This window comes from Physcomitrium patens, chromosome 23 (assembly GCF_059467195.1).
Source record: "Physcomitrium patens ecotype Gransden chromosome 23, ASM5946719v1, whole genome shotgun sequence".
Taxonomy (NCBI): domain Eukaryota; kingdom Viridiplantae; phylum Streptophyta; class Bryopsida; order Funariales; family Funariaceae; genus Physcomitrium; species Physcomitrium patens.
The window spans coordinates 13,506,439-13,578,527 of NC_143432.1; the positions used below are offsets into that span (position 1 = coordinate 13,506,439).

At 31.3% G+C, this 72,089-nt stretch overlaps 3 protein-coding genes across 6 annotated transcripts; 2 read left to right on the forward strand and 1 right to left on the reverse strand.

The window, feature by feature from the left end:
* The first annotated feature begins 4,224 nt into the window (after positions 1 to 4,224).
* Positions 4,225 to 7,248, forward strand: LOC112275597 (glyceraldehyde-3-phosphate dehydrogenase, cytosolic). The gene is made up of 7 exons (XM_024506089.3): positions 4,225 to 5,146; positions 5,253 to 5,401; positions 5,512 to 5,627; positions 5,737 to 6,276; positions 6,391 to 6,474; positions 6,631 to 6,720; positions 6,838 to 7,248. Exons 1-7 carry the CDS (start codon positions 5,137 to 5,139, stop codon positions 6,899 to 6,901), a joined length of 1,053 nt encoding a protein of 350 aa, XP_024361857.1. The 5' UTR covers positions 4,225 to 5,136; the 3' UTR covers positions 6,902 to 7,248.
* Positions 7,249 to 14,226: 6,978 nt separating this feature from the next.
* LOC112276128 (digalactosyldiacylglycerol synthase 2, chloroplastic) lies at positions 14,227 to 19,638 on the forward strand. Its single transcript, XM_024507174.3, has 8 exons — positions 14,227 to 14,535; positions 15,514 to 16,300; positions 16,438 to 16,570; positions 16,821 to 17,308; positions 17,551 to 17,817; positions 18,016 to 18,365; positions 18,506 to 18,837; positions 18,987 to 19,638. Exons 2-8 carry the CDS (start codon positions 15,548 to 15,550, stop codon positions 19,208 to 19,210), a joined length of 2,547 nt encoding a protein of 848 aa, XP_024362942.1. The 5' UTR covers positions 14,227 to 14,535; positions 15,514 to 15,547; the 3' UTR covers positions 19,211 to 19,638.
* A 14,351-nt stretch (positions 19,639 to 33,989) lies between these two features.
* On the reverse strand, positions 33,990 to 36,978 carry LOC112275556 (uncharacterized). Of its 4 annotated transcripts, none has more exons than XM_024506022.3 (7): positions 36,885 to 36,978; positions 36,691 to 36,759; positions 35,806 to 36,221; positions 35,406 to 35,518; positions 35,103 to 35,194; positions 34,439 to 34,525; positions 33,990 to 34,258 (listed from the first exon to the last, which is right to left on the reverse strand). In XM_024506022.3, the coding sequence occupies exons 2-7, from the start codon at positions 36,718 to 36,720 to the stop codon at positions 34,139 to 34,141; spliced, it is 858 nt and encodes a 285-aa protein (XP_024361790.1). In that variant the 5' UTR covers positions 36,721 to 36,759; positions 36,885 to 36,978; the 3' UTR covers positions 33,990 to 34,138. The 4 variants fall into 4 exon arrangements, with proteins under 4 accessions (XP_024361790.1, XP_024361788.1, XP_024361792.1 ...); XM_024506020.3 differs by having other exon boundaries at positions 35,806 to 36,230; XM_024506024.3 differs by lacking the exon at positions 36,691 to 36,759.
* Positions 36,979 to 72,089: the final 35,111 nt, after the last annotated feature.

Here is a 72,089-nt window from a genome sequence, read left to right on the forward strand (position 1 = left end):
TCTATTTTTTCACTTTTCTTTTAACACAAATTTTTAAGGTTTATGCAACTTCTTCCAGTTCATGTCCTTAATACAAAGACATCAAATCAACAAAAGAAATTTTTTGTCATTATAAAAGCCATTTCTATTTCTTTTTTAAATTTTTTTTATAAATATTATCATTGTGATAAATCTTATTGTCTTATTAAATCTTAAAAATATAATATATATAGAATTTTTCTCACCATACTTTAATAAGATTGTTATGAAGTCCATATAAAAATTTCTATAATGCATAAAATATACATATAATGGTTTAAGGAATCCTTGTTTGGCTTATGTGAAGTGGTTATTTTTTTTGGCACAATAAACAAATCCTTACATATTCTTCTATAACTTCTTTTATAAAAGACCTTTGATGCTTCTTTTAGAGTTTTTTTGACTTCTCTATATCTTCTACATAAAATATCATGAATCTTATATATAATTTTCTTCCTCCACTTTCCTTGTGTTACATAGAAATTAGTTTTTTTTAATTATATCAATACATCTTTTATAGATGAAACTCTCATGAGTCTATTTTATTTCCTTATGGTATTTTTTTGTATATAAGCTTTTATGACTTGTAATGCATCTTTATCTTATTTGTATCTTTCTTTAATACCATTGATAAGATGAGAGTCATTATTTCATATTATGGTTTTTAAAACCATAGTTTTAAGGATTATTTTTCATATAAATTTATTTCTTCTATTTAGGGCATCAAGTACTAGGTTATCTTTTATTGATTTATGTATCAATTTAATATCCATTAGTCTTAATGCAATTCTTTTAAAGGAGCTTAGTCCTTTAAAATAATATACTTTAATGAGATATTATCTATAAAATATTTTATTTTCTTACTTTTTAAGTTATGTTCTTTTACAATAAGGCAAATAGCCACAACAAACAATATTTTTTCATGTATTGTCATTTGTAGTTATATACACTTCAAAATCTTTTTTAAAGTTGGAATAAAAAAATAAAAAATAAAAAACAAAAGAAACCATGTTTCTTTTTAAAAAAAAATTAAAAAGAATTCATCGTATTAAAAATTCAACTTAATAGATTTTTTTAAATTTAATTAAAAAAAATTATAAAATATCCTAAATGTTTTTAAAATATTATGAGTTATTTATAGTATTTTTTTAGCTTTAAAAAGTATCTCACATCTTTTTTAGTCTTAGGAATCTTCTATATTTTGATAGCTTCTATCTTCTTAAGATCTAAAAAGAATGTTTTTCTATTCATAAATTATCATAAGAATTCTAATTCTTTTAAAAAGAAGATAATTTTTTTTAGATTGTTATAGAGTTTATCAACTTTCAACTTCTCTAACACTACTCTTAACTGTTATTCATGATCTTTTTCATTCTTTGGGAAGATTAAAATATCATCAATATGCACTAGTACAAAAATATCACTTTTCTTATAAAAGATAGAATTTATGAAGGTAGTGTAAGTAGTCAATGTATTGCAGAAGTTATTAGGCATTATTATAAACTTATGGAATCCATATCTTATCTTATAGGCTATTTTTTTATAATTATTTTATTTTATTGGCAATCCTTATTTTATAATAATCCAACTTAAGATTTATCTTTTCAAAATACTTGATACCACTAAATCTATCCAATTACTTATTAATTCTTAAAAATAGATAGTTTTTTTTTCATAATAATCTTATTTAAAGTCATATGATTTATATATTTTTTTATTTTTTTATCTTTCTTACTTACAAAGAAGATGGATGCTTTAAATGAAAAATTATTAGATCTTATATAAACTTTTTCTAGAAATTTATTAAATTGCTTTTGAAGTTCACTTACATTAAGTTAGTTCAATTTATAAGATGTCTTATTAAGTAGTTTTGCACCCACGAAGAGACTTATTTTATAATCAACAATATTTATAGGTAAAATTTCTTGTAAAAATTGATTTATTAATACATCTTTGAATTCATATATAAGTCACTTTGCAAAAATTTTAAATTTAAGACATTGTACTTGGTTTTTTTTGTATTCTTTAGAAAGTTAAAATCAAAATCCACATCTTCTATGTCAAGAAAGAATTGATTGCTTTCAAACTCATTTTTAGTTACTATTTGAATTTTAAACTTATACAATAAAGAGAGATATATGAATAGCAAGTCTATTTTTTTTTTTTTCTTTCAAATCATGATTATATTGATTATAGATTTCTATCTTATTTTCACCCTATAAAACTCTAAAAAAGTTTTATCTAATATTACATCTATTCCATTAAGATTACAAATTATAAAGTATTTTTGAAATCTTTTGCTTCTACACTTAAATTTCATTTCCTTCACTACTAAGTTGGTAATTGTTTTACCTTAATGAAAAGAGACTTTCACTTACTTAATGTTTTTAAAAATCAAGTCCAAATTTTGAGCATACAAATGACTTACAAACAAATTGGCTGTCTTTGTTTCAATCAACATTAAAATTCTTTGCTTAACTTATTTAATACATAGGTACATAAGTTTTTTACAGAGAGAGGTCAAGGTGATTCTTCATTTAAATTCTTCTTCTCTCACTAGAATCCTTTGGCTCAAACTCAAAACTTTAAGAGTTTTTAGAGTTTCTACTTGACTTTAGTTACTTCTAAGTTTCATCAAGGTACTAAGAACTTCATATATCTTCCTGAAGATCTCTTTATTCTTGTAATAATTGGCATAGTTCTTGTTTTATTGATAATTGAAGTAAGTCACATAGCTTGTATTGGCCTTGTGCTTCTTACTACCTTGATTGTCTTTTTCTTTAAACCTTAAAAAAGGTCTACTATCTTTAAAAAAATTCTTGAAGAAGAGCAATATCTTGTTGTTGTTTTAAAAAGGCCTCATTTTTTATAAATTATTCTTTCTTTCTTTAAGACTTTATGGCTCTTTCATTGCCACTTCTATCTAATCCATATTCTTTCAGTTGTAATTGTAATGTTAAGATAAAAACACCATTAATATTAAAAAAAAAAAAAAAAAAAAAAAAATCTTTTTCAAATATTTCCCTCTTATATCTTCATTAAGTCCGTTGTAGAAGAATAAAAGCAAGAATTTTTCATAGTTTAGTTGAGTTTATACAAGTTTATTTTAAAAATCTCACACATATGTTGAGAGGGAGGTTTTTCTTCCTTATTTTAATTTAAGCAAGTGCAATTATTCAATGAGGTTTTACCCCTTACTTTCAAAACAACTTATGAAATCTTTACATACTTCATTCTAAGAAGTTTCCTTGGTATAGTTAGCATTAGACTTCAATTCACTGTTGAATCAATTCAAATTACTTCTTTCAAGTAAAGCTAAGAAGATTCTTATCTTGTCTACATCACTTTTAATGTCATTAGTTAAATGACAATGCTTTACTTCTTTTAAGAACCTCTTTGTGATTCTCTTGTAATCCATTTCTTTACTTTTTTGAGGTTGATTTGTCTTGGACCTATGTGAACTTGATTTTTTCTTTTGGATTTCAAGTACGTCCAAGAGAAGAACTCTTAAGGACGTTTCTTTTGGATTTCAAGTACGTAGAAACTCCTTGATTAATTTGCACTTATAGTCCAAAACTTTCTTCAAGAATCTCTTCATTGTGTTAGCTCAACTTTGTCCTTGCAATTTTCCTAACTATATTTCTTATTCTCCCTTTCAACAAGTTTGTAGTTTGTTATTAGAGGGTAGCTCACACTTTCCTAAGATGGAAGCTCTAATAATACTTACAATGTCTCTTGTGTTCTTCATTCAAGCCTCACCTGAAAACACCCACACAAGGTGTTAGTTTTCTTTCCATCACTAAGCACAATACCAAGGAGGCGGAAACCCTAGAATGGCTACGTTCACTCCATCGGCCCCTCGCTCGCACTCGCCCTATGAGCTTGGGGGCGGCCCTTGCTCACATTGCTTGCTTCCGCTGCCTTTAGCAAGGTGAGGGTAGTTTTTCAACCCTCACAGTTACAGGCTTGAGCGCAATAGTACTGCATCAACCGTTATCTCTTACACATCACATATGAGAAACCAACCAAACAAGTTGTATGACGTGTGGCCATAAACTCTTCTCCACAAATCTTCACACGATCTGTGTCTGTTCAAAAGCAGCTGCCAAGTGTCGCCGCTCGAACTCCGCCTCCATCGGACCTTACAAGTGTGACCCCGATTGAAGGCCCTGCCATCGCCTCTCCCATGAACCTTAGTGTCATTTCGCAGCTCGACTGGCGAAAGTTCGGTTGCAAATTCATCACCGGAGCTCAGGTGGAGTTTTGACACATCTGCGATGTCCCGTTCCACCGCTGACTGTGCGGCAGACACCCACTTCACTTTCGCCGCTAACGAACAGTACAGCACTGCATCCCAGGGCGTTGAATGACGGCTTCCATCCCAGCTTCTGATCTTCTTTCGAGCGCAGCATAAGGTCTGCCTCGGGATTCTAGCTCTAACCGAATTCGTGCAAGCAATGGGTCTATGCTTGCACGAATTGCGGGTGGCTGGTGGTTGTCGTGGACTGTTTCGGGGTAAACGGTGAGGACGTTGGGGATGATGATGAGGGTGGACTGGTAGCTTGAAAAGAGTTGGAGGATTGGACTCCGACTGCAGTTTCGGGAAGTGAAGCTGTTGAAGCTCTAACCCAGTGATTGCTCCGAAATCGATGAAGGTGGAGGGATTGTAGTTTGAAGGTAGGTAGTGGAACAAGTTTGCAGCTAGCCACGAGAGAGATTTTCGTGTTCGTGAAATATGTCTTTGGGTAGCTTGTGAAGAGTTTAGCAGTTGGTTGCAAGTTGGTACTCTTGCCGGGCCGATTAGAATTTGATTAGTTTTAAGATGTAGCGAAGGGATGGACCTACCTGCTCCAGGTTGAAATTTGAACCATATCTCATCAAGAGGTCGATAAGCCTACAATTCCCTCGCGAAGGCGACCTCGTGAATGAATCAAATATGAGTTTGTAGCATGTCTGCGACATTTTTTTTTCTTTGGTAATGGAGCTGGCTTAGATACTCTGACGTGCTACATTGACCCCTGGGCTGACAAGGAAGCCGATTTGCTCTGGAGTGGTAGCGAGGATTAACTCACTTGAGCTCAAAAACTTAGGCATTCCGAAGTGGGTGTCGACGTACTCATGGGAAGAGGTCAGCATTCCAGATTCTTCTGTAATACAACTGTCTCAGAAATTTAACTTACAAAGATGATGGAGCAGTTAAAGCTCTTACAGTTCTAATCTTGTGTTTCGTGCAGGGGCTGCTGCGAGGATGGCACCTGATAAAATTAGGATTGGAGTTAATGGATTCGGTAGGTTTGGACGTCTCGTAGCGCGAGTCATTCTCGAGAGAGACGATATCGACCTGATCGCTGTCAATGATCCTTTTATCAGCACAGACTACATGGTACGTTGCCTTTCTATGAATATGTGATTTCACGCTTATCGATGACGGTCTGAAATCACTTATAATTAGAGCAACTGTTTGAGATAATTCAGCAACTCATGAAATTGCAGGCATACATGTTCAAGTTTGACACAGTGCATGGGCGAATGATGGACATTGACATATACGCCGAAGATGAGCAAACGCTGTCGTTCGATGGCAAGAAAGTGACAGTCTTGAGTTATAAGTGAGTTCCTTGAATTGTGTTTCGCATTTGGTGCGTTCCAATCTTATGATCATGCAATTCGGGGTAAAGGCGAGCCATTTAACGTTGACAATGTTGTGGAAATTTGCAGGGAGCTTCATGAGATTCCCTGGAGTGAGCTCGGTGTCGATTATGTTGTGGAATGTACTGGGAATTATACCACGAAAGAGAGAGCAGCGGAGCATCTGAAGGGTGGTGCGAAGAAGGTGATCATAACAGAATTCAGCAAGGATGCGCCTATGTTCGTAATGGGCGTGAACGAGTGGGAATATCGACCTGAATACAATGTTGTGGCCATGGCCAGTTGCACCACCAACTGCTTGATGCCACTCCTCAAGCTTCTCAACGATAGGTACGGAGTGGTAGAGGGTGTATTGACAACTGTGCACTCCCTAACTGCAACGCAAAAGCTGCTCGATGGTCCGTCGCTGACAGACTGGAGAGGTGGACGTGCAAACATCCTAGCAAGCTCCACAAGCGCCGCAAAGGCAATTGGTCGATTGGTTCCTCGTATGAGCGGAAGAATTCGAGCCATGGCTTTAAGAGTTCCAACTGCAGATGCATCGCTTGTAGATTTGGTGGTCAAACTCGACAAACAAGTCTCTTATGAAAAAGTCTGTGAAGTGATCAAGTAAGTCGTACCCATCCTCTCGTTATGGTAATTGGTTTTGTCAGGAGTACTGTCGTTTGAAGATGTATACCAACCCAAAGACTCTTACCCAGAAGTTGATCCTTGGAATTACAGAGAAGAAGCCGCAGGCAATTTGAAGGATGTATTAGGTTACACGGAGGAGGATGCTGTCTCACACGACTTCCTCGGTGACAGCAGGTATTTAAAAAAATCTCGAGTTATCGACATCACCTACTGGCTGTGGACTTCACCGTTCCTTTCTCGCAAAATCAAACTTCGAATAATTCTTTAAGTTACACTAACAAAGCTGATTCGCGATTTATAATTTGACTTAATTTTGTTTTTTGCATTCAGATCGAGCATATTTGACGCGAAATCTGGATTTGAGTTTGGAAATGGCTTCTTGAAGCTGGTGGCTTGGTTTGATAACGAGTGGGGTTACAGGTATGCTTACAAAATTCCACTGACACTATGTTGTCTATGAGCTTAATATCCAAAAATATGACTGTCTTCAAGCGTTTCGTAGTGAGGAAATCTAACGCGAATCCTTATTGTGCGCAGTCACAGGGTGGTGGATCTAATTAAACACATGGCCTCCTTGCAACCCTTGCCACTTCATCACTAGATTAAAAGCAGTGTAGAAATGTAAACTATCATCCTGTATATAGTTACACGGAGGATCGCGAAATGCCCCCATATCATTACTTGTACAGAAACCAAAGCAAAATGATCACATTGGGTCGAAGTAGCAACCCTGCAAACATACACTATGAAGAAATAAGAGAACAGATCCACAGTGAAAGTGCAAGGATCTAAACCTTCAGTACAATAGTGTGAAATTGTAAACTCGCAACACGCCGAGTATCAGGTAGTGAAACCCAGGGAAAAACTTCATGATTAACAATTGTGCAAAAAACTAATAACTGGTAAACAATAATTCACATGAATATGAAAGATAAATTTGGTTTTGAATCGGAAGTGAAATTGAATCTCTCAGCAAGTACGTTAATATTGTTTGTTTTCTGGGAGGCTAGCCCCCTTCCAGTTCCTTTGAGCCAACTAGGCAATGATCTAACAGGGCATATTCAGCTGGAATGAGTGCTACAAAAAGGTTACCTCTACTTCCAATCAAATTGCACCAAAACAATTAAATTGTTAACTGATTTTACTTGAATTGTTTCAGTAATGGACACTCAATCCTGTGGTTTGTGTCCAAGAAAAAACCGCATCTAATAAGTAAGTTGTGATCAATCAGTATAAACTACTTCTTTCCATTAATAGGATTAATCACTTGCACTTACTTCTATTTAGCATCCATCCACTGAGTTTAAATCAACACAGCATTTTGGCACATGGGTCTTATGATTGTTATTACCAGCTCATACAACTTGTCCCAATTACACTACCATCTGTGGGGATTGGTAGTGTAAACAAGTAAGCACGCATGCAAAAACAAACAAACAAACAAATTCCATAAAAAAGAAGATGAGACAAATAAAGAAATGAATAATAAACACAGAATGTCAAGATGAATGAATCTAAAAAAACTTGGTTGCATTTTGTTTCTGTTTTTGTTTGAATTATTATTATGATTATTATGATTACTATTATTTTCTTTTCCTTTTTATTTGTGTTTTACTTTGTGTTTGTTTTGTCTTGTTGTTCTTTTGCTTTTTGTTGGATTTTTATTATATATTTTTCTGAAAAACTGTGTTCTTGAGTATTGGTTGAGTTTATTTTGTGCTTTGTAAGTCATGTTTGTTTGGTTATTTATTATATTTAATATTTCAGTATTGTAGTTTTCATTTCTTGTGTATAAAAACTGGATTTTATTTTTAAAAAATCACTGTTGATGTTGTTATTAATGTATTTTTGGGGGAAAATATCACAAGTACCTTTGAAATCTGCTGAAATATCAAGAGTACTCCTATATTCTTGATAATAGCAAACATATCTGACACTTTTGTGATAATATCAAATCTACCCTTGAATCTGACCTTGAATCTGATGCTCCATTTTTAGGTTCAAATGGGCCCTTTCTGCACTTTACGGCTGCGGTCCTCGCTGCCACCACCACCATGCTTGCCTCACAACGAGCCTCTGCGCCTTACTGCAAGCCTTTGCGCATTTCTTAAAAATAATTTTGTCGCACTGATCTCGACCCCCTTGGAACAGAGAGGCTCATTTCCCATTTGCGGGGATTTCTGTTTCTATCCACAACCATGGAGGATCAAAGGTAAGAAGGTTAATTTTGGGTTTAGATTCCTACCTAAGTTACTGTATCTTTTCAATGTTTGCCAATCCTGAGCTGCATAATACTCAGGGATGCTATCACTGCTCGTCATAGTAGAAAACCAAAGACACTGAACTTTCTTAGAGTAGTGCGGGCAAAAGAAATGGTAAATGATCGACGGTTAGCTGCAGATTGAAGGACCTCGTCCGTTTAGTGGCAATCAACTCCCTGTTTGATTGTAAGTCCTGCAAACCAGGCAGATGATGGTCCAAATCGAATGAGTCACGGACTGTAACACACGACTAGGTACTTGTAAATCTAAAAATGTAGAAGATCGCTGTAGTCTATGAAGCGTGAAGACGCTGGACCCGAATAGGGGGATGTTTTTGAAGTCACAGATGTTTGTTCAAGTCCAAATGACTTGCCAGGTCTACAGATCCTATGTTCATGTTGGGATATAGACTACTCAAAGCATGTGAAGAGATTTGACACTTTGAACTTAAGAAGATCACCGTGATTCTCTTCTAGAGATTTTTTCACAAGTTAGACGTAGCGGACTTTGTGCTCATACCTTTTGGGTGTCCTCAAGGACAGCCTTGAAGAAAGCAAGATCATGCTCCAACCTCAGATTCTCTAAATGAATCACATTGCGCAGATTATTCGAGTCTTCTTGTGCTCTTTTAGCAGCGGCACTTCTCTCTTCAAGATCCATTCGTCCCTTGAGAGAAGCTGCAAGCTTTCCTTCAGCATGTTGCCGAGTTTTTAATGCTAATTGAAGGCTTTTTTCTGCTACTTCTTTCCTTAAGAGAGCAGTTTAGAGTTGTCCTTCTTCAAGCTCACCCTTCCGCACAGTAGCTGCTAGTTTCATTTCAAAGCTTTTTCTATACTTATTAATCAAGTGTATGCGTCTCTCCATGGTCATAGCATCCTGTAGGTCCGCAAGTAGCTGACTGTCGATACATTCTTCCCCTTCACAGTTATGCCTTTGCAATGCAGTAATCAAACTTTCAGCCCTATCACTGGCATGAGACTTTGTTCGAAGGCTCAGATCAGTGACAACTCCCCTTTTGGAGTCAACGTACTCACTACTTTTCATCACCCACAAAAGAGTGAAATCCAAGGATTCCTTCCTTTTGGAGGAACCTTCAGGCTTTCTTGGGTTCTCTTAGCTGCGTGTTGCTATAGGGGCCAACCTACCCCTCATCTCCAGATCTGCATGCATTCCATCAAAGCCCTGCTAAAAGGAAGTCAATACAATTGCACCAAGCGGTCATCTTTACACACACCCAACACGCTTATATTCATGAGTTATGATGATAAAAAAATCATATAGTTTCCCTTGTGAAAGACTCTAAAATCACAAATAATAGATCAAGTGCAAACACTTTCAAGGACCTTCTCACACGTAGCAGCTTTGCACGAAATCTAACATTCAGCTTGACAATGAGATCATTCCATTCTGAGGGGTTTCCCATAAAGAGATTCAACAAATCTCTGCAGTCAAGAAAGATTGCAATCAGACAAGACATCCAGCCACGATCCAGCGCACTCCCGTATGAATATGCTGCCATGCTCCTCCAATCTCATGATAGTAATCTAATGAAGCTTGCGAACAGTACTCCAAATTACACCAGTGGGTGCTTTGGTTGCAAGAAGCCATTAACATGCAATTTAGATATCAGTGCGACGAAATTATTTTTAAGAATTGCGTAGAGGCTCGCGGGGAGGCGCAAGGGTGCGAGCATGGTGGTGGTGGCAGCGAGGACCGCGGCTAAAAGTGCATAAAGGGCACATTTGAACCTAAAAAAGGAGCACTTTTGATAACTTATCAGACAATCTTAAGGATAGATTTAAATTATCACAAAAGTGATATTAATCTAATTTCTCTCGGGTGCGGGCCCACTGGCAGCTTGCTGCTCGGGATAGCGCGCGTCGCCTTGGTATTGCACTGCCTCCTCGGCCTACACAGCCCATCCTCCTCCGTCCCTCGGAGAAGACCCTCCAACAATGCAAATGCAAAGAGCAAAATAGGAAAAATATGTGAGCACTTTCCGCTGATGCTGTTGATGCTTGATATGGAGTTGGACGCTGTTCAGCACGAGGTGGATCTCCACACTACCCTCCTGCATTTGGGCGTGCTGCACTTTCACAACCACCGTGTGAGACTCCATTATCATTGGTCATGGCAGCCATGGCTGGTTATTGTTTGGAGTCAGTGAGGAGTTGGGATTGAGGGGCTTCCATCCAAGGCTTCCGCTGCATGAAGACATTGGGAAGTACCACCAAGTTTTGGATGAGTCAAACAAATCTTGGTTTTGGTACTCTTTGCCTTCTCCTTTGGTATCTGGCATACATCAATACTATTGATACACTACGAGGCTGGTCGCACACTTTCGCCTCGGGGACCCGTGTGACAACACATGATGCACGCACCTGTGCACAGGCAGCAATCCACTCATAGGTGATGGAGATTCTGTGGGTTGTGCCAAAACAAAGCTTCTGGAGTGCAAGGCCAACCCATGCATTGGTCACATATTTGAAACACTGGTAATTCATTGTTGTGATTTGTCGCACGAGGCTTTTCTAAAAAAAAGACTAAAAATGGCCCTAGTATTATCTTTATATATAGTTACTACTAAAAAACATTTTATGAACAATGTAAAGACTTCTAGAGCTAGTAATTAAATTCTAGATTGCTTATAAATCAACTTTTTGAAAGTAATAGCAAATTAGAACATGTAAAAAAATTTCAAGATTTAAGTCATCATTAAGAAATTGTCTTTATGTTTCTACTTACTTTTTACATATATCTATATATTGAAGTGATATAGGCATCTATAAAATATGTATTCTTCAAAGATTTGACTAATAATAATTCTTGATAATTATAGGAATTTTAAAACAAAGTGTAAGAATTGAAAGTAGTATGAAATTTGTACATATCATTGGCAATAATAAGATAAAGTTACATTCTAAAGAAATATTCTTAGAGTGTTTCTAAAATCATATTTAAGAATCAAATGTTGTAGATTAAATTGTTGCAAATTCAAAAAATACTAAAAAAATTCAAATTTAAGAGATTTGAGTTTATATTGACTTTGTGAAAGCTTTACAAAGTTAGGTTTGTTTTGGATGACTTAGTTTTTTGAAGAATAAAAAATAGGTTATATTTTGATAAATTTTGTGAGTTTAAGTAAAAAAATATAAGTTTTTGAGCATAGTCATGCTAAATAGGTTTTATAAAATTAAGTATAATTGGATGATTAAATTAAAGGTTACTAAAATTTAAGTGTAATAGGATCTTAGAGGTTAGTGATGGTCTCTATGATTTTGTGCCATATGTCAATTGGATTGAAATGAATTTTTCTGTGTGCCAACAATTGACTTAGTTTCTAACATTTACACAAGTTATGTGAGCAAGTAAATGCTACAATTGGAGAGTTATTAATTCTGCAAAGCTCTCACAAAACCAATGCTCTAAGAAACATTATTAAGTTTGTTCTCCAATCTTGCTCTTTGATTTACAAAAGAATCTATGTTTTACCATAGGTGGGCACTTTTGTGCTTCAAGGTCTGATTTGGATCTTTGTTTACAACCAATTGTCTTTGGGTATCAATGTAAGACTAATTTAGGTAGTTTTTGTTGAAAGATACTCTTTACTTTCACCTGAAAATGCTGGTAATATTTTTCTTGATGACCAACTTTGTTTTGTCTTCTTCATAGTCATTCAAAATAAGTAAAGCTCTTCTTCCAAATAAGCAACATTTGCACTAAATTGTTTTACTACCTCCTTAACTCTTATCTTATTTATTTTAAAAGTTGTAATTGTGGGTTGTTTGGTGCTTGCTGGCCTTGGCAGTCCCCATAGTTAAAGAAGGAATGTTATTGTTTTGAGATGGTCATTGAGCAAATGGTACAAAATCAATGAGTTTGAGCACAAATAATTCCCAATTTGGTTTAAAGTTGAAGTGGAATTGGAGCTATTAGAAGACAAAGGAGTTCAAGGATCATTGCAATTTACCACCTCCAATACCCCATCAACTTCTTTTCTTTCTCTCTTCATTAAATTTCCTCTCATTAAAATTTAGTTCAATTCAATTTGTTTATTTATTATTTTGTTTCCAACCTGCTTGTCTTAATTTTTTTGTAGGTTTTATCTTCCCTTCAATCTAATTCCTAATTCAAATAAAAAATAACATCATAATATTTATATTTATAGACATGTTTTATAAAAATTAAATAATTCAATGAAAACATATAACAGGAAAAAAAAAAAAAAAAAAAAAACAAGTATGGTTTGTAGGAGCATCACTGTGTTTATATATATGTGTTTTTTTTTTTTTTTATATATATATATATAAGAGATCACATTGTGTCTTAATAGTTTATCAATTTCAAAATAATAAAATCCAATTATTTTCAAGGACAATTCCATTGCTGTGACACACAAAAAGTGAACATTAATTGGAGCATCCTAAAAGGAATCTAAGAATGTTGTGGATGAACAGAACCTTAAAGGACCTTCTTCATTCATCCACTTATGAAATAAAATCCCATGCTTACTCATCCAGAGGAATTTGAAGTGATTTCCCCAGCAAATCAGTGAACGCCAAGTTTACATCTCGAACCTGGGCCACTAACACGTCTTCAGGCTTGGATCCGAGCCTGCAGGCCAGGTTCGGCTGTGGGTGACCTCCAGTGATGCTCTCTGTGTAAGCCACAAGTCAGCTGCAGCACAGTTCTCAACTTGGATTTGCTACAGGTGTAGTTTGCATGAATAAAGTGAGACTGCCCACTTTCACCCATGGGTTCTCATCAGTGGAAAATGATCTAACTGGAAGAAGCCAATGTGCTGACGAAAGCTGCCATGGCTAGAGCTCTGTGTATGAGGGGGGGGGGGGGTATTGTAGCTCACCCAATGTAAACAATGGGAAGGATTTAGTGTGGGCTTTACAGGTGGGGTCACTGTGCCCATGCTTGGCTTACAACAACCACACTATGGTGGCCTCAGGAGCCACGGGGTGGGTGGGGTCTGTTTTGTTTGTCTTTAAAATCTTGGAATGAATCCCTTTGTGGTGGTGGTGGTCAAATTATGCATATTCCTGGTAGGGATCTCTGAGATGCCTATGATAATATGTCAAATTTTACATTTCTATTTTCTCCTTAGTTCCACAAAAGTATTACATGGGTTGTCTATTCTCAGATTTCAACCATTGCAATAGTTTTCCCCCTGAATGTCAAAATAAAATAAAATAAAAGACTTTAACTTTTCATAAGTAATTTAAAATGATTCTGGAGTCTTTCAAGTCAATAGCAGGTGCTCTTGTTTTTTCTATTTTTCCATTCATTTCATCTCATAAATCTTAAGAGATGAAATGAGAAATTTTGTGGAATTAGGGTAGACCAAACTGACTTTCTTTCTAAAAAACATTGTATTGTCGGTAAAATAGTTGGGGTCATTACTGTCCTGGGATCATATTGGTCTATTTTACTGGTAATTTCGACTCAGGTGAGAAAATCCGGTAAACGTTCATTCACAAATGGACAAATGGAGCGTTTATAAATGGCGAAAAAGTAAAAGGCAATCAGGTGCGTCCCATGTGGCACCTTGGTCGGTTCGGAGAGCAGACCGACTCAAGCCCAGCTTCGGGCCGAACCGTCCCATGCCGCCGTCTTCAATCACGCCGAGGTTGCTCTGCCACTCTTGATTATGTTACAACTGTAGGTTTCAGTTCTCACGTCAATCTCCTCCATCTTCAATCGATTTATCATACACGGTGCATTTTATCGAGTGACACTGTCACTGAGTGTGTATCTGTGACTCAGTTAGGGATTTTTCGAATGGATTTGGCCCTTTTCTGGCCATTTTCTGGTCAGTTACGGAGGTGGACATGTCGGGCGGAGGCTTAATTCGTTTGAAAGAGTTGGAGTAGCTTGTGCTTTGGTTTCTATCGCCGTTTCGTCTCTCGGGAGTTGATGCGGTTCTAGGTCTGCGGCAATTTTTCATTTGTGGGGATTTTAAGAGGTGAGAATTGTGACTGGAGTTTTTTTTTTTTTTTTTTTTTTTTTTTTTTTTCCCATTGGTGGGGATGGTTGGTTTGGTCCCCTTCATTCTGGCCTACATTGAAAAATCCTGGTAAACTCTCGGATTTCAGCATTTGTACGCCGTGCATCAGTGTGTGAGGATTGTAGAGGGTAGAGGTTGAGAGTATCTCGGATGATTCATGTTTTTTGACTTACAATAAACTGGTATCGGTGATACGGTCTATTCGATAGTGATCATCGTGTACTAAACGTTCGAGGGTTTCGTCGTATTTATGGGAATTCCCTGCTGCGCTCGATTGAATTCGTTTTTTTTTTTTTTTTTTTTTTTTTTTTTGTAATTGCAGTCAGAGATGACGTCGAAGTTGCTGAGAGATTTTGTTTATTTCGTGTTAACGTTTCCTCTCATCCCCTCGGTACAGCATGCTCTTAAATTACTCCATTTAGAACTACATTGTGCTCTAGAAATGTGGGAAATTGTTCGCAGATTCTACTTTAGGCCAGTCGGTTATACTAATGCCTATATTTTAGTCACTGCTTGTGAAAGTCTATGTAGATAGTCGCACTACCGGAGTGTCCGTGTGGAAGATGGGATGTGTATGGCTGCATAGTTAGGTCGCACACGGAGAATTATCCCTTTCTAGTGTCTCGTTCTTCGGCATTGTGGAGTATTTATCGTCTCAGATCCTCAACTAACTGGCAGCGATGCCCCTCTTCTTCTTTTTTTCTTCTTATTCTTTCCCTTCATGACGAGGGACGTAGAGGTTGCTAAGATATTCAGAATCGAGAATCTTTGTATTTTGGATGTACTTAATTGTAATAAGCTCTGTTTCTTACGAATCAAAAGAACAGCTCCCCGTTCCTGTTTCGCAGGTCTACACTAGTTTTGGTATTAACGACAGCATTTGTAAGTTGGTTAAACTCGGAATGCATTGTGTAACCGGGGGTTTACTTCTTTCAGGTGTAGGTTTTTTTTTCGCCGCTTACCAATCGCCATGGCTCCCTGGGATGCTGCCGCGGACGCCAGGACCAGCGTAGGAACCGAGAAAGCTTTCTCGTTCTTGTCCAAGAGTATATCGGAAGTGCAGAAATCTGCCGAGTCCGATATCGAACTCATCAGATCCCGTGTAAAATCATTCCAGAATCTGTCGGAGGCTCTCGACAAGGAATGGGAAAGTTTGAAGATTCCTGCTGTGGACAACCTGAAAAATTCTGGAAAGATCTTGAGGATGATGGCGGACACCAGCAAACGAACCCCAGGAAGTTCATTATCCTCAGGCGCCGATTTTAGTTTTCTTGAAAGCCTTAAGCCAACCTTAACTGATTTCCAACGTCCTTTCTCTGATCCTGACTTTCAAAGCCGCCACCGAGATGACTCCAGGGGAATGAATCTCTGGCTTCGGAAGCCATCGTTTTCCAAAGATGCGGAATCGGGGCTTGATTTGTTCTCTCGGAAGGCACGAGACGGGCTTCGAAATGAGTGGTCTTCTTCTCGGAAGATGAGTGATAGGAGTATGATTGTTAGAGATTGGCAGAAAGGACCCAGGAGGAAGAAATTAAATAGGAGGTCAAAGCCAGCGTCTGTGGATGATTGGGTGGATGACTGGGAACCTTTGCGGCGCGTGAAAGAAAGTGTAAAGGAGAGTCTGCAAGAGCTTGAAAGCACCGCTGCCACAAGCAAGACGCCTTCGGAGTTTTTCGAGAACGTCAAGAAGACGGAATTTTATGAGAATGTTAAGAAGAACTTGGTGCGATTTTTTACTCCCCATCTTCATTGTAATCCTGTACCTTAGGACCTGGTCGTACCAAGCAAAGCTATCCTATGCTATTTCCTTTTATAACTCATATTAGTTATTCTAAGATTGTATTTGTTCATATACTGTAGAAGCTGTCATCAGGCGCGGACGGAAGCAAAGAGATGTATATGTCGAATGTAGCCCCTTTGGATGTACCAGAGTTGCTAGAGAATCTAGTTAGGCAGTCTGAGCCTCTTCTCGGTCATCTTGGTGTGAGGAAAGGTGCGTTTCCGTTGACTGCTAACGAATTGAATGTCACTGAGGGTACTTCCTGAATGTGATAACATGTAGTGAGGTTCTTGAGTTAATTCGTGGACCTATTCCAAGTATGTGCTGCTGAGTTGTTTCATTTTGGATTATGTTTTCTGTTGAGAAGCAGGCTAACTGTAACGAAGTAGGCCGGTGAACTGAGAGTGATCCACACATGATCACGGATTATCCTCGTTGATGTATGAAATTTCTGTTGGCGCAGATGTCTCAGAGAAAGTTTGTGAACTTATAAGGAGTTGTAAGCGAGAAGATCAACAGCTCTTTCATCAATCATCCAAGACTGGGAAGGACTTGAATAAAAGTCAAGACAACCTGGAGCTACGGATAGCTACTGTTTGTCAAAGTACAGGCTACAGATATAAAGGGGGTCTTTGGAATGATTACGAGAATACGAGAGGATCTTTTCAACAAGATGCCCGTCGTAACATTGCAATTGTCACTACAGCAAGCTTACCATGGATGACAGGGACTGCCGTGAATCCACTCTTTCGGGCTGCTTTTCTTGCTAAAGCTGGGAAGCAGAATGTTACTCTTCTAGTGCCTTGGTTGTGCAAGAAGGATCAAGAGCAGGTTTATCCTAACCGTATGACATTCGATTCTCCTGAAGATCAAGAGAGTTATGTGCGTGACTGGGTGGAAGCCCGTGTTGGATTCAAGTCTGACTTCAAGATCGCATTTTATCCCGGGAAGGTAAGTGTGGAAATGAATATAGTTCTTGGATTATTTAGCGTGCTGTTCTACAGTTTCTTTGATGTGGGCATGTAAATGTACGTAGCAATTGGAATGCCTGGTTTGTCATTGCATTCTTCTACTCAAATTCACTTGCCTTACTTTGGAGGTAGCCAAATGGTTAATGGTATGATGCATCTACTTCACATGTTTCTCTTTATGTTTCTTTCCTTATGTTTTACACATGTTGGTGTTGCTCACAGTTTTCAACAGATAAACGAAGTATCTTAGCATCGGGCGACATTTCTGATTTCATTCCAAAAGAGGAAGCTGACGTTGCTGTGCTCGAGGAACCTGAACATCTAACATGGTTCTATCATGGAAAACGCTGGACGGATAAGTTTCAACATGTTGTAGGAATTGTTCACACCAATTACTTGGAGTATGTGAAAAGAGAGAAAAACGGAGCAGCTCGAGCCTTTGCTCTGGAGCATATTAACAACTGGATGGCTCGTGCCTACTGCAACAAGGTAATCCATATTCTGTCTTCTCCGTTCATTCTTATGAAATTTGAGGAACCAGATTTGGAGTATGGTTTTATTATCAAAGATCGTTCATTTGCACAATCGTATTAATCATTTGTCTGAAGGCACAATCTGTGTATTTAATGTGTAGGATGTTCTAATTAACCCATCTGGTATGTGTGAAATGATTCCTGTACTTGGCAGGTGTTGCGACTCTCAGCAGCTACTCAAGATTTCCCCAGGTCTTCTGTTGTGAATGTTCACGGAGTTGGCCCGATATTCTTGGAAACAGGCAAGCGACTGGCAGCCGAGTCTGGAGAAGGGAATCCTACATTTTCGAAGGGTGCTTACTATTTGGGTAAAATGATATGGGGGAAGGGATACAGGGAACTTGTTGATCTTTTTGTGAAAAACAAGGATCAGCTATCCAATGTGGAGCTGGACGTTTTTGGAAGTGGTGAAGATTCTCATGAAGTTCATGCCGAGGCTCAACAGAATGGACTCCGTATGAGATTCTATCAGGGGCGAGACCATGGCGATAATACTTTACACGGGTACGAGCTTTACTTCAGCTACCGTTTGACTGTCCTTTTGTGCTCGATGTTTAATTTTATTTGGTGTGTTCACTTTTTTATATGTTTGAATCGTTTTAGATTTTTAGCTTGATTCGTTATATTTTCTTTGACTTGTGCAGATACAAGGTTTTCATTAATCCAAGTTTGAGTGATGTGGTTTGCACCACCACCGCAGAGGCCCTAGCGATGGGCAAAATTGCGGTGTGTGCAGACCACCCATCTAATGACTTTTTCCGATCCTTCCCCAATTGCTACTTTTATCGGACACCCGAAGAGTTTGTCGAGAAGGTGCAGCAAGCAATGGCCTCGGAGCCGGTGCCTCTTTCCCCTGAGCTACAACATCTCTTATCATGGGAAGCAGCCACAGACCGGTTCATTGACTCAGCTGGTATTGACATGCTACCTCCCAAGGGCGCCAAGAAATCCAGATCAAAGACACCAGCACTGTTAGGTGAGTAGGCACAGCTAATATCGGGTCCATAGCTGGTTGCTTTGAAATCAGGATTGTATGAATTCGCTTATTTTCTTGATGTGGGGAGCTAAATTATGTTAGTTGGAACGTTCTTGTGATAGCATACTTTTCTGGGTTATGCTTTTCAGGTGAGGAAATTGACCAGAAGACAATGACGCTATCGACATCATCACCTGATCTTACTGATATTGTGGATAAGGGTCTCTATTTCGCACACTATCTTATGACTGGCTTTGATCCAATGCGGAATCTTTTGGGAGCTCACCCCCAAACAAAGCACATTGATTCACAGCATTGTAAGGATTTGGGGTTGCCACCTCCCCACGTTCAAAGGCCTGTATATGGATGGTAGAAATATTGAGCTAGATTGCTGATTGATTCCATATGGAGAACGAAGAGGCTTGATAGAAGCTTCTGCGGGAGTCAAAGGGTGTCGGGACAGAAGGTGGAGTGGTTTGGTCACACATGAAGTTGCCGAACCTAGGTGATTTTTGAAGACAACGTCGCTGAGACAAATAGACTTGTTTGTTTTAGTTTTGCAAAATAAATAGCTTTCGTAGAATTGCAACGGGACTATATATTGAGTTGAGTATTTGGTGCAAAAATCGACAGGATTATGTGCGCACACAGCACTCATTTGGTATGAGCTTTGAGACGGTTTTGAATAGAATTTAGAGCAGTGTGGATGTAGCGTTCTGTACAGTGGTGTTTTCATCCCCTGCCCCGGCTGTTTGTAAAATACAATCTTTCTGAACGGTTTCAAATTTTTTTCGCGCTAAATGCCAATTTCATGTCTCACCAGTTGGCGACGGTTAGGTTTGGATTTTTTTTTGTAATTACCATTTGTGGTTACCATATGTGATTCGACCCTGGATAGCTTGTATCATGCAGCGTACTGACCAACTTCACCGACGAGAAGTGCATTGCTTTCAGAAGTATCTAGAACTGGTTTCTGGCACCGCACTCTTTCTTCCATTTATGAGCTCACAGTGTGAAAATGTATGCCCTCGAACTGGAATTGATTGTAAACCAGCAGAAGGAAGTTCAGAAACGGGAAAGTCCACCGAATACCGCATCAGTTGCATTGTTCTCCACAGAAAATACTCATCTGTGCTACAGCATTGGCATATTTATTGTTTGAAAATATGCCCAGCAGCCTCCGAATTAAGAAACGTGCACTTTTACCCCTAAATACAGAGCAGGAATGTTCCGGATAAGGAGATACTGCGAGGAGAAATTAGAAACGAGAACAAGAGCATCCATGTGCCTGTTCTCTGCCCAGGTATAGGGTTACCCAAATTTGTTATTTGTTTTTTTTAAAGATAAGTATTATTATATATTTGTATACGTACATAAACATATTGAAAAGGGGCCTAAATGATTGTTGAGGCCTAGAAGAATTTTTTTAAGACATCATTATTGCAGATACAGTAAAAATAAAAAATAAAAAAATAATAAAAAAAAATCTTGAATGGATTTGCAATTTTTTAATTTTTATTTATTTTAAAACTTGACTTAGTATATCCAAACATTTAACCAACCACATAATAGCCAGGATTTAATCATTCAAGGATTTGAGTGAAGTTAGTATTATTCTTTAACATATGAATTAGAATTTAATTAATCAAGGGATTGATTGAAGTTAATAGTATTCTTTAATATACTAGTTGGAATGCATTTAATCAAGGGATTGATTGAAGTTAATAGTATTCTTTAATATACTAGTTGGAATACATTTAATCAAGGGATTGATTGAAGTTAATGGTATTCTTTAATATACTAGTTGGAATACATTTAATCAAGGGATTGAGTGAAAATAGTACCCTTTTACATTTGGAATTTAGACAATCAAAGAATTTTGAGGATAAATATCAATTTTCAATATTTTACATTTGGAATTTAGACAATCAAAGAATTTTGAGGATAAATATCAATTTTCAATATAAAATAGAGATACACACTTAAATAAATAAATAAATAAATATATATATTTATATATACATACTATAGTCTAGTTTTTTAACATAATAATATAGTAAGTTCATAATGATGTCAAATGTCTTGACATTCTTTGATGATTTAATGTAATGTAGGAATTTGATATAGATCTAAATATCTTAAATTAAGTCTTCAAATAAATTAAATGAAAAATATAATAGTATATCATGAATCAAACAATAGATTTATGATCTTACAATAGAAAATATTTTAATGATATTATAAGAGTTTTTTATTCATTACTAAATTTAGACTTCAAGAATGATGATAAAATAATGAAGGTATATTCTAAAGAATTCTATGCTATGGTAAAGGGATTTACAAAAAGATATGATGTACTAGTAGAGACTAAATACAAGACCATGGCAAAGAAGTTTAAACTAGTGGCATTACAACTACCAACAAATTCTGAGAAGAAGGTTGAAAGGGCCTCTAATCAATTAAATTTGAAAGATAAAAAAAAAAAAAATAGGGCGTAAATTTACAGATACTCAAATTTGGATGGATTTAAAATTAGAAGTGAAGGCTTTTAACAAATGTTGAGAAATATTTCTAAGAGATATTTTTATCTTATAGTAAGACATTTGCATTTGAGACATATGAGATTGGTTGTGTAGATCTAAGTATTGTAACATCAATGGTTATTTTCATCACATCACATACACCATAGAACTTGCAACTAATTTGAATATCAAGGCTTATTTGCCAAAGCTAGTTGATTTATTTAATGAGAAGATTAAGTTGGGAATTGTAACGCCGTTTATTGTACCATATTCTAATTAGTGGTTCACTACACCTAAAAAGAATGGAATATTGAGGTTTATTTAAGTTATGTAGTTTAAAAAAAGAGTGGACCATCTTTAAGATTTAAGACTCTTTCAATCTATAGCAATATAAATGTTCTTAGAATGTAGAATAGCATAGACCAAATCAAAATTGAATAGATCTAAATAGAATGGAAAATGAAAGGCAGAATAGAAGAAAAGAAAATAGAATAGAATTGAATTAAAAAACATGTAAAATCAAACTTTACTAAGAAAAATGGATCGAAGCCATACCTGATTGGATATCCAAGTGGCCTTGGCTAGTCCTATTTATACTTTGTCCAACCATCTTAGAACTTTTTAGGATGTTTCTAATGATAGGCCTTACTTAGATAACCACCTTAAGTTCTTTCTAGAATATTCTATGGTAGATTCTATATAGACCACCAACCTAGCTCCAATTCTAGAAACTTCTCAAACATGGCTCTAACTACCTATCTCTATGTATTAATAATATAAATATTTTATCCATACCCCGTTATTCAATTAGTGAATAAGATAATTATTCAAAATATGGATTTAAGTTTAATTATGGATGAATTTGCTAAGGCATTTGTAGAAAGAATAATTTATTTCATGAGTGATTTATATTTGGAATATGATTAATTTCAATTGGTGCAAAGTAAAGATTGACTAATATAAAAATACCATTGGATTTAATATATATATATATATATATATATATATATATATTATTGCAAAGACTTATAAATTCCATGGCACATATGATAAATAGAATTAACAAAGTATTGAGAGATTTTATTTTAAAAAAGAATTTATCATTTTTAGATATTGTGCCTATCAAAAGATGTGTGGAAGATGAAAAAGATGAAACATTGGACAAGAAAAGATGTTGCAAGTTTGTCATATTGTTGATTGTGAGAAAATTTTAACAAGATTAGAAGATGTTCATTTAACCTTATTGGAAGCAAAGTTGATATTTGGAATAAGAGAAATTTTGGTTGTGGAATACATGTGTAGACTATATGGATAAAAACCATCTATAGAGAATATTGATGCAATCAAAAGGATGAGGAATTATCTAAATACTATTGATGTTTGAAGGTTTTTGGAAGCATGTATCTTTTATTACATTTAGATTCCGTACTTTGCACATGTAATAAATCATTTATATTATTTATTAAAAAAAATTAATAGAAAAAAAAAACAAAGTAATGAAGAAGTTGAAGAAACTTCTTTCTTCATCACCAATTTTGACAAAGGTGAATTAGGATTTGAAAAGGCCAATGGTATGGATGATTGATACTAGTCCAATAAGAAATAGATAGGCAATTGGATAAGATGACAATGATGGAAATAGCTATGTAGTTAGAATTTGAATAAAGGTTTTGAATTTTTGTCAACGGACTTATGCATAAGTCTAGAGAGAATCATGAAAAATGATAATTACTATGAAGAGTAAGAAAGAACATTTGATAGATGCAATGGTGGTTATGGAAACAAATTTTTTATTTTTATTAAAGGTGATTATAAGTTATTATATTTTAGACATTATTATGTTGAGGTAGATAGTATATATTAAATCTATGAATCTAGACTTTAAACACATTTGAAGGACAAGACAATATGATTGCAAATATGTTATTGAGAGTAAGATATGAAGATAAAGGCAATATGATTGAAAATAAAGAGAATATAGATATTAACTTTTATTCTATTAATTTAATAAGAAGAAATGGATTATAATTAATTATATTACTTGAATTATTTATAGAAGACTTATATGAGAAAGAGTTGTTATATATCAAAAAATACTTTTTTACATTGGAGAGGCAAAAATATTGGACAAATCTAGAGTTTAAGAAAATTTGATTGAAGGCCTATGGTTATTTTTTTAAAGATGGGTTTTTATAAAAATATCCAAAAAAAAAAGGATGGAATATCATAATGGATTGTATGTAGCTTTCAAATCCAAAAAATAATCATCAAGGAATTTTATGAAAGTTGGTAGGCACGGCATTGAGGCATTTTGGCAATATTTACCAAAACAAAAGACAGATATTGATAGAATGGTGTATATAAAGATGTAACAAACTTTATAGGATCTTATGAGATATATTAAGTATATTCAAATATATTCTATTGAGATAGATTGCATCCATCTTATTGATTGGCAATTCATTACAAGTGGGTTGTTGATTTGTTTGAAATACCAATGGGACTTAGACAAAAGAAGTATTTAGTACTTGTTTAAGAAAATTTGTCTTATCAAGTAGAAGAGAGAGCATTATAGACAAAAACTATTAAAGAAGTACATCAATTTTTTTTTTGAAGATATTATTTTTTATTATAGTTGTGTAAGAAAAATCACAATGGATAAAAAAAAAATAGATGCAAAAAAATACATGAATTCTTCAACAAAATAGAGATTAAATGTATATTGAATCTAACTTATTATCTAAAAGCTAATGGAAAAAGTGAGCAAGGATATTTATCAATTACAAAGGTATTAATTAAAGCATATAATAGCAAAGTGATGGATTGATCTATATTATTATTACCTTTATTATAGGAAGATTGCACAACTTATAATATAGTTACATAATATATATTAATAGAGTTAATATATAGATAAAACTAGTAATATCAATTGAGAAAGTGGTACATACATGGATTATATTATATTGGAAGGATAGGCTTAATAGAGATGAATTATTAGCAATAAAATTTTGGCTACTTGAGAGAAGGCCAAAGGACATTAATGTAGCTATTAAGAGGTTGAACAAAGTAAGAATGAAGAATAAAGAGAGATTTTATTATAAGCATTGATTTTAAGCTAGGGCTATTGGAAAAGAAGATTTGGTATTGGTTTATGATAGTAGTTAAACAACCAATATAGCATAAAGAAGAAGTTTGTGAAGTGGTGGTTTGGACCTTATATTTTTTTCTAAGCTTATGAAAATGTTCTATATTTATTACAAGAATTAGATGGAATAGAGCTAAAGTTACCAATTGTTATTAAACATATTGAGTTATTTCAAAAGAAAGGTAATGAACACATGGAGAATAATAAAAAATAAGACCTAAAGGATTATAATGATAAAGAGATAATCAAAGATTGATATATGTCTATATCATTTAAAATTTAAATTGATATATTTTGGAAGATTTGTAGATTTAAAACGAGTGGAATGTTGTAATATGGGCCATTTAATAGTTAAATAATAGATATTAATATGTATTGTACTTACTTTTAGTATACAATTAGATCGATATTAATATGGAATTGTTTTAGTTTATATATTTATTTTAATTCATATACTTGTTTATTTGATAGTAAAAGACTAATAATAAGATTCATAATTAAAAAGATTAAAAGATATGGATAAAAATAAGGTAAACTGTATGTAATGGATTTTCATCTTAAAATATTCTTTTTGATTTTTAAAGATGAAGATATAAATAAGGAAAATCACATGTGGTAGATTCTTATCTTAAAGACATTGTAATGATCTTTTGAGAGATCAAGGTGACTTAAGGGAAGAAGAAGAATTACAAAGTCATTTTTGTTGTAATTATTGTATCTTTGTTTTGGTTAATAAAGAGGACAAATTTTGAGACTTGAAAAAAAGTATATTTTGATTGATTAAAGACTTTGATTAAAAAAAGCTTTATAGAATTTTTTTAGGATAAGTATATCTATTTGTATGCAAATATTGAGGAAAAAAACTAACCATGTCAAGGAGAAATAAAGTACTAAACCAAATAGAATCTAGTAAGATTGCATGTGAAAGGCAACAACTTTGAAGAATCATAACTTGATTTTTATAAAAGCTATGCTTATAAAACTTAGAGTGTAGTTATTTTCTAAAGTCAAAAATCCATTTACTAAATTTTAAGATATTCTAAAATTTGGTTTTAGATTTATGCACAAAAGAATAACCAAAGATAAGATTGTGAGGAAAAAATAAGGAACAAAATATTAACTAAGGTGATTTTCTTGCTATAATCGATTTAAATCATCAATTAATTTTAAATTTAGAATATAAAGATGAGATAAAATATTTAATCTATTGCAAAAGATTTCAAATTATTTTATTGATTTTACATTGAGTTATATAAATCAAAAGTGAAATAGATTAAATTAAGTACAATTGAAGAATTGGTTGCTAATTTAGTACAAAATTAATGTAAGTGAGGATTTGAATAATAATTTAATACAAGTTAATATAAAAAAGAAGATAGAAACTAACTAAGATATATATAAGCAACAAAGATGTTTAGAGTAAGAAGCTTTGTATTTTCTTGAATCAACAACAAATTTTTCAACAATGTCCTAGATGCTGGCTTGTATCTTGAGCTCATGCTCCACATATGCCATCATTTGTAATATTGACAAAGTTTTTTGCTTCTTCTTTCTCCCATTTTTGTTGGTCTACTAGTTCTAACTTGCCCTATCATAGCAATTGTTTTATTGCCTGCTACTCTCATTAGTCAACCTATCTCAGCCTAATCCACCAAGCCAATGCCTTGCTGCTTAGTACTCCTATTAGTCCTTTCATCTTAGTTGGCTCTGCCCTTACCACCTTTATTGCTAATCCACCTTGCTATACTTACTGTGGCCTTGCTTATTGGCCTATCCTTGTCAACTAACTTTGTTGATCTTATTGTCGCTCCACTTTTGGCTCACCCTTATCAACCTACCGTGTTGATTCTGCTATGGTCTTGTTTGCTAATCCACTTGTTTTGACCAGCCCCACCGTTGCCACTATATCATTGTCTTCTGACTTGACTATGTCAACTTGCTCCGACAGTTGTCTTTGCCTTGTTCTCTACAACACATATCTTTATCCACCACAAAGAGTATTTCCTTTCCACTCTATCATATAATATGAATTCTAGCTTGATAATGCATCAAATACCTAGTTGTAGAAGGTAAATAGAAAAATGCAACAACAAGATTTTAATAAGTCTAATACAATCTTGAATAAATTCTAATTAAATCTTAATAAGTCTAATCAAAATTTAATAAATCTAAAAAAATAAATAAAAAAAATTATTAAAATAACATAAAGAATCTATAATTTTTTTTTAAAAAAAATAATAAAATATTCATGAAATATTAAAATAAAAACCTTAAAGAAATAAAAAATATTCTTTTAAAATAATAAAAATAGAAATATCATATAAATCTTTAAGTAAATCCTAATCAAACTTTAATGTAATCTTAAGAAAATCCTAAACAAATCTTAATGAATTTCCTCTCAATTCTTAAAAAAAATTCTAAAGAAATCTTAAAAAATCCTGAATAAATCTTAATCAAATCCTAATAAAATCTCAACCAAAATCCTAATTGAATTCTAACAAAATTCTAATAATATCCTAACTAATTTCTAAATTTAATACTAATCAAATCCTAATTTCTAACCAAATCTTAAATAAATCCTAATTTCTAAATATATCCTAAATAAATCCTAATTAGCTTCTAATAAAATCAAAGAAAATCTTAAATAAATTTTAACCAATTCCTATAGTTGTTTTAAAATCTCAATAAATATTAATTGAACTATTGATTTCAACTAAAATTTTAATTATATTCCAATCTACAAGTAAATAACAAGCATACAAAATTTGAAGAAAATGAAACTTATCAATTGAGAGAAAAATCTCCTAAAAATTTCAGATGTTGGTCGCTTTCTTTTTCCAATTAAGATATTTATCTTTCAGCGATAATTTTTTTTATTAAACTATTCAAATTCTCTAAAAATTGATTGTTAAATAGATAATTAAGTCCAAATTTCTTTCACCAAATTTTTCTTCAATTAAACTAGCAAACTTTTCAAGTTTGAAAAAATCCTCACAAATCCTAAATTTCAAATATCTAAGATTCTAACTCAATAAAACTCTCATATCATTTAATATAATTATTCAATTAATATCAAATTTATGAAATACATTTAAAAAAAATACTACGAAAAATTTATAAAAATTTATTTATAAATTTCTTAAAATTCTCATAAAACCTTTAAATTTGTAAATCTCTTTTTATTTTTCAAAATTCAAAACTATTGGGTACTTTTTTCAATTTAAAAAGCCCTCAAAAAATCAATACATATCTAAATAACTTGAAACAAATGCCTATAAAAACTTTCTAATTTTTTTTCTTTAATTGTACTTTTTGATTAACAAAAATATTCTAAAATTACCATAGGTGCATGGTTTTATACCTTGGAATCTGATTTTGATCCTGATTCATAATTAATTCTCTTTGAATATCAACTCTTAATATTTTAAGATAAATTTACTAAATTACATTTTTAATTCTATTTTAAATATGCTTCTATGATTTATTTTCTTAATCTATTTTATTTTACCTTATTTATGGCCTTATAAAGTGAATAAAAGCCTTTTTATATAGAAAGACAGTATTAACATTAAAAGTTTTTACTACCTTCCTATCACTTATCCATGTTTTGCTACTATATCTTTCTACTAGGCTCTTTTATAATAAATTTCATATTTTATCTTTCACCATATAATTTTGTTACTACACATCAATATGACCTCATAAAAAATTATAATCCAAATTTATTAAATCTTTGATAAAATCTTCATCAACCTTATCTAAATAAGAGCACTTTATTTATCCTTGCTATTGTTCCACTATAGCAAGTAATATACAAAGAAGCATTGGCATCTCTAAATTCTACTCAATAGAAACAAGTCATAGTCAATGAATTGAAATCTTATATTGTCAATAATACTTGAATATTTACTAATTTATTTTTTTATTGGTAACTGATCATATATAAATGGATGTTCAAAATAAAAAGAATCAATGAAGTTAATAGGTTCAAAGCCCGATCTATAGCTCACAATTTCAACCAAATCCATAGGCTTGACTATACCAATACTTTCTTTCTGGTGGCATGCATTCAATCTACTCACCTTATACAAGCTCTTATCCTTCAATATAATCTTCATGTCTACCAAATAGATATAAAAATAGTATTTTTTTAATAAATTCTTCTAAAAGAGTTTATATAACTATCTCCAACAATATTCAACCATCACAACTTGGACTTGTATATTATCTTTAAAAAAATATTGTATGGCTTGAAGCAATCTCTATGAAAATGATTTCAATTTTTTTTTTTCTACATCTTTAGTATCCTTACTTATACCTTGGACTATCAACAATCTCTGCAACTTCATTACTCTCTTTTTGGATCTAGCAATGTTGATTGGATTGGTGAGGTAGACAAGCATTGCTCAACCTTTGAATATGTTTTTTTTTTCCTTTTTTTTAGAGCTATAAGTTGATTTCAATAAAACAATAGTCCACTGTTTTTTTCCAACACTAAAACAAAGTACATGATAATGGCTACAACCACGTCTGAAGCCGTATGATTCTGCCACCTTCTCCATGATCTTTGGCAAGAAAAAACCTTAAAGAATGCCATTGTCATTTATTATAATAATCAATCTATTATAGTAATAATAGATACAATAAAATTTGATTCTTATACTAAGTATATTGCCATTTTTTATTAATTTTTTAAGCAACTCGCAAGTAAAAAAATAAAATCACATTTGCCTAATATCCTACTAATGATATGCTAGCTGATTTGTTTACAAAATCTTTGTTAAGTCCAAAGCTAGCCCTTCATTATTTAATAAAGACGGAGTTAGTGCCAAGTCTTTACATAGACTATTGTTAATTAAAAAAAGTACAAGGAAAATCTTTATCAAATCTTTACATAGAGTATTGTTAATTAAAAAAAGTACAAGGAAAATCCAAGCTATAAAAGACAACTCATATTCAAATTTTGACATGATAAATTGTCTTTGCAATAGAAAACATTATGGTGGCAATAGCAACATCCTAGATACACACACACATACATACATATAGATATATATATATATATATATATATATAAGTGACATAAAAAATAAACATTAAAATGATAGACAAATCTTCATGTTAAATCATGCACTAGTTGCATGTTGACAAAAGTTATTATGAAATCAAACTATAAAGTGCATACATTAATAGAGACTTTGTATATATATATATATATATAAAATTCTATGTATAAAAAAAAGAAATCTTGAATAAAAATAGAATTTTTACATGTCTAGATTCAAAAGATAGTAATATATATATATATATATATATATATAAATTAAAAGAAAAAAATACTGTATAGAAATTTATCCAAAAGATATACTATATAAATATAAATATAAATATATATATACTATGTAAAAAATTATATAGAAAAAATCAAAATTTCCAAATTTTAAAAATAAAAGATAGGATATTTTTTTATGTATTTTTTACTAAAATAATAAATTTATAATAGAAATAAAATAAAAATTAAATTAAATTTTTAATAAAAATATCTTTTAAAAGATAGTATTGTAATTAGTTCAAAGAAGTTGATATGCAAAAGATATGATTAAAGTACATATTTATTGTTTTTTTTAAAGGTTGAATTTTTATAACTTATCAAAAAAACAAATTAATCTATTAATGCTTGTAATATTTTAATATTTTATTTAATTATTAAAAATTTGAATTATCAGTTTTAATTTATTTAATTTTTGCATGTTAAGAATGATATTATCATTTGTTGTGAATATTTTTAAAAAAAATTTATTCTTATTTTTAATTTTTCTTAATGATCTGTACAATTCAGATCTTGTTTTTAAGTTTAATTTAATTTTTGAAAATTTCAATGTGTAGCAAATACACAGTGGAATATTCGGAGATCCTCTGACTATTAAATGAATGTTTGAATTTGATGTTTTTTAGTCTTTTAAACAAGCTAATCTGATTAAATCTATTAATGCTTTATTGTATCAATGTTAGAAACCAAAAATTTAGCAATAAAGAAACATGTAGAATACAACTATTTTAGTATCCTAACTTCACACTTAATGACAAATTTTTTTTCTTTTAAATGTAACAAATAATTTATATATTTATCTATAATAAAAATGTGTAATTTTTATAAGAAGAAAATTTAAAATTATAAAATTATGAAATATATAAAGTAAAAAAATTTATAAAAATTAGAAATTTTATTTTAAATATTTATTTTTCTAAATTTTAAAAAATATTGCTCAAATCTAATAGATTTTTAAATCAAAAATTTATGTCCAAGTTTGTGTGGCTTATTAATGTATACGAAAAAAAAATTAAGAAATTCTAAAAATTAGAACTTTTAAATAATAAATACTTGAATTTTTATATTATAAGTTTATTTAGTTAATTTTTAAAGATAAATTATATTAAAATTATATTAAATAATATAGAAATCACTTAAATTTATAAATTCTTACAAATAATTTTACATCCACTTTGGATAAAATATTACATATTGAGAGTTAAAGTTATAATTTTTCTACAATTTATAAATATTGGAAAGATTTAATTGAATTAATTTAAGATTTTATTCCGATTTATTAGGATTCTTGGTTGGTTACCAAATATTACATATATAATATTTTTATAATTATATTTCTATTATATAATTTATAATAGAAACATTTAGAAATATTTAGAAAATATAATTATAATAAAAAAAACTATCTTATTTTATTATATTTAATTATAATATTATAAAAATTAAAAATAAAAATAAATTCTTAGAAATAAAAAATATAATAAATATCTTATTTTCATATTTTTATATAAAATTTATAAATTAATTTATATTTAATATTATAAAATTAATTAATCTATATTTTAATTTAATATATAATATATTAATACTATTATCATATTATTTAAAAATATAAATATATACTTATTTATTTTTTAAATTACTTTACAAATATTAATTATTATTTAATATATTATTATAAATCTAAATTTATTTCCATTAAATTTTAATATAAATATATTTTTAAATTATATTTTGATTTTTACTTTGACTTTTGAAATAATTTTATACAAAACAAATTACAAAATGTAATGTATATAATATTAGATGTTAATATAAATTTAAGTTTCCAGAAGTAAGTAATTTTTTTTGATATATAAAAAATATTTAGACTTATTGATTTGTTGATAAGTGATATGTTAGGAATGTAGTAATCTATGCCAGAGTATATTGTGAAGCATGAAGCCACCATAGGTGTGAGACTTAAGTTTTAAATCTTAAAAAAGGTCTTGAAACGAGTGTTTAAAAAGAATTTTGGAGGTCTTTGACTTCCTATTAAAGCCCTATTGTATTTAAGTAGTCCAAAATTCTAAGAAAATTCATCTTTTTCAAGTTGAGTCTTTGAAGAGAGAGAGTTTGAGTGTTTAGCTTCTCTTATTATAGATTAGCACTATTTTCATAACATTTATACATGGCTTAATTTATTATATTTATAATAGAATTTTCATATTACATTGGAATATTTTCTATATATTATTACTTAAAAAAGTTCCTACTATGTGTCTAATACAAATATAGTTGATTTTGGTACTTTGTTTAATCAAAACTTACGTTTTGATGTATTTTGTGGAAGTTAATGAATGCTAGAATTTATAGGATTTCAAACTCATTGGCACCATAGCCTTCATTTATTAACTTTAGAATATATAAAATATACTTAAATATCTTGTATTAATGACTCATTATTCATCCCGTTCATCATATGTGCAACTGAGTTAGTGGCACCTTGAGAAAGAGTACATATTTTAACTAGCCTAAGTAGTGTTTTCATTGTTGTCATGTTTCTACTCCCTTTTGCATGTTGAAATTGGTCATAGTATGAATACAAATCACCCATTGAATAGATTGTCCTTCTTGCAAATTTGCTTCCACAAATTCATCTACTATTGGTCCAATTCTTGCATTCTTCATAGTCATTGCATTCACTAATTGCATATCTTGAATAAATCATAATGATCCATTTTTTTTAGGCACTATAAACCATCGACTAGGATATGGTGCAAAAAAGGGCTTCAAAATCTTTATCTTCATCTTTTCTTTCAATAATTCTATCAAGCTTAGTAAATGTGCCCTTAGCTCTAAAATTGGCTTCAAATTCTAAGATACATGTGGTATAGTGAAAATAACCATAGGCATTATAATATTTGGATCCACACACCTAATTTCATGACATTCAAATGCAAATGATTTACCTTGTTTTGTTAACATCTTTTTGAAGTACACAATTTCCAATCTCCAATTCTCCAAAAGTCTCTTTAGTGAACTTGTGTTCAATATTCGTTAGATCTCTTAGGCTTTTTTCTTCTAATGCTTCTTCTATCTATTCTTTAGAATCTTTTGGCAAAGGTCTTGCAACGGGTTTCACCTTCTATCCACTATCTTATATTTTGTTTCAACATAAAAAAATTCTATGTAAATCAGGCAATAAAAGAGTTTCTATAGCCTAGAAGGTAAAATTACTAACCAACCTTTAATCTATTAGCTATTAAGATAAGAAAATAAATTAAGATGCTTTTTATAAAAGCCATGTTTGATTGTGTTAAATTATTATTGAACCAAGATGATTAAATATTGATTAGAAATTTATATTTGATTATATTTTCACCATATAATCAATGCATTTGAATCATTTGTTACTTATAAAAATAATATTATAATTAAAACAAATGTTATGCTTGATGCCATTAACCATTTGGAGCCTTAAATGAAGTATGACAAATTTTTCAATCCAAGTTATCAAATTGCTTACAAATTTTTTTCTAAAATATGTAAAATAATATATTCATGACTATCATTACTCAAAATTGTTATTTAAGTTTTAAGAGTATTTTTGACAAGCAAACAATCTTTTAAAAATGATATTTGAAGTTATTAATTATTGATTTGGTTTAAATAGAATTTTTTATGTCATCTCTCTCTTTTTTTTTTAAAATTTAGATTACAAATATTCATAGTTTTAATACAAGTGGGATGTTTTTGAGATTTAGAACTTCAAATGTCATTATCAAATGAAGAATTTCTTATTATTAACTCTCATTTTTTTATTCTATTTATGACATTCATAAGATGAGATAAATTTTTATAAGTAGGAATTAATGCCTTACTTCTATTCCTTATCTTTTAAATTAAAAATATTTCCAAGTAAGAAGTCTTTTTATAAAACAATAAGTATCCATCAGCTGAGGTGGAGGTGATTGGAATCATCAAATCCGTCATGATGTCAATACTTTGTAAGTTAAATGAGCGTGCATGCAAATTGAAAGGAGTGGGTCTTACGGCCAACTTCAGGGTTTATTCCGTCAAGCTCCGTAGAAGTAGGCAATGTAACATTCAATGTAAGATTCCGTGAAACAGTGTTGTTGCTTCATTGTTGAAAGGACTGTGACCATGAATGTTGGTACAAAGAGAAATATCGCTTGTATTTCAGCACAAGAGTACGGGAGGTTGTACATCCGCTATTTTGCTTCTAGATATTGCTTTAAGATGGGCAAGACTAGCACCCAGTATCAGTAAGAATTCATACATGACCTCTTAGAAGTTACTTTACCGACTTTTGTATTTCCCAGCCTCCGTTTGCTGAAGACCAAATGATTTAGCATAATCAACTCCAATAGCACGACGCCTTTCTTCCTCAATCTTCCAAGCTTCAGTTTTCTGGTTCGCCTATTAACACCACAAAGCAGTCACGAATAAGAGCAGCAATAACGGACAAAAACTAGCCCCCACGTACACAAAATCTGCGCATGTGGCCGTTTTACCCAATGAAAAAATAGGATCATGGGAAGCAAAACCTTAATTCATCTAGCGACCTAGCAACATCCCATACAATGGGAGAATATGTACCCAAGACTTGAGCGGTTCAAGTGTGTTCTTCATTCGCTCTACGCGTGGTGTAAAATAATCTCGTCCTTTTGTGCGAATGTCGTCAAACTGGTGACAAACGAAGTCTGATGTGAGTGTAAGACATTAAAAGCACCCCCATTCAAATTTATCAAACTAAAAATATAAGAAAATTATTTCTACGACAATAATTTCAAGAAAAACAAAACAAACCAACAAAACAAAACTTGGCGTAATCAACGTTAACTCCATGACTAAGATCAAGATTGATTGCCGGTACATATGAGGAACTTCAGAATGGAAAAAGCATACACTGAGATTGAATATGATTGTGCGCTCAATATGTACAAGTCCAGTCATCATAAGAGATAAAAACACACTAACGCACGCTCAAGGTCCAAGATGCAGAAGAGGGACGAACGTCATCAGTGCAGCACATTCACAAGAAGGAGCGCGACCCCTAAAGTATTGGGTTGAGGGTTCTGAGACCTATGATCCGATATCTAAGCGGCCGGGGTAAAGAGAATAGCAGGAGAAAAAATTCTCATGTCCATACACTCACATCTATGTAAGTGATACAGAGGTGAGTGTATGTGTCAATATGAAGGAGTGTAAGCAAGGAAAAGGCAGAACTTAATCATCAGAGAAAGTGCAACAAAAACCTTACCGATTTAATATCATGCTTAGAAGCTGTTACAGCTGCTGCAATGATACTGCCTCCAAAAACTAAACCTGTGGCCACTGCGAATGCTTTCGTCACTGTTCTGCCAAGAAAGACGATACGCCAGTTACCAGAGAGTCACCATCTGTCATTTGGATCTATGTAATACATTATGCCACAAAGAACAAATCTTTAAAAAATGCATAAATGAATAAAAACTCAAGATAATACAATATCATAAATGTCAGTAGTTCCTCACACTAAGTTTCAGGACAACTATGTAGTAAACGTGAAAGGTGATCACTGTACCAACGAATAAGCCTTCCATCGCTGCCTTCTCGTCCATAACGGAAGCTTTAGCAACCCGAGATTCATTGGCTGTCGAAGCTACCATTTGAACATCTGGTGCATCAATCATCCATCTGTCAAAATCAACACCAATATTAAAATGAAGAATTCTCCTGTTTACAGAAGAGCGCCTAGAATTCCTTCTTGTGAATGTGCTGCACTGATGACGTTCATGGCGGCCATGGCATTTTACATGCCTAGAGCGGCTATGGCGGCCATGGCGTTTCTAATTTCATAAAAGCAATAAATAAGCAATTTCAAATCTGGGAGTAATTTTTCTTTCTTAGATTTGAGTAGTAACCACACAAGAGATTGTTACATCGCCCATGTGCACGAAATGAAGTTCAAAAAAAGGACTCACTTTTTTCGACCTAAAGAGGTCTGTGGAACACTTGCAAAATGATCCACGACCTGAATGGATGGAAATCCCGTCCGCACGGCCCCATCTTGACTCAGTGGCCGCGGGCTTAGAATTGATTTCAATGATGTCGCAAGTGACGATCGTGCAGGAGCTGATGCTACATCGACAGCTTGAAGCGCTTCTGTAGTTGGTGCAATTGGAAGCGAGTGGCGGAGAACTTCAGGAAGAACATCAGCCCGGGACAGTTTCAAAACAGATTCAGAATTAGATGTTTCAGAGACGGAATTAGGTGGTGTTGAAGTCTTTAGCTTCTGCTTCAGTGCAACCGCAGCTTGTTTCGAGTGTTGATTGAAAAACGCCCCCTCGGTGGCTGCTAATCTGCCCGCCAAAAAACTCATCCTTTCACAAGAGTCAACCTGCATAAACTAATAAAAAGGTCATCATCAAGTCATTGAATTCATCCACACACTGTCCTGTAAAACCTAAACCACGCCCATGATGAAAATAAATAAACGATTGCAAAAAAAAAAAAGAAAAAAAGAAAAAGAAAAAAAGAGACAGAGGAATTGTAATACAAGACCTGCAAATATGAATGCAAAAAAAAACGTGGACATCCAAGACTCAAAACCACACTACTTCAACGGACATATACCGAGCACTTGATTATCTCAAATTGAACAAATTACTTTCACGGAATCCTTCTATGACATCACCTAACTTGTACAAAAACTCAATTATACACAATACAATCGGCACTCAAAATTTTAAAGACTCACTCCACCTTACAAGAAATCCTCAACCAAAAAGTGCACAACCGAATCGCTCCAACGATTACAAAACGGAATTCATACACAATTTGCGAAACTTAGGTCGAAGAGGACTCACAACTCGAGAAACTTGACCATCAGCGTTCATAAAAAACACAAACACAGCGCTGAATGCAACTATGAATCCCTGTCGACCACAGGAAGCATGTAACTCAGAGACTCCACCACGTATACAACTGCTATGGTTAACCGAAAAAATGAAGACTTCTGAACAGAAGCGTGAAATTCGAGCAAACGTGCAATTGAACCTACCAAATTAAGGTCGCAAGCAGCGTGAGAGAGAAGATTGATGGCGTTGGAGTCTGTGGTGACAAAGATTCATCGCCGCTGCAGAAATTGGAAACGCCATGGCCGCCATAGCCGCGAAATTTCTGAGCGGCACCTTTTGTAGCTCCTTCGGAGCACAATGGTGCGAGATGGCCTGCGGATGAACAGAGCCAGCTATTTTTGGATGAAACGCTACTTGGATGAATTGTGGACATTCGTTATATAGATGGGTTTCGTGGATGTCGGTTGGATGTCGGATGTAATAGTGTATTATGGATGAATTATTTTTATGGATAGGAAACGGATGAGGGAATGGATGAAGGGATGTGTTCTTTATTCTAGTGGTGTCAGCTGCTTGAAATTTTAACATTGTGGAAACTTTTAGGGTTTTATTTTCTTATTCATGGCAATATTATATATGTAATCTGTAAGAAAAAATTACATTCTGGAACATTTGACTGAATAGTTTGATGGGAGAATATAATTTGTAAAATTACTAGATTTTTTGTGGATTTATATATAAATTGTATAGGATGGTTTGTAGAAGAGAATTGGTAATAATATACTAAAAGGTAGAAAAATAAACCCATAAATTTCTATGTATATACATTGCTTTTATAAAAAAATATATATATTTATATATATAGAAATAATTTACAAAGATGAACCTAATTTTTTTAGATAAATAAATATTTGTGTGATTATTTCTAAATTTGTGGCCTATTTTAGTTGCAACATGTGATTAAGAAAGACCTTCCAGTTTCTTTATTTCTTTAAAACTCGTAAGAGGGTCTTTCTTTTTGTTAGTATAAAATAGAGATGAATTTGAATATGGAGGAGCGTAAGGCTTAACAAAAGAAGCCCAAACCATCCGAACTCAAGAATGCATGGTTGAAGAAATATCAAATGAAAAGATGGTTCACAAGGATACAAAGATACTTATTTATGCTGATAACTACAACTTTGAGTGTGGTAAAGAAGGGAAGGTGGATTATTATCATTTATTTTGGACAAAAGTGAAGCTTCGAGAACTTGAAGATATGATTTTAGCTTTGATTGTTCATGACTCTGAGAAAAAAATCATGTCTAGGAGAATTTTTGATAGAAAAAAAATGGTCTATTGATATCACCCAAAAATGGATATTCAGAGTTTCAAATAATACGGAAGATATGTGAATAAGGGTTTTTAATGGTACTTTAGACCACTAATATAATACATAGAAGAAATTTTCTTAAAGATAGTTTGAGTCAAATATAGTTACAATAATACAAAATAATGAAACATATATATATATATATATATATATATATATTTTATGAGTAAGATGGAGCTATCATTAGAATTTCAATAGCAGGAAAGACGGTAGAGCTTACAAGAGAAGAGATAGCCGGTTTCAAATAGAAGACCTTGGAGAATTCTTACCTCAACAATTGGACCAAGAACATGAAGAGGAAGATGCAAAAAGAGATAAAGATAAAGAGAACAGAGATAGTAAGGTTGGCACATGCGAGAAGATGTGCACGTTTGGAGGGGGTGGATGTCATATTATAATTGCTTATAGTATGTAAAAATTAGTTAGAATATATAATATGTTCATAAGTCTTGGTGTATGTTAGAATGGTTAATAGATTAATTTAAAGAGAATGGATTTAAGAAACTTTATTTAGAATTTTATCTTTTTGGATTATAGCATTTAAAAAAATTATAAGACCTAAATGTTTAGTATAAAGCCTTGAGAGGAGATTAGAGCCTAAAGAAGAAAATCTTAACTAGTAGGAGGATTATAGGGAGAGATGAAAGCAAGGAATGGTTGAATGAAGGCAAGGAATGGGGATCTTCATTCATATTGGTCGAAGGCCATACCCAATGGGCTTCAAGGAGGCTGCCCGATGCCTTATTAGGGATTCTTTTGAGGTCATTCAAGCTTTAGAGGCTAGGATCAGCAAGTTCAAGGTTTTGGGTATAATTTGGATGAAGAGTTTGTGTGATTTCGAGTTTTTGTGAAGGAGATATAGGTGTTCAAAGTTGAGGTGTCAAATTTGTACCTACTGTCACTCTTTGAAGCATAACATATGCGTACAAAGAGCAATGACAGATCGGCAACTGAAGTTGAAAAGAAAACTTTCTTGGCTACACTTTACATATATTATTTGACGAATTCCAAGTCTAGATGAAGGAGTTATAAGACATTGAAGACAATACATGTAATTCAAAGGCAGTAAGTGAGTCATTTTGTTGATAGTAATGGTTGGAGCCATATCTTGAGTTTTTGGACGAATTTTTGGTTCAAAATTTTCATAAGTGTGATTTATTAGATTAAAAATCTATAAATCAAATTTTTATGATATTTGAGTACTTATTTTGTGAGATATGAAGAAAATAGCATGTGGATGTTTGTAAGCTAGGATTTAAAGCTATTGTTAGGGTTTTGGTGATATCTCAAGATTCGTAACAAATTTATAGTTGCATTTTTTTGCGGTAGTTTTTGAAATTATATTAGTAATTTACATAAAATTTTAGGTTGTTTGAATAGTTTGATCGTGAGATATGAGCTATTGAGATTCAAGAAACATTTTTCATAAGGATGTGTAAGGTTTTAAGATACTTTATCATACATTTGGATGTTTTCTTGATACTTGGGCTTATGTATTGATGTCATTGATCTAAAAGAAAAAATATTATATATATAAATTTAATACTTTTATATCTTAGACTTGATTGAGTATTTAGTGGTATTGAAGAAACACAATAAACAAGACAGAAGTAATTAGAAATCAGCAAGGTTAGACACAAGAGAAGTGTGGAATGAGATATTTCTCACTTCCAATACCCTTTACTTATAGGTAGAGGTTACATCCATTTTGGCTAGTATTCAACTTATTTTCATGTAACTAAACCCTAGATTCCTTTTAACCTAGCCACCACTTTAAATCCTAGCCGCCACTTATAACCGTAGCCGCCACTTAAAATCCTAATCACCACCTTGATAACTTTTCTTTATCCTTTTACTATCTTTTGACCATTAGCAACTTATCTAAGATAATATCTTTTACCTTCTAACTTATCTTCCATTTAATTTAACACTCTCACTTTGCTATTGGTCAAAGGCTAATAAACCTAATCCCTTTGTCAATTTGTAATGTCTATCTTTTACTAATGCTTTTGTGAGTATCATGTCTCAATAAGCATGTCTTCTATTGCACAATATTTCATGTCAATTATTCCCATCTCAATCTTCTCCCATATGAAGTGATGTTGAATGTCAATGTATTTTGTCGTTGAATGATGCTTTGGATTCTTGACAGAAGCAAGGCATCTTTGATTATCACACTTCATTGGAATTGCTTCCAATTGCATAAGTCCAATGTCTTTTAAAACTTTTCTTAGCCATATTGTCTCCATTGCACCATAACTTGCTGCCATGTATTCTGCCTCCATTGTAGACCTTGCTATTGTTGGTTGTCTCTTACAATTCCATGAAATTGCTCCTATTCCAACAAAGAATACATATCCTGTTGTTGACCTTCTATCATTTGCATCTCCAACCCAATCCGCATCACAATATCCATACAATGTAATACTATCACCTCCAAGACACAATTTGAAGTTTAAAGTACCTTTTAAGTACCTCAAGATCTTCTTAATGGTTGCCCAATGAATTGGTCCAGTCTTTGACATGTGTTGACTTACAATACTCACTACATATGCAAGATCCACCCTTGTACCAACCATTGCATACATAAGTGAGTCTATTGCTGCCTTGTATGGAACATCTTTCATTTCTTCTTCAACTTCAGCAAATTCCTCATGTGTGAACTTCATCAACTTCAAATTTACCTCCAAAGGTGTTGTAATGGACTTGCACTCCTCCATGTTGAACCATTTCAACACTTCTTCAATGTACTTCTTTTGGCTCAATGTAATGATCTTCTTAGTTCGATCTCTCACAAATTCCACTCCTAAGCAATAGTGGAGCTCTCCCAAATCACTCATTTCAAATTCTTTTGCTAACTTTGCCTTCAACCAATCCATCTTTTTCAAAGTATTGGTCAAAATGATCAAATCATCAACATAAAGAATAACAATCAGCAAGAAGGCTTTTGATTACATTACATACATGGAATGATCAGACTCACTCCTCACAAATCCTTTATTCACAAAGAAGGTGTCGATACATTGGTAACATGCCCTTGATGATTGCTTAAGCCTATACAAGGATTTTTTCAACTTACACATAAGGTGTTGTTTTCCTTCTTCAATATATCCTTGAAGTTGATCCATGTAGATATCTTCTTTCAATTTTCCATTCAAGAAAGTCGTCTTCACATCCATTTGGTACATCTTCAAGTCCATTGCTGCCCCAATTGCCACAATGATTCTAATAGAATTTCAATCCGACATCATCAATGTCTTCAACAATTTCGTCCTCCCTCTCGTATCTTGCTCGAGATAGCATGTTTGCTACTAAATTGTCTTTCCCAGTAATATGCTTAAATTCTGGATTTAGTGACTTAATATAAGCAATCCATCTCAACATTGCAATATCTGACGTTGAACAGTTAATAATCATTCCAAGTAATGGCAAGCAATCTGTTTCAATTACTACTACTGCCCCAATCAAATAATCCTTTTCAGCTTTCATAGCCAAAACGACTCCCCAAAGTTCTCTTTTGACTTGCGAATATGCACGCTGACGAATACTTAAAACTTTAGCCCCAAATTGAATTGCAAATCTATTCCCATTTGAATGATCTTGATCCACAGCCCATCCAATGGCAATTGGACTAGCGTCCACAGTAAGAATCACTGGTTTAATGCACTTATAATCAACCTTCCTCAATATTGGAGGTGACATCAATAATTTCTTTAATCTTTGCATTGCCTGAATATGCCTTTCTTCCCATTTAAATTGGTAACCCTTGCGTAACAGTTCATATAATGGATCCGCTATGTGAGCAAAATGAGGGATCCTGATTCGATAAAATATACATGCACCCAAAAACCTGCAAACCTCTGTTAAAGAATCACAATCCTCTTTCATCCTTCTAATTGCATCAACTTTAGTCGGATCTGGTTTTCTTCCGTAAGATCCACATAAATGTCCAACAATTACAACCTCTCATACTCCAAATATGGACTTCATATCCGATAATGTAAGATGAACTTCTCTAAGCCGAGTTAAAATCTTTTCACAATCTTGTATATGATCAATAACATATTTGCGACATCCCCTCGTATCTAAAGTTTCATCCTTGTCTCCTTTTTTGCACCCTTTTATAGGAACATCATCCAGAAAAGGCATAGTCTTTTTCGGAATAAAATCTCTCAATACCTTATTCATCCCATTCATCATATGCGCAACTGAGTTGGTCGCGCCTTGAGGAAGAGTGCACATTCTAACCAATCCAAGTGGTGTCGTCATTGTTGTCATATCTCTACTTCCTTCGACAAGTTGAAATTGATCATAACCTGAATACAAGTCACCCATTGAATAGATCGCCCTTCCAGTAAATGCCTCAGCAAATTCATCCACAATAGGTCCAATTCCTGCATTCCTGACAATTACTGCATTCATCGGTTGCATATCTTGAATAAATCGTAGTGACCCATTCTTCTTAGATACAGTAAACCATCGACTAGAATACGGCGCAAACGAGGGTTCTAATATTTTCATCTTTATCTTTTCTTTTAATAGCTCAACCAATTTAGGTAAATGTACCCTCGGTACTAGAATCGGTCTTAGATTCCAAGGTACATGTGGTACAGTGAAGATAACCATAGGTGTTACAATATTTGGATCCACACACCCAATTTCATGAGATTCGAAGGCAAATGATCTACCTTGTTTAGCCAACATCTTTTTGAAGCAAGTAATTTCCTCCGACAATAAAGAACCATCAGAACCAATCTTCAATTCTTCAAAAGTCTCTTTAGTAAACTGATGTCCAATACTCATTGGATCTCTTAAACTTGCTTCTTTTGATGCTTCTCCCATTTGTTCTTTAGAATCTTCTGGTAATGGTCCGGCAACAGGCTTTACCTTCTTATCTATCGTTTTATATCTCGTCTCTACAGTGACTTCTCGTGCTTGAAAAGATTCAAGTTTGGTATAAACCTCTCTTGAATGAATCTCAACAATCTTATCATTATCCCCTAACCCAATAGATGTAATCAATTCCAATGAATCTTCCAATCCATTTTCTTTATAAACACCTAAAAACTTCTCATCATCTTGTAATGTACCTAACTTGCGTAATTGTCCTTCAATATCATATAATCTTTTTCTTTCTTTTCTTTTAAAATCATTAACTTTCTTATACATAATATTTCCATTCTCCAATATACCAATAAAACTCGCATCAAAGGCACCTTCATCTCGCGAGAGTACCTCCTCTTTTGTACCTCCATAATCTCGCTTTATAGTGGTACCTCCTCAAAATCCTTAAATCCTTCAACAATCTTTGGCAATGGTTTCTCCCTCAACCTATCTCGATTCCGTTCATAGTTAAGAGGTACTGTTAGAAATTGTACAGCTTTCCTCCCATCTTCTCTCCGTACCCTTGCATAAGCAGAACCATCGTCAAGTACTTTTGTTTCCATCCGTGTTGCCATAATATAAGGTTGTCCTAAAATCAACGGATAAGATATTGTATCTTGAACAAAGAAATGTTGCTCCGTCGCAACATTCTCAATCCAAATTTTGACATTTGGATAAGCTCTATATAATTCGCCCTGTGTATTATTAGCTGCTCGAATTGCCCATCCATGTTCCATATCAATTGGCCATTTTTGCTTCTTATAAAGATCTTTAGACATGAGATTTATTTCAGAACCATGGTTGACTAAAGCAACTATTGGTTCTTCTATATCTCCTACTTTCACCAATACCTCAGTAGTTGCCCTTGCCCAATGCTTTCGAGTATAATGGCACAAAGTTTCCATTTCCTTGTCACTAGAATCTTCAAAACGTACTCGTTGATTATACCCATTCTTTTCATTTGTTGGTTGCTTGTAACCAATATCAACCTCTTCTTCATCTCTATATATTCTTGCATCAATAGCATGACTCATTCTAGTTTCGCCCATTAATTGCTTCTTTCGCTTAATGCTATCAATGATAACATCATGAAACTCCTTCTTTGCAATTCCCAAGACTTCTTTCAATGTGAATTCCACCTTAGCGTTTAATATATGTTCTTTCAACACCCCTTTCAAATTTGTTGCCGCTTCAATGTCAGAAAGTAGCTTATAAGCAATTGATTTGCCTTTATCTTTTGTCTCCTTTGTTTTTTCTCTCAATGATGCTGAGGTATCCTTTACAGGCAATTCTTGTGAAGCTGCCTCCCGAGCCTTGTCTCCTCGAGTTTGCCTCTTAGAAGAATTTCCTTCTCTAGTATCATCAAAATTTCTTCGTTTCTTTTCTTCCATCAAAGCTTCATGTTGGCTCTTAGCAATATATGCATGAACTGAAAGAGACTCAACAGGATCCTCCCAACCTATTCTACCTCGTATTGTAGCTGCAGTTCTCAATAACGCTTCTCGAGGTAATTTCCCTTCTTGCATTGTAGAAACGATAGAAGCCCAAAACTCACTAGTTTCCGTACTTCCACCAATTTCATCATCTACTCTAGCACCATAACTTGCACTTTCTCGTGCTGTTGTTTCATGCTCTTTTAGGTAATCTTGAACCAATGCTCTCATTCCTTCCTTGCCAAAATTGGTTTGAAGAAGATCCTCCCTATCTTTCAATGCTATCTTCCCATCTTTCTAGCAAATAATTCCTTGCCGTATCATATTATTCAATTCATTGCAATCTTTTCTAGTGTGTGAAGCGTCATCACACCAAATGCATCTTTGTACATATCCTTGTTTTGAAACATTCTTCGAATTGTTTGTAGAAGTATTCTCTTCAAGTCTTGCCAATTTGATTTGAAGATCTCGTATTCCTCGTATAATTTCTTCCATCTCCATATCTGCTTTCTTTGATAAGGATGTCGAAGGTTGAACTGTAGGCATTGTTGGTGGTGTTGTACGTACTGGAGCTTTGAGTGCTTGTACTGTTTTCGAAATATTGCTCCTATCCTTCCTCCTTTCTCTTTTTGTAAGCAACCCTATGGCATCTTCAACGTTCTTCCACTTTGTTGTCAATCCTTCATCTTCTTCTTTGTCTTCAAGAAGAAGTTCTAATTTCCCTTGCAAATCTCCATCAGCAGCTTGAAGAAATAGATCAACTTTGTTTGGCTCCAATGTCAATTTTTCTACCTTCGACAATTGAGAGTACTCCCTCTCAAATTCCCTTAGTAGCTCTGTTGCTTGCAAATTCTTATTGGGCCATTCAATCCATTCCAGAAACAACTTCTTAATAACGCGATCAGCATCTTTCAAGAAATATTTGTCTTTCAATGCATGTAAAAAAACCTCCCATGAATTCCTATAATGATCCGTAATGGATGTAATGTGGTCTCTTATCTCTGGTATCGTGGCAAGTTCAAATAATTCAACCATTTTCTTCTCAAAAACCCGATTTAATTCCATTTCACGAACATAACATCTTAAATACCTTGAAATATTCCTCCCATCAAATTGATCAATTTTATTGACCACTGCTTGCAATACTTTGGTTGCCAAAGCTTCCTTTCGATCATTGCTTTGCTGTTGCTGCATTGATAATGAAAAGGCTTGAAACATACTAGCAATAGATGGATCCATGTGCATACTTTGTCCTTTAGAAGAATCCCCACCAGAAACTTCTCCCAAAAATCCTTCAAAATTTTTATTTTCGTTTTCCATAAAATAAAGATAAAATCAACCAAAATCCAATACCTTCCACCTCAAGCTTTCACGTCGGGTTCACCACTTTTGTCGTATTACGTGCTTTCTTGCTCGAGAACGTGCCGGGCGTCTGGCCGTAGAAGGTAGTATGGAGATTCACCAATATTCAACCAGTTTATCAATTTTTGACTGTTGGAATATAAACAACTATAAGAATATACTGTAAATCTATACAGATGTCCTTCGACTGCTTGTCGAAGTCCTTTTTGCCCCAGCCGGTAGGTCTCTAAACGTTACAGAGAACCTCAAACAACCCAATCTGCTAATCTCCGATACCGCTTTGTACTTACGATCTTGTATCCACTGACTGTCTTGTTAGATTAACCCAATAAATTTCATTCACTCCACATACTCAATCCTATAGACACCCTTTTAATCCTTCAATCACAGACGTAACTCGATTTCACAAAACAGTCAAGAGTAATCTAACCCACTTCATTAAAAATCCCGATTTACCATTACAACACTGACTTCAACAACGATTGCCTCAGTCTTCCCAAAACCCTATGAAGAAAAAAAACCCAATTCTCTGTCTTCTTTTCTCGCCCGAAGCATGAAGCTAGCTCTCCCCCGCTCTTCAAAAAAAAACCTCCCAAAAACTTATTCTCCCCCTAACCTTATCCTCTGAATTTCTTCAATCTTTCGTCTTGGATCCAGAATTGGCTCCCATCGTCAGAGCTTAGATCCGAAATTGGCTCCCGCCGTCAGAGCTTTCTCCTCCATTTTTACCTTTAAGAGATCCATTTACCAAAAACAACGTTCCCTGAAACGGCACAGAGAATAGGACAGCCTGAAATAGAATCGAAACCCCGTACTCGGGTCCACATTGAGTCGCCCGACCAATTTAGGTCTCATATTGGCTAAGAGTCCAGTGGTAAGACCCGGATGTCTCCGTAATTGGATCAAATTGGTCCTTCGCGTGAGACTGGCTGAGGCCCGTAGTAAGACCTGGATTTTCCTGTAATTAGACTGCATTAGGTTGCCCGAACCAATGTAGGTCTCATATTGGGTAAGAGGACCCGGATTGGATTCTTGAAATTGGATCCAATTGGCTCTTCGAACTAGGCTCACCCGTCGTGTGAATCGGTCCTTTCTCTTCCTGCTGACTCCTGTTATTGGAATCGAACGGAGTATTTCAATATGCCCCGGCTGACTGTAATGGGGTGACTGAACTTGGCCCCTCAGTATTTGCACTGGAGTTGGTCGTTACTCCCAATATTTGAGGTAACTGAACATTAATAAAAGTCCTCTTTCTTTATATTTTCACGGTATACTCGTGTTACAACACGACAACGTGTTGCAACTCCACTTGGAAATAAGGCCCTTTATTGTTTACCTTGAATACAACCTTCACAAGCAAGTGTCATAGCATTGTGGCTTATATGACTAAGATCTAAGCCACTTACCATGGATTGGAGCTCTTTCATGCTCTTGGCATTCAAATAACTAAGGCGTTGATGCCAAAAGCCAAACTTATCTTAATCTTGAGGAAATTCAGCAAATATTGCCACTTTAACTCCATTCACCTTCTTGCACTTGATGAAGTAGAGATTGCCATCTCTAAATCCTTTTGCAATATGATCTCCTTTCAATGTCTTCACAAAACACCCATTCTTATCAAATTGCATTTTACAACCATATGAAACAAGTTTACTCACCGAGAAAAGGTTTTTCTTCATCTTTGGCACATGTAAGATGTCCTTCAATTTGATCCTCTTGGTTTGGCCTTTCACAAAAATCTTTATAACAATGGAGCCCATTCCAATAGCTTGTACTATGCCATTGTCTCCCATGAAGATATTTGCTGTTAAAATCTCTTCATAAGTATCAAATGAACACTTGTATGGAGTCATGTCCTTGGTGGCACCAGAATCAATGATCCACTTGGACATGGCAGCCATGGAAGTACCTTCACTTGCCATAAATGCATAATCATCACCTCCATATTCATCATGAGCATTGTTTGCACTTTTTCTATCTCTTTTCTTAGCCTTGTAAAAATTTCGAATAAAGTGACCTGATTTTCCACAAATAAAGCAAGTTCTCACACTGCCACATTGATTGAGATGACTCCTCTTGCCTTGCCTTGAAAAGAGAGCCGAATCCTCACTTTGGGGCTCTTTTTCTTTTCTCTTGATCACTTCATGGGCAAGTCTTGCCATCACATAATCCATTGTGAATTCTTTTACTTTGATGGATTCCAATGCCACAATGAGGTAGTTATAGGACTCGAGAAGGCTCATAAGCAAGGTCATGACAATATCACTCTCTTCTAAAGGCTTGTCAACAATAGCAAGTTGATTAGCAAGGACTTTTACCTTGTTGACATGAGCCATGAGGTCTTCACCTTCTTCCATCTTGCAAGTAAAGAATTTTTTCTTTATGAAGATGATATTGGATAAGTTCTCGCTTTCATATATGTTCCAAAGAGTCTTCAATGCTTCTGTTGGTCCTTTGCAAGAGATGATGTGAGAAAAATTGGCTTCATCCAAATTAATCATGCCAAAAGCCTTTTTTTCTACTCTTGTGAAGTCCTTCCTCTCTTTAGCATCAGCATGCGTGCTTGGAAGCTCTTCACTTTCATCTACAATATCCCAAAGGTCTAAAGATGCCAACAAAAGCTCTATTTTGACCTTCCAATGGTAGAAATTGTCACCTCTAAACTTCTCAATCACTCTCAAACCTTCACCCTCACTTGAAGCCATGTCTTAGAAGAGGTCTATCAAAAAATATAAAAAAAAGAGTCTTTATGTGCTTAAAATCACTAAAACAATTTTGTACTAGCAATATCTCAAAATGCCCTCTTTTCAATAAATGAATGTTTCTTCACTCCAAACACTTCCAAATCAACTTTTGAAGCTTTTAATAAGTATGTGAACTCCAATCAACCTCACCATCTAGTTCTTCCATTTATAAAACTCACTTTCTCACCACAAAATCAAAGACACTATTAAGGTCTTTGTATAAGGTCTTAATCACTCAATCCTAGGAGTTAAGAACCTTCAAACTGATATAAGAGATCTATAAGTTCCAAATCAGAACCTCCACAAGTCAAAACACCAGATTAAATCATATAAACTCTAACATCAGCAAACACTATAAGATCTATTCCACACAAGAATAACAACCAGCAAATGACTTCAACTTACTTGGATAGCACAACAAAGTGTATGTGGGCCCATAATCTATTGAAGAAACACAATAAGCAAGACAAAAGTAAATAGAAATCAGCAAGATTAGACATAAGAGAAGTGTGGAATGAGATACCTCTCACTTCCAACACCTTTTACTTATAGGTAGAAGTTACATCCATTTTGGCTAGTATTCAACTTATTTTGATCCAATTAAATCTTAGATTCTTTTTAATCTAGCCGCCACTTTAAACCATAACTGCTACCTATAATCCTAGCCACTACCTATAACTACAGTTGCCACTTAAAACCCTAGCCGCTACCTTGGTAACTTTCCTTCATCCTTTTGTTGCCCTTTGACCATTAGCAACTTATCTAAGATGACATCTTTTACCTTCTAACTTATCCTCCATTTACTTTAACAAGTAGCACCTAGAAGCCCAACACTTTTTTGAGGCAAATTCTCTCTATCTTGACAGTGTTGACTTCTCCAAGGCATTTTTTATGGAAATAGATGTGTCAAATTTTGCTATAAGTGCCATATTATCACAAATGGGAACAAATGATAAACTCCACCCAATAGCTTTCTATTCTGTAAGATTTTCAATAGGTAAGATTAATTATGAGATCCATGACAAAGAGCTTCTTGTAATTGTGGATTCATTTCAAGAATGATGTCATTATCTAGAAGATGCCTCAAGTCCAGTTACCATATATAAAGATTATAAGAATCTCGAATACTTTATATCAGCATGTATCATGAATCGTCGACAAGCTCATTGGAGCATGTCTTTAACTAGATTCAATTTCAAGATTACTTATCGACCCAAAAAACAAGAAGGTCTATCAGACGCCCTTTCTAGATGTTCTTATCTTGCACCAAAAGAAGAAGATATATCTTTTGATTAACAAATATCAATTTTTTTAAAATCCAAGCATTTTCATCTTCAAGCTATAAAATCAACATTAACTATTGATTCAACATTTGTGAAGAAAATTCAATCAAGCACGTCCTTTGATCTTCTTATTCAGGATATGAAGAATACTTCTTCTAAGTCCCATGAAACTTCAAAGTTTGCATTTAAGAACAATCTATTATACTTTGAAAATTGCCTATATATTCTTGAAGACGATGTACAATTATGTATCCTTTAAGCTCATCATGATTTTTCAACGACTAGACATTTTGGATACATCAAGACTTTGGAGCTAATATCAAGAGATTTTTGGTGGCCTCAAATGTGGAAGACACTCAAAGACTTTGTTCAATCATGCAATACTTGTTCTAGATCTAAAACTCCTCGCTATTGATCTTATGGACTTCTTCAACCGTTGTCGATTCCAGAACAACTATGGTCTTTTATTTCAATGGATTTTATTACAGATCTTCTACTCTCAAGTGCATATGATTCTATATTTTTAATCATAGATAACAATCACCAAAATGGCATATTTTATACCATGTACAAAATCTATTTCAAGTGAAGAAACAACTAAGCTTTTCATTGACAATATTTATTGCTATCATGGATTGCCAAAGGATATTATATTGAATAGGAAGACTCAATTTATATCAAGATTTTGGAAAATCCTATTCAAGATTCTAAAGATGGATATAAAGCTTTTTTTAGCTTTTCATCCTCAAATCGATGGAAAAATAAAACGGGTGAAAGAAGTTCTGGAGTTGTATTTGAGATGTACCATCAACTATCATCAAGATGATTGGACAACTCTTTTACTATTGGCAAAGTTTGCATATAATAATTTGATACATTCTTGCATTCAACAAACACCTTTGTTTACTAATTATGGTTATTATCCACATCTTGATACTTTTAACTTTTCAAAAGTTCATAATCTTGTAATAGAAGATTTAACAAATCCTTTATCAGAGCTACATATAACAATGAAGATATAATTAAAGGAAGTTCAAAAATGACAAAAGATTAATATAGATGCCTATTGCAAGGAGCAACTACAATACAACCTGGGTGACAAGGTATGGTTATTTTATCATAATATCAAGACTACTCATTCTTGTGATAAGTTGGATTATTGTAGGCTAAGACCTTTTCCTATTTGTGAACAAATCAATCTTGTTGCTTATCGATTATATCTATCAGAGTCTATGGAGATCCATCTTATATTTCATGTGTCTTTTATTCAATCGTATAAGATAGTGAATATCTTGGAAAAAAGACAAATGCCTCCTCTTCTTGTAGAAGTGGATAATAACCAAGAGTTTGAAGTGGAAGAAGTCTTAGACTCAAGGCAGTGCTGAAATAGGTTGAAATATCTTGTTCATTGGCATGGATATGATATTAGTGAACGCACATGAAAGCCATAAAAGAATCTTGTAAATGCAGCAAAGAAAATTGAAGTCTTTCATCAACGACATCCATCAAAACTAAGATGAAGAATAACAAATCTTTGCTATAAAAGAAACAAGATCAAAGAAAAATAACATTCTACCTTCTATCTTTCATTGTAGCTTCTATATATTTGTAATGTTGAGGAGATGGAGCACCAACAACCAGCAGATTCAACACAAGAGCTTTTATTTGCAGACTTATCAAACAAAACATTGCGATTGTCACAACCTTCAAGACGATGAAATTAAGATGAAGATCCTTAATAATGACATGTCCTTCCTCGAACAGATGGTGATATATAAAGTTGTCGTAATACGTAAAGTCTTGCTTGAGAATGCTTCGGGCACTTGATTGTAGAAAGTAGAATAAAAATTGTAACAACAAAATCCTAATTCTAATAGAATACTAATAATGCTATAATTAGACTATAATAATACTAAACAAGCTTTAATCAAATTCAAAGAAACTTCAAAGAAATTTCAAAGAAACAATAAGAAATCTTAAAGAAATATTAGAATGATTAAAAATATCTCTCAAATACATCTCAATTCAATTTTAATTTAATCCTAATTAAAATCTTATTGGATTTCATTCAAACTTTAGGTCAAAACTAATTAAATCTTAAATTCTAAATAAATCCTAATAAAATCCTAAATCCTAAATCAAACTCTAAATCCTAAAGCAAGTTCTAATCAAATCCTAACCAAACCCTAAATTGTAAGCCAAATCTTAAATAAACCCTAAATCCTAAAACAAACCCTAAACAAACTCTAAACCAAATTTCAACCAAATCCTAAATCCTAAATCAAATCCTAAATCTTAAACCAAATCCCAACCAAACACTAAATCCTAAATCCTAAATCAAATCCTAACCAAACTCTAACCAAATCCTAAATCAAATCCTAAATCTTAAATCAAACTCTAATCAAAACTCTAATATTATTATTATCCTAATCAAATTCTAAACCCTAAACCAAACCCTGACCAAATCCTAAATCCTAAACCAAATCTCAACTAAATCCTAAATCAAACCCTAAATAAATCCTAAATCAAATCTTAATCAAATCTTAAATCAAACCCTAAATTCTAAATCAAACCTTAATCAAACCTTAACCCCAAATCAAATTCTAAACTAAATTCCAACCAAATCCTAAACCAAACCCTAAATCCTAAATCCTAAATCAAATTCTAATCAAATCTTAATCCTAAATCAAATCCTAAACTAAATTCTAACCAAATCCTAAATCAAACCCTAAATCCTAAATCAAATCCTAATCAAATTCTAATCCTAATCCAAACCATAAATCCTAAATCAAACCCTAAGTAAATCCTAACCCTAAATCAAATCCTAACCAAATTCTAAACCCTAAACCAATCCCTAATCAAATCCTAGTAATTCCTACAACAGATTTAAATCTCAATAACTAATATATAAACCATTGATCTAAACTCAAATTTTATAAACTTAAAAACTAAGTTGAAAATAAGCAAAATATTTTTTAAAGGATCGAAATTACCAAATAGACGATAACCTCAAAAATATGCTTGGGTATTAGTCGGCCTCCTTCTTCAACCTTGATGCCAATCTCCTAGAGCCAATATCTCTCTTTTTTATTGTTCGATTGATCTCAAAATTCTCGTACACATAGAAAAACAAGTCTTATATCTTCTTACATGAATTTCACTCTAATCCAGCTAGTAGATTGTAAGAAATCTTGAAAATCTTTACTAGACCTAAAATTCTACTTTCTGAGATGTTGACTCACTTAAATCTCAATAATCCTTAATTCAATTATTAGATCAAGCTCAAATTCACAAAATATATTGAACACAACTATGAAAATTAACCCACAAAATTTCACTTATAGATCTATTACATAACTCTTGAAATCATCCAAAATATAAACCCTATTTTATTTCACAAAATCCAAGTTATCTAAAACAAACCTTGACTTTGCAAAGCTTTTACAAAGTCAATACAGATCCAAATCACCCAAAACCAATGTTAATAGAAACCTTGCTAAATCGTCTATTGAATCCTATTCTCCAATCTGACAAAGAGTCCCGGAATTGGCATCAAAATTTAGTTTTGTGCCTTAGGGTTTGATTTTGATTCTAATTCATAACCGGCCCTCTCTGGGTATCAACATCTAGCTTTTCTAAGTAATTTTTACTAAAATTTACTCTTATCTTTCTTCTAAAGATACTTATATTATTTATTTTTCCAACCTACTTTGTTTTGCCTTATTTATGGTCCTGCAAAGTAAGTAGAAGTCACCTTTCTAAAAGACAACATTCGTACCTTTAAATTTTACTACCCCTTTGACTAATAACTATATTTCTAAGATAATTTTTTCTAATACTTTGAAGTAAGATCTCCTAAATTATAATAGTCTCTATACTCTTTCACCTATTAGTTATGTTATATCATGACAACGTATTCAGTATCACGACCTTAGAAGAGACTTCCGATGTTTAGTGATTTTATTAGAGGTAGGAACAATTCGTGATGGTGTTCCAAAAGTTTTATTTGAAGGAAGTTACGAAGGCCTTAACAATGACCAAATAATAGAATAGTCTTCTCGCCCTCGTATGGGACACTATAGATGGCTAAGAAGACTTATCAACCATCTTCGAAGAGAGCAAAGATCAGAGTATGTAGCAGATACAATTGGTCGCATCTTGGACTTTCTCAACATATGAAGATTGCTCCTTGTAGAACTTATCTGTAGAAAGGGAGGTAATATCAAGGACATATACATTTATCTCAATTGTTACTTATATGATTAAGTAGAAATAGGTAAATATAGACTAATTTCATAAAGTCTTCTAGAATAGCTTCTTAGAAGCTTCATAGATGCGGTCTTCACTTTAGATGTATTTGTAGGTTAGAAACTTGGCCAACAAGTTGATCATGTATTGGTAGCTTGTGGAACAAGTTATCTCCATATAGTAGCTTGTAGAATAAGCTAACTACGTGGCATATATATAGATAACTTATCTTGCAAGTTAAGACATGTGGCTAACAAAATCAACACATGTTGGAGGTCCTATAGGACATTGCCACATAGTTCTTAGTTAGATAGTATATATAGAGGCAAGAGTGAAGCCTTCTTCACACTTATCAATGCCTTTCTAGTCTTACTCTTGTTTCAAGACTTTCTAATTTTCTTATTTTTTAACAATAGCCATTCTAGTTAATATTACATTACCTTTTGAGTGACTTTCTAGTTCTCTTCAGTGATAGAAGAGTGTATTGAGGGTTCTTTTTTTTTAAAGATTCATGTCCTTGACACCATGATAGTTTAAATCTTTTTAGGATCTATTATAAGACCATCGTTTGAAATAATGTATTGTAGGAAGTCAACTTGAGTAGTATAAAATATACACTTTTTGATCTTGGTATAGAATCCTCCATCTCTAAGTTTTTGTAATACAAGACAAACATAAAATTTATGATCTTTTATATTCTTTAAATAGATTAAGATGTCATTTAAATAATAGACAATAAAATCATCAAGAAACTCACAAAAAATATCATTTATTACATGTTGAAAAGTAGCTGGTACATTTATAAGTCCAAAAGGCATAACATTATATTTGAAATATCCATATCTAGTTTGAAAAGTGGTCTTCTATTCATCTCTTTGTTTGATGTGGATTAAGTTTTATGCTCCTTATAGATCTAATTTTATATAAATCTTCACTTAATTGAATTAATCAAAAAGTTATGAAATCAAAGATAAAGGATACCTATTTTTAATGGTGATCTTGTTAAGTCCTTGATAGTTTACACTCATCTGCAAAGATCTATTTTTTTTTCTTTACAAATAAGATAGGAGCTCTTAATGGAGATTTAGAATAATATATGAAGTTTTTAGTTAAGTTTTCATAAATTTACTCTTTAAGTACAACCAACTTTTTTTACAATAAGTTGTAGATTGGTCTAAATGGTAGTTGAGCTCATTCTTAAAGATCAATTGAATAATTATAAGGAGGATACTCAAAAAAAATATTTTCATTTTTTTTTTCAAAAACATCTTCACAATCTTGATATTAGCTTGGAATACTACTTAAAATTATTTTTCCATCAATAATAGGTTAAGTATATATAACAAAAGTTGATCCTTCTTTTGTAGCATATATAAAAGCTCTTGCATCTATTAATAATGGTTTGGATATATTGGTCTTATAGATTTCTACTTACCTAACAAAATCTAAGACTAAATTTTGAAAAAATCAAAGGTACAAGAAATCTAATCTATTTGAGAATTATACTTTTTTAGCCATGTTAATCCTAAAATAATGGAATTAGAAGGAGACCTAATTTTATTAAATATTACTAAACTATTATGACCTTTAATTGCTATATCTAAAATAAGTCTTTATCTATAAAACTAGTTGAGGCTCTTGAATCTAATAAGGCTAAGACTATATAATTTTTTAGTCATAAATAAACTTCTATCGTGAAACAAGGTGAAAGATCTAAGAAAAAAAATAAGACTTTTATTAGGTATTATACAAGATTTTAGCCGCATAGTGTCATATTCTAATACAACAATATGGTGATAATAAAATCAAAAATAAAATTTTAATTAATATTTAATCATCTTAATTTAATAATAATTTAAGATATTTAAACATGGCTTGTATAAAAGCCTCTTAATTTTTTTTTCTTAATAGCTAGTAGATTAAAGGTTGGTTAGTAATTTTATCTTTTAGGCTATAGAAATTTTTTTATTATCTTAAAAGGCCATAAATTGATAAAAATAGGATGAAAGAAATAAATAATTAATATAGTTGATACTAAGATTAAATTGAGGATAGAATCAAGGTAAAAAATTCCTAAGATAGATTGGATTAATACCTTGGGGTCGACCATTTAAGGGACAAGGTTGAAATCAGACTTTTAGCCATTAAAATGGCCACCTACAACAAAGTATAAGAAGCATTTAGAGATCGGTAATTAGAATTGGAGAGCTAGCTTTAAACTTGTTTCAGAAGCATAGGGCTTATTTTAATAGAATTTGGAATGATTTTGTAATTATTGTTCAAAATTAGGATTTGAATTGGTGACGTTGAATTTATGCAATACAATTAGGACTAGCACTCTTAGTTAGTTCATACAATTGGTGTAACATCTATATTTCAAAATTTGAAAATTCTTGGTTGATTGGATTTGCTAAGTGTGTGTAAAATTTTATATTAATCTAATAGTATGGTTGAAAGATATATGGTTTTTGATAGAAGAGAATATCAAAAGTTGATAGTTTAGAATTGGATAGGATTTCTATAATATCTAAAGATCTATTAGTTGGAACAAGGTGAAATTTTGCATGGTATTATAAGACTTAAAGATCAAGCTATATACTAATTTTGAATTGAAATTGATACTTAAAGAAGGAGAAATTGCTATTAGAACATGTACATCAACTTTTAAGTTGGTTGCTAAGTAACATCAATGCAGTTTTTTGGATATTTTTTCACAATCAGGTTTCTTGGATACTTATAAAATATAACTTCATCTTTCACAACCAGGTGCCTAGGATATTTTCAAATAAGAAAATACATAATATAACATAAGTGGTGAACCTAATGTAAAAGCTTGAGATGGAAGATATTAGAGTTTTTTTTATTTTTTTATTTTTATTTAATAAATAGCAAGAGCAAGAAATTTGAAGGAGCTATAGAAAGAGCTTCAAGTATAGCCACTAGTAGAGTTTCTACTAAGGGAAGAGGTATGTATATAGATTCAACTATTGGAAGCATTTTCTAAGCTTTTATATTTTTTATGCAACAACAACAAAGAAATGATTGCAATGGTTGAAAAAAAGAAATGATTGTAATGGAAGAAATACCTTAAAATACTTAAGGTGTTATGTGAGAGAAATGGAATTGAATTGGATTTTTGAGAAGAAGATGATTGAATTATTTGGACTTTCTATGATATTGAAGATACAAAAATATATTATATTAATTATAAAGCATTATGTAAGTTTATGGAAGATATTTTTATATACATTAAAAGATGAATATTTCTTAAAGGATACTAATTTTATTATTAAGAAATTATTTTTCGAATGGATTGAACAACCTAACAAGAATTTACAAGCAACAGAGCTATTAAGGAAGTTTAAAAAGTAATATACTCAATTATTAAAGGTAAAGAAGTTGAGATTGGAGCCAAAGAAGGTTGACTTATTTCTTCAAGAAGCCAATAGAAAATTATAAGAAAAATTAGAATTGCTTCTTAAAGATAAAGAAGAAGATGAAGAATTAACAACAAAGTGGAAAAATATTAAAGATGTTGTGGATTTGCTTACAAAATAAGAGAAGAAGAAGGAAAGGGTTAATATTTTGATAGTAGTATAAGCACCTAAAATATTTAAGTGCATACAATACAACCAAAAATGCCTATTATTCAATCTCTAATATCTAAATCAAAGAAATAAGCTATAAAAGTTGAAGAAATTATATGTTATCATATTACATGTGTTTTTACTTGAAAATATATTAGATACCTAATTATAGAAGGTAAGTAGAAATATAAGAATAATAATATTAAATCTAATAGAATCTTGAATAACCTTAAATAGACCTTAATAATCTTCATCAAATTTTGATCAAACCAAAATAAATTTAAAAGAAGATATAAAAGAAACACAAAGAAGTTCAAAACTAATTTCAAAGAAAAATAATAAGAAATCTTTAAAAAATATAAAAATAAACCTTTAAAGAAATAATAATAATCTTTAAAAAATATTAAAAATAAAAATATTTAAATAAATAATAAAATTTTTTAGAAAAACACTAAAAATAGAAATTATAATATAATTCTAATTAAAACCTTAATTAAACCTTAATCAAATCCTTGATCAAATTCTAATTGAAATCCTAATTGAATCTTAATCAAATCCTATGTCAAACCCTAATAAAATCCTGATAAAATCTTAAATCTTAAATGAATCCTAGACAAATCTTATTCAATTTCTAGTCAAGTTCTAAACCAAATCCAAAGCAAATCCTAATCCTAGTCAAATCCTATACCAAATCCTAAGCCTTAATCAAACCTCTATAGTAAATTGGAACCTTAGCAATTAATGATCAAATTATTCATATCAATTCAAAATTTGCATACTTCTCAATATCTTAGTTAAAAATAAGAAAAAGAAAGATGAAATTGGTTGTACTTACCAATTGAGAGAAATTCAAGATATTCCAATTGGGTATTGGGTGGCCTCTTACTCCAACTTAATTATTAATCTTTCAATACCAATACTTCCTTCTTCAATTATTGAATTGTCCTCAAATTTTACTTAAAAGTTGGAAATCAACTATAGTATCTATACAAAAAAAATTCTTTTTAATCCAATCAAAAAATTAATAAAGATCTTAACAATACTCACTAACCCTCAAACTCCAATATTTGAGACTTCAATCTACAAAAATATTCACATACTTCAATCTAATTGTTTGATTGATTGCAAAATTTATACACACATCTTCAACTATTACACCAATACATTAGCCAAAATTCACCTGTATATATGCCAAAAACTTAAGAAACCTTCAAATTTATAAATATATCTATATTTCTCAAAATCTAAACCAGCCAAGAACATTATTAACTTTAAAAATTCTTCAAAAACTCAATATTGATTCAATTGATATAAAGTTAACGCCCAAAAATCTTTCCTCAAGTCTAATCCTAAATTCAACTCTTTGATCTATCAAAGAACTCCTAGAATTATCATAATTATATAGTTTTTTATCTTAAGGTCTAATTTCAAGCCAAGTTAACAACTGGTCCTTTGTGGATATCAATTCTTAGCTTCTTGAGATAAATATTGCTAAAATCTATTCTTAACTTTTTTTTATTTATTTTTATATTATTAAATTTTCTAATTTACTTTATTTTACCTATTTATGGACCAACAAATAATTAAAATATATTTTATAAAAAGATAATATTAACCACCTTTTTTGAGTATTATCTATATTTTTATAATAATTTTTTATAATATTTAAAAATAATATCTTCTATAATATAATATATTTTTTTTATTTATTAACCATGTTACATCACAATAATATGGTATGTGGAATCTTCAAATCGAATTAGTAATATTTAAAGAAAAAACTTCTACAACCAATTTCAAAGTTATTTCTAAATAAGGATATGTACAAAGATGTATTTGATATGACAATATTTTTCATAATAGGAAAGATTGCAATAAATTTAATGGTATAAAATAACAATGAGTTATTTTTTGAAAAGATAGGAAGGTAGCATTAAAGAATACAAGAGACCTCCTTCAAATCAATTTTGATAAGAGAGATATGAGAGCATTGATTTAAGACTATTTAGTAGCACATGGAGTAGTAATACAAGAAAGTGCAAGTTATAGTACTAGCATAGATGATGACTTTAATAAAAATATAGAAATAAGTGGATTTTAGACTTTGGCCATTTCTACAATGCAAAAAAAAAAAGACGCCTTGAGAAACATTATTAAAAACTATAGCTACCATATGAAGTAGAACAAGTTGGAAAGATCTTGTAGAGGCTCTTTCAATTCATGCATATATTACTAAGAGCCAATATAAAGCATTGATAGAAGGAAAAAATTAAAAAAATTAAATAATAATAATAATAATTTTGATGATATAAAAAAAAAATCTTTTAAGAGGAAAATTTGAAGAAACAAAGCTTGTGAAGCAACTTCACAAAATTTTTTTACAAAAGATACTTCAAAAAATATTTTTTATGTTTATTATGTGTTAAAAAAATTAAGAGATGCAAGACTCTATGCCAAAATAAAAAAGTGGGTATTCCTGAATACTCAAGTTGACTTCTTAGGTTACATCATTTTAAACAATGGACTTATGATAGATCTTAAGAAAATTCAAACTATTATGGATTGAAAGATCTCAAAAATGATCTAAGATGTCAAATTTTTGTTGGAATTTTTCAAGTATTATTGGATCTTCATCAAAGACTTTTCTCAATTTACAGCTTTGTTTATATGTTTGACTTATAAACACAAACTTTAATGGAATCAAGAAGCGGAAGCAGTATTTGAAGCTTAAAAGATAACCTTTGTCTCTGTATGAATTTTGTATTGTGTTGACTTCTCTGAGATATTCTTTATAGAAACAGATGCATTAGACTTTATTTTAAGTGTCGTATTATCACAAATAGGAATAGATAATAAACTTCACTTAGTATCTTTTTATTCCACAAAATTTTTGGCAGCCAAGATTATATGTAAAGTTTATATAAAAGAGATATGGGCATTCAAAGTTAAGGTATTGATTTTGTACCTATTTTCATTCTTTTGGATATAATATGCATGTACATAAAAAAATAAAAGATCAATGATTGGGATTAAAAAAAAATAATTTTGGCTATACTTTTGGTATACTATTTGATGGATTACAAATTGAAATAAAAGAGATATTTGAAGTTGAAGTTAGCGCTTTGAATCTAAGGGTAGTAAGTGACCTGATTTACTAGTGGTTGTATTTTGAGCTATATCTTAAGCAATTTGACAAAATTTTGATTCAAAATTTTTTAGATTGTGTATAATCATATTAATTAACTTTACGTAAAATTTTTGTGGCATTTGGATTTTGGATTTTTTAGATATGAGAAAAATAGTTTTCAAGTGCTTGTAGATTAAGGTTTAGAGTACCTTCTAGGATTTTTAAGATGCCAGAAGACTGATAATAGATTTATGGTTCATTTTTTTTGTGATAAAATTTAAGAATATAATTTATATTATATAAAAATTTGAAAATAATTGAATAGTTGAATCAAGAGATATGAATTTTTAAAGTTCAAGGTAAAAATATCCTTTGCAAAAAGAAAATATTTCAAAAGAGTATTTTTATAATTTGAGCTTTTGTGCATAATAAAGGGATTTTTGGGAGCTAAGACATTATATATAAGCCAAAGCTAAATCTTCTACAGCTAGGTATCCAATGTATTCCCAAATTACAAGTTACACCATACGACATTATATATATGGATTATAAGAACCTTGAGTATTTCATATCAACTTAAATTTTGAATTTATGCTAGACTCGTTGGAGCATATTTTTGTCAAGATTTGAATTCAATATCACTATTCATCCAAGAAAATAACAAGATTTGTTTAATGTCTTTTCTAAACATTCTTATCTTATACCTAAAGAAAGAGATGCACCTTTTGATCAACAAAGAATAATTTTATTGAAGCTAGAATAATTTCATCTTTGAGTAGTGAAATCAACATTGACTATTGATTCAACTTTTTTCAAACAAATTCAATCAAGTATGTTCTCTGATCCTCTTGTTCATGATATCAAGAATATTTCTTCTTAGTCTCATAATACTTCTAATTTAAAGTTCAAGAACAATCTACTTTATTTTGAAAGACACTTATATATGCTTAAAAGAGAAGCACATTTATGTGTTCTTTAAATACATAATAACTTTCCAGTAGCAGGACATTTTGGATACAATAAGAATTTGGAACTAATATCTAAAGAGTTTTGGTGGCCACAAATATGGAAGGTTGTAAAAGAATTTGTTCAATTATGTGACATTTGTTCAAGGTCAAAAACTCCTTGGCATTGATCTTATAGACTTCTTCAGCCATTACTTATTTCAAAACAACCATGGTCTTTTATTTCTATAGATTTCATTAAAGATCTTCTAGTCTTAGGATCATGTGATTTTATATTGGTGATAGTAGATAGTTTTATCAAAATGGCACATTTTATACCATGTACAAAATCTATCATAAGTGAAGAAATTGCCAAGCTTTTCTTTGATAATATCTATTAATATAATGGATTATTAAAAGATATTATATTAGATAGGGAGACTCAATTTGTATCAAGATTTTTAAAAACTCTTTTTAAGATTTTAGTGGTGGACATAAAGCTTTCTTTGGCCTTTCATCCTCAAATTAATGGATAGACAAAGCATGTAAATCAAGTTTTAGAGCAATACTTAAGGTGTACCATTAATTATCAATAAGACAATTGAAGAATCCTCTTGCTATTAGCAGAGTTTGCTTATAATATGACGATGCATTCTTCTATGCAACAAACATCTTTCTTTATCAATTTTGGTTATCATCCACAACTTGATATTTTTGACTTTTCAAAAGTTAATAAACATGTGATAAAAGGTTTAGCAAATTATTTATTAGAGTTACATCCAATAATGAAGGTATAATTAAAGGAATTTTAGACTCAAGGCGATGCCAAAATAAATTATAATATTTTATTCATTAGCATGGATATGATATTAGTGAATACACATGGAAGTGAGTAAAGAATCTTGTAATTGTAACAAAGGCATTAGAAAATTTTTATTGATGACATCCATCAAAACCAAGATGAAGAATAGTAAGTCTTTGCTATAAAAGAAAAAAATTTCTGAAAAGATTGCATTCTATTTATTATTTTTATTTGTGATTTTTATATATTTATGACATTAAAGAAATAGAGAATCAACAACCAACGGATTTGACTTAGGAGTCTTCATTTGCTAAGTTATTAGATGAAACATTACAATTTTCATAACCTTTAAGTTGATACAATCGACATGAAGATTCTTAAGAATGACATGTTCTTCCTTAAATAGATGGCAAGATACGTGTTTGATATCACGACCTTAGAAGGAACTTCTAATATTTGGTGATTTTACTGGAGGTAGGAACAACTTTTGATAGTATTCTAAATATTTTATTTGAAAGAAGTTATGAACGCATCAACAATGATCAAATAATTGGGTGGACTTTCTGTCCTGATATGGGACAATATCGATGGTTGTGAGGCCTTATCAATCATCTTTGAAGAAAAGAAAGATTAAAGTATGTGGTAAATATAATTTGTTGCATCTTGGATTATTTCAATATATGATGACTGCTCTTCGTAGAACTTGTCCTTTGAAAGGAAAGTAATATCATGGACATACATACATAAATCAATAATTATCTATATGATTAGATAAAAATAGATAAAAGTAAGATAATTCCATAATAACTTTTATTGAAGCTTCTTAGAAGCTTCATAGATACTACTTTGATTTCATAGGTATTTATAATTGATTTTTTAGATTAAAAATATAATCAACAAGTTGATCATGTGCCATACATATTGGTGGCTTGAAGAACAAGCTAACTATATGGCCCACGTATAGAAAACTTATCTTATAAGCTAAAATATGTATCTTGCAAAGTCAACACATATTACAGGTCCTATAGGACATTGCCGCATAACTCTTAATTAGATATTTTATATAGAGGTAAGAGTAAAGCCCTCTTCATTCTTATCAACTTTTTTTTTTTTTTCTAATCTAGATTCAAGAGTTTCAAGTTTTCTTGTCTTTTGGCATTAGCCATTCCAGTTTCTCTTTAATATACATACAATTTTATTCCTATTTTGTCACGTTTCTTTTAACATAGATTTTTCAGATTTATACATCTTCTTTTAATTCATGTCCTTGATAGATGTTTGTATTGCCATTGAATTATAGTAATATTGAGGCACAATTGTGTGACTCTCGATTTGAAATTGAAAAAATTAATCATTATACTTCATAATAAAGTCAATTGTTTGAAACAATGTTTGAGTATCAGATAAGTTGAGTATTAATTTTTTTACTTTGTATTATAATTTGTAGAAAAAAAGACTAATAAATAGAGTATCATTCTATTTAATATTAATTATAAGTTTTCAAAATTATAAAGCATATAATATTATTGATTGATTGCTTTATTACAAAATATAGGTCTTATTGGTTGCAACACAAATTATATAATGTTCTTAATACTTGGATCAAAACTTTGCTAAAAAAGCCTCTAGATTATCTAATATTGAATCTTGTCATTCAACAAAAGATGAAAATCATGATAATATTGAATTTGAAAGAAGTATACTAATGAATCTAACTTCTAGTCCTGAAATTAGATAGCTTTGGAATTAAAGTTCAATCACAAGTTGTACTTGATTAACAAATCTTCAAAACTTCAATCTTATGCTATCAAACTTCTTGGATAGTGCAATCTTTGGTTCTCTAATATTAAAAGGATATAAAAGTATAAAAAAAATGATATGATTTCATACAAATATTGGAATAGCTTCAATCATTTCTATATCTTTGTTCTTTATCATTCATATTACTCTTTGTGGTGGTAAATTTAATTGATACATTGCAAGTATTATTTCTTTCAATTGTTCTTATATTTGTGCTATTGCACTTTTTATTTCAAGAAGATCTACTATGATAACACTTAAAAAAAAATATATCTAATATCACTCAAGATACACAAAAAAGAAGACTTAAAAATAGAAAAAATATTAAGAACAATATCAATTTAGAAGAGGATAATCCACAAATTCTAATATGCTTATGACTTATTAAAAAAAAGAGATAATTCATTCTTAATCAAAAAAAGATAAAGTTCTAATATTACAAGTATACTCTCATTAATTTTTTAAAGAGAAGAACTTAATAAAAGCAAATAACTAAGTGAGACTTTTTTTTAAAGAATTATGATAAATTAGAAATAAAAAAAATATATATATTAAAAAGAAATTAGAATAGCTATTACCAAAAGATAAGAAAATTAAAGATTCTTGTATCTAAACTTAAATAAGAAAAGAATTGATAAGAGTAAAGAAGGCTTTATTCTTGCTTCTATATATATTATCTACCTAAGGACTATGTGGCAACATTTTTTAAGACTTTTAATATGTGTTGACTTTGCAAGTCATATGTCTTAACTTACAATGTAAGTTTTCTATGTATGCACCATATAGTTAGCTTGTTCTATAAGCTACCCACATGTGTGATACATAGCTAATTTGTTGACCAAGTTTTTAATCTAAAAAATAACTTTAAATTTATGTAAAGTCAAAATCATGTCTATAAAGCTTCTAGAAAGCTTTTTTAGAAGATATTATGAAATTAGTCTATTTTTACATACTTCTATCAAATCATATAAATAATCACTAGAATAAGTATGTATATTCATAATAATATTTATAAATCAAAAGAAAACTATAGAGAGTTCTTTTGGCTATGAAAGTTCAAAAAGATTATTTGATTGGTTGAGTGGTAGTAATTGAAACAAAATTAATTACTATTACTTGGGATGATTATTAATTTTTTAAAACTAGATATTATAATATTAAGATGGATTGTTCATATAAAATCATTAAATTTAGAATTTAGGCATGTTGTTGGAAAGGACAATTTGGTGGCAAACATATTGTCTTAAGCTAGATATGAAAAAAAAGATGAGATGGTTGAAGACATTGATGATGTAGGTTCAAAATTCTATTTGATATCAAATTTTAGCAAAGAAGACAAGTATTTTTTTAAAGATCTTTATGAAAGAAAATTATTAGATATTGGTCATTATTTGAGTACCTTGATTAAAAAAAAAATAGTCTATAAATAAATTTAAACAAATAAAATATATATATATATATATATTTCTATTCCAAAAAAGGTTTTTATGGAAGTAATCAAAAAAAAGGATTGAGATGCTATAATGAGTGATAGAAAATAAAAGAGAGCAAAAAAAAACTTCTAAAAAATTTTTATGATAATTTATAGATAGCCATAGGAAAATTTGGGCTACTTTTGCTAAATTCAAAGAATAATATTGGTCAAAAAATATGTATCAAGATGTATTTTTATTTGTAGAATTGTATAAAATTTATCAAGCATATTCTAATATATGACATTGAGATAGTTTATATCCAACATATCTTTTAGCTATTTATTTTAAATGGATTCTTGATTTGATTATTATATCAATTGGATTATGACAAATGAAATATTTGGTCTTGACTTGTACAGATTTATGAAACCAAATAAAAGGTAGAATATTGAGAACAAAGTCTATAGAAGGAATTTGTAGATTTTAACTTGAAGATGTTATTTGCTGCAATGGATGTGTACAAAAATCACTATAGATTATGGAAATTTAAATGTAAAAAATACTTATGATTCCTTTAAAACATATAGAATTAAGTTATTATTAACTATTATTTATAATCCTGAAAGAAATACTGAAAGTGAATGTGATCATCTACCAATTGTAAAAGCATTAGTTAAAGCTTGTAATTGAAAGGTAAGAGAGTAGTCTCAATTTTTTCTATTTGTATTTTGGAGTAGTTAAACAACTCATAATTTGATAATGGTATATATGCCTATTGAGCTCATGGTAGGTCAAAAATCTATTATGTAAATTAATAAGAAAGTACTTGAGGTATATTACCATGAAAAGATGAATTGATAAAAGAGAAACTTTTAGCTATTAGAATTCAACAACTTGAGCAAAGACCAAAAGATTTGCAAATAGCATTACAAAGGTTAAAAAGAGCAAGGTTACAAAATAAGATATAGTTTGATAAACAACATCAATTGAGACCAAAGATAATTAAAGAAGGTAATTAGATTTTGATTATTATAGTCACTTAGATAATCAACATAGTACTTTAAGAAAATTTTCTAAGCGGTGGTTTGGACCATATGTAGTAACAATTATTTATGATAATGCCACTTATTCCTTATGATACTAGATAGAACAAGATTAAAAATATTAGTTGTAGAGAAGCGAGTGAAGATATTCCAATGAAGATAAACAAAAATAAGTATAAAAGACCTTGTTAAAGACATAATTTTTTAAAAATAAGAAGATGATTTTGACTTTGATAACAAAAATAATGAAGAAGATTTGAATAAAGACATAGAAAATATAATATAAATTAAATAAAATTTGGATTACTTGGTGCATATCAAAGGATGCATAGATTCAAAAGAAGTAGATGTTATGTGGTAACACAAATATAAAGTAAAAAATAAAAATATGGATGTTATTATAGAATAGCCTAATAGAAAGATGTAATAGAAAAATAAAGATACATGATAGAAAGGTAGTAAAATATTTAGTCTTAATATTAATTTTTATAAAAAAAACTTCTATTTACTTTGTAGAAGCATAAATGAGCCAAATCAAAGTAAATGAAATAAAAAATTAATATAGACATATTTAAGAAAGAATTAAAAATATATTAAAATAAAACTTACCTCAAATTACAAAAAATTGATACTTGGAGAAGACCAATTGTCAACCTAAGTCAAAATCATACCTTGACGCACAAAACCTCAATTAGGTGCCTAGTGCATTTTCAAGCAAGAATAAACGTAACATGAAAATATTAATATAAAAAATAAAATATAATAAAATTTTAAAATTTCTATATATAAATATATATAATATGTATTAATTTTTTATAATAAAAAATTATTTAAATATCAATATATATATATATATATATATTTATTTATTTATATATATATATATATATTTATTTATTTATTTATATATATATATATATATTTATTTATTTATATATATATATATATATTTATTTATTTATATATTTATATATTTATTTTTTAATGATAATATTATTAATATTAATTTATAATACGACTTATATTATAATTTAATTTCAAAAAATATTTAAAAGAATTGATTTTATTTTAATTTAACCTATCTTAGATGAAGAATCATTACATCCTCATTTCCATATCCTTGTTTTTATGTTTCTAGTCTGTTCATCTCAATGATTTATTTAAGATCATTTATATGGTCCTTACTTAACAATTAAATTTTATTTGATTAAAAAATTATTATTAATTAGAATAAATAAATATTTAATTAATTATAACTTATAAATTATTATTCCATAAATAATTGATAGTAAAAGTAATTGATCAAGTTATTACTATTATTCTATAGTAAAAATAAAATCTCAAAGATTAAGTTAAAAGTGGAAGTTAAAAATAAAAAAGAAAAGATTAAAGATTAAAAGTTAAAGATTCAAAATTAAAAGTAAAAGATGAAATATGAAAGTTATTAATTATTAAAAGAATAAAGATAAAAATAGAACTAAAGAGAGCTAAAAGCAAAAGTATCTTCATAAAGCACAAGAATTGAGGGTAGCAAATCTCCTTCCACTCCAAGGTTTTCCAAAAATTTTGATTAGATCTAAATTGAATGATTTTTAGTTTGTTGTAAGGTTAACTTAAAGGCGCTCTTATTCCAATGATTTTTAATTCAATCTAGTACCTAAACCATGAGAAATGCTCTTTCCAAGTTGAATGACTAAGACTACTACAGAAAACCAAACCATTCTTATATAACTGAATAGTGGCTTAAAGAACAGCGGCCATGCCTCCACCCTTGATTTCTAAGATCTCTAATATAGATCTACAGTATTCATTCATCTAAGAGCTAATTTCATTATCAAGGTTGATAGCACTTGTAAGTGGTGAAAAAAAACATATTCAGATAAATCTAACTTCATAATTATATTCAAAATACCTTTTTATGCTTAGACCAACTACTTACATGCCTCAATTCATACTCATTTGTAATTTTTATAAAAGTTTTTATCTACAAAGATTTTGGTAATTTTTGTAAAATTCTTCATAAATGAGAATTTCATTTCTCTACTTATATTTTGAAGTAGAAGGTGTTTTTTTTGTTTTTTTCACTCCATAGGATGAATCTAATGTTTCCATTATATTTGAATGGCTTCCATTAATTAAAAGAACTACTTTACTACTTATTGAATTTGGAAAAAATCTTTAAAACCATCATTTTTAAACTTTACTAGATCTTTTATAAAATCATATGAGATGCTTATAAGTGAATTCATAGGCTCTTAATCAACCCTCATAGTAATGACAAATGACCTCTTAATTATTAAAATTAACCAAATATAACTTTATTTTTTTAACTTTTATCACTTTGATCCTAATTAGCTGAAGTCAAGGAATTAGGCTATAATTTATATCATCAAAGGTTATAATTCTAAAAATTTTATAAAATTAAATTCTATTTATATAAATTTTAATTTAATATATTCAATTATCATAAAATAATGAAATAATAAAAATTTAAAGTTTGAAGTATAATTGAGAGCTCACACCAAAGTCACAAAAATCAAAGATTTAAGCATGATCATAAAAAATGAAACAATTTTTTATCTATTTTTGCTACAAAAGAATCAAAAATTATACAATTTATATAAAAATTAAAGTTATAAGCTCAAAAATTGATCCATATAATCTTTTTTTAATACGTTAATGGATTTGTCTTTCTCAATTTCAACTTTGTGTACTATGATATATTTTGTCAATGTCTTGTTTGTGAGTGTCTATTAAAGACATGAATCTCAAAGAAAGAAAATCCTTAATACATTCTTCTGTCACTGAAAGGAACTAAAAATTTACTCAAAAATGATATAATATTAGACTAAAATAGCTATTGCCAAAAACAAGAAGACTAGAAAGTCATGAAACAACACTAAGGACTAAAAAGGTATTGACAAGAGTGAATAAGACTTCATTCTTGCCTCCATATATACTCTTAATTAGGAACTATGTAGCAATGTCCTATAGGACCTTCAAAACATGTTGACTTTGCAAGATGCATATCTTAACATATAAAGCAAATTCCACGAGCTACCAACACATGGTTAACTTATTGGTCAAGTTTCTAATCTACCAATGAATTATAAACATATGTAAAAATAGCATCTATAAAGCTTTTAAGAAGCTTCTCTAAAAGATATTATGAAATCAATTTACTTTTATCTACTTCTATCTAATCATATAGGTATTTATTAAAGTACCTTTGTATATCTATGACATTATCCTTCATTCTAGGGATGAATTTTATGAAGAGTGGTCTTCATATATTAAAAAAATCTATCATGCAACAAATTATATTTACCACATACTTTGATCTTTATTTTCTTTAAAGATGGTTGATAGGTTTTTTCAACCATCAATAGTATCTCATACCAAGGTAAGAAGACTACTTTATTATTTGATCGTTATTGAGGCCTTCATAACTTATTTCAAATAAAATATTTGGAATATTATCAGGATTTATATATTGTATCTATAATAATCATTGTATTATTCATATTCATTCTAACAAATATTTGTAAAACCTCATTTTCTAGTTTTCTATTGAAAAATTCTTCTATTTCTTCAACCTTCTCTTCTTGAGCCTCACTAGAGCAAATTTCTTGTTTTTTTTTGTAGCCATCATTAATCATAGGGTCACATTTAAGAACAAATACTTGACCAATCTCTTTTCTTTTATTCATAGTTACCTGAGTATCTAATACTTTCGCCATAATAGCTTCAACTTTGATTTTACTAACATTATCTTTCTCCTTCAATTTGTCTTTCTTCCACCATTCCTTGGGTATTGATATATCTCTAGGATGAATAAAAGAAAGCACTTTCTCTAGCTTTTGCCCTTCATAAGCTTCTTTATTACTAGAAACTTCTTCTTGCTTCTAAGTTTAGTAGTATTTTTTTCACAAATAGCTCTATTTTTCTTTTCTTCAACTATAGCATCATATAAACTATCATTTTTTTCTTCATGTAAAAATGTTTTAATGCTAATAAAATCAATTGAATCATTCCATCTAGTCATTTTCTTGATAGCTTCAACTTCTTTGATTATGGCTTCTATAGTTAGAAAAAATTAGCCTTAAGTACTTTTTGCTCAATTGTAATAGAATAAGTTTCAATTTCTTCTCCTTGTATAACATTATTCTTTGATATTTGCTCTTCTATCAATTTTTTCATGCCACCCTTCTCAAAATAAGTCTTTAAAGGCTCATTTGACCATATGAGTCTTATCTTGCCTTCTTTGAAATATATAATATTATCCTTGATTACACCTTTGTAGCTATTACACTCACCATGCTTGTGGTTTGGATTGTCATACCACATATAATTCTCTACAAATCTTTTTGAGCCTTCAATTGTCTTTGATGAATTTGCTATTTGAAATTTCTTCAACTCAGTCATTTCCACTTTCAAATCTTGTATGCCCTTGATCAATTCTTCAAAAGTACTATCCTTGACAGTCTTGATCATCTTTTGAGGTAGTACTTGATTCTGAGATGTAGACACTGGTTTCAATCTTGATATTAAACCACGAGTCTTAATCTTCTGTTATTTAACCAAAAATTCTACTATTTCTTTTATTAGCTTCCAATTATTTGTAAAAATACTCTTAGATGTCTTATCTACCCAATAAAAGAGTAACTTGTCCTCTAAGTATTCATTAGCTACTTATAAGAATAATCTAGTTTTCTTTGTTTCCAAGAGTTGCCTCTCTTATAGTAGTAATTGCTCAAACTTAGTCTCAAATTCTCTGATTAATTCATTTGGAGTCATTTGATTCTCTGGCTTTTGCTCAAATCATTCCAATAAAGTTTGTTTTATCATCCTTTCTGAATCTTCCTCAAAAAATTCATGTTTTAAGAATTCTTCAAATTTCTTCCATGATAAAGTCTCAGTATACAACTCTTGCACCTTCTCTCTAATTTCAAGTATTAGTGCCAAATCAAAGGTGGTAATTATCTTCATTTTTGAAATTTGATGTACTTCCGTTTCACATGTATAAATCTTGAGGAACTTAGTGATGTTCCTCCCATCAAATCTTCTAATTTTATCCACCACTACTTCTAAAGCTTTGGTGGTATTCTTATCCTCTCTATGCATCTATTGTCTTTTTTCCATAAATTAGGCAAATATCTTAAATAAATCATGGACACCTACTCTACTTGATAATGAAAACTCAAGAATTTGATCTCCCATCTTAACTTGTTGAGATAATTAGTGCCTTAAGGCTCTCTTAATAGAAGCATCAATATGTCGGAGTAGAGAGAATTTACCTCAAGAAAGCACTGGGCTCTTCGTTGCTACTAATTGTTCAATCAAGTCTTGAGATAAGAAAGATCA

Coding starts and splice junctions, on each gene's coding strand:
- LOC112275597 (XM_024506089.3), top strand. Junction 6,277..6,390: donor AAAGTCTGTGAAGTGATCAA/GTAAGTCGTACC, acceptor TTGGAATTACAG/AGAAGAAGCCGCAGGCAATT. Junction 6,721..6,837: donor GATAACGAGTGGGGTTACAG/GTATGCTTACAA, acceptor TATTGTGCGCAG/TCACAGGGTGGTGGATCTAA.
- LOC112276128 (XM_024507174.3), top strand. CDS start 15,548: ATGGCTCCCTGGGATGCTGCCGCGGACGCCAGGACCAGCGTAGGAACC. Junction 17,818..18,015: donor CTCGTGCCTACTGCAACAAG/GTAATCCATATT, acceptor TGTACTTGGCAG/GTGTTGCGACTCTCAGCAGC. Junction 18,366..18,505: donor GGCGATAATACTTTACACGG/GTACGAGCTTTA, acceptor TGACTTGTGCAG/ATACAAGGTTTTCATTAATC.
- LOC112275556 (XM_024506020.3), bottom strand. CDS start 36,720: ATGAACGCTGATGGTCAAGTTTCTCGAGTT. Junction 36,231..36,690: donor ATGGTCAAGTTTCTCGAGTT/GTGAGTCCTCTT, acceptor CCTTTTTATTAG/TTTATGCAGGTTGACTCTTG. Junction 35,195..35,405: donor GATGGAAGGCTTATTCGTTG/GTACAGTGATCA, acceptor TTGGCAGAACAG/TGACGAAAGCATTCGCAGTG.